Source organism: Triticum aestivum, chromosome 1D, assembly GCF_018294505.1.
Source record: "Triticum aestivum cultivar Chinese Spring chromosome 1D, IWGSC CS RefSeq v2.1, whole genome shotgun sequence".
NCBI classification, from domain to species: Eukaryota; Viridiplantae; Streptophyta; class Magnoliopsida; order Poales; family Poaceae; genus Triticum; species Triticum aestivum.
The window spans coordinates 25,205,326-25,256,022 of record NC_057796.1 but is presented as its reverse complement, the minus strand read 5'-3'; the positions used below and the strand labels follow the sequence as shown (position 1 = coordinate 25,256,022).

General features: G+C 43.6%; 2 protein-coding genes, 2 long non-coding RNA genes and 3 other non-coding genes across 9 annotated transcripts; 2 read left to right on the top strand and 5 right to left on the bottom strand.

Annotated features, from left to right (window-relative positions):
* Positions 1 to 6,432: 6,432 nt before the first annotated feature.
* Positions 6,433 to 6,506, bottom strand: TRNAE-UUC (transfer RNA glutamic acid (anticodon UUC)). Its single transcript has one exon. It is a non-coding gene; the product is annotated as a tRNA-Glu (tRNA).
* Positions 6,507 to 11,850: 5,344 nt separating this feature from the next.
* On the bottom strand, positions 11,851 to 11,924 carry TRNAE-UUC (transfer RNA glutamic acid (anticodon UUC)). Its single transcript has one exon. It is a non-coding gene; the product is annotated as a tRNA-Glu (tRNA).
* A 1,764-nt stretch (positions 11,925 to 13,688) lies between these two features.
* LOC123163887 (uncharacterized) lies at positions 13,689 to 15,663 on the bottom strand. Its single transcript, XM_044581295.1, has 2 exons — positions 14,870 to 15,663; positions 13,689 to 14,767 (listed from the first exon to the last, which is right to left on the bottom strand). The coding sequence occupies exons 1-2, from the start codon at positions 15,272 to 15,274 to the stop codon at positions 13,946 to 13,948; spliced, it is 1,227 nt and encodes a 408-aa protein (XP_044437230.1). The 5' UTR covers positions 15,275 to 15,663; the 3' UTR covers positions 13,689 to 13,945.
* Positions 15,664 to 20,551: 4,888 nt separating this feature from the next.
* On the top strand, positions 20,552 to 27,036 carry LOC123180051 (uncharacterized). Its single transcript, XR_006490682.1, has 3 exons — positions 20,552 to 21,640; positions 21,875 to 22,700; positions 24,810 to 27,036. It is a non-coding gene; the product is annotated as an uncharacterized lncRNA (long non-coding RNA).
* On the bottom strand, positions 23,302 to 23,375 carry TRNAE-UUC (transfer RNA glutamic acid (anticodon UUC)). Its single transcript has one exon. It is a non-coding gene; the product is annotated as a tRNA-Glu (tRNA).
* A 346-nt stretch (positions 27,037 to 27,382) lies between the features above and the next one.
* On the bottom strand, positions 27,383 to 35,176 carry LOC123180050 (fibronectin type 3 and ankyrin repeat domains protein 1). Its single transcript, XM_044592009.1, has 11 exons — positions 35,005 to 35,176; positions 34,857 to 34,922; positions 34,568 to 34,756; positions 33,531 to 33,659; positions 32,081 to 32,220; positions 30,465 to 30,548; positions 29,823 to 29,936; positions 28,583 to 28,753; positions 28,418 to 28,497; positions 27,891 to 27,935; positions 27,383 to 27,683 (listed from the first exon to the last, which is right to left on the bottom strand). Exons 1-11 carry the CDS (start codon positions 35,027 to 35,029, stop codon positions 27,665 to 27,667), a joined length of 1,062 nt encoding a protein of 353 aa, XP_044447944.1. The 5' UTR covers positions 35,030 to 35,176; the 3' UTR covers positions 27,383 to 27,664.
* Positions 35,177 to 44,059: 8,883 nt separating this feature from the next.
* On the top strand, positions 44,060 to 47,628 carry LOC123180048 (uncharacterized). Of its 3 annotated transcripts, none has more exons than XR_006490679.1 (3): positions 44,060 to 44,405; positions 44,488 to 46,432; positions 47,330 to 47,628. It is a non-coding gene; the product is annotated as an uncharacterized lncRNA (long non-coding RNA). The 3 variants fall into 3 exon arrangements; XR_006490680.1 differs by having other exon boundaries at positions 44,488 to 46,494; XR_006490681.1 differs by having other exon boundaries at positions 44,488 to 46,498.
* The last annotated feature ends 3,069 nt before the right edge of the window (positions 47,629 to 50,697 follow it).

Here is a 50,697-nt window from a genome sequence, read left to right as displayed (position 1 = left end):
ATCAAAGCATATGGTTTTATACAGACTTTTGGAGAAGCCTGTATTTACAAGAAAGTGAGTGGGAGCTCTGTAGCATTTCTAATATTATATGTGGATGACATATTGTTGATTGGAAATGATATAGAATTTCTGGATAGCATAAAAGGATACTTGAACAAGAGTTTTTCTATGAAAGACCTCGGTGAAGCTGCTTACATATTGGGCATCAAGATCTATAGAGATAGATCAAGACGCTTAATTGGAATTTCACAAAGCACATACCTTGATAAGATTTTGAAGAAGTACAAAATGGATCAGTCAAAGAAAGGTTCTTGCCTGTGTTACAAGGTGTGAAGTTGAGTGAGACTCAATGCCCGATTACTGCAGAAGATATAGAGAAAATGAAAGTCATTCCCTAGGCCTCATCCATAGGTTCTATCATGTATGCCATGCTGTGTACCAGACCTGATGTGTGCCTTGCTATAAGTATAGTAAAGAGGTACCAAAGTAATCCATGAGTGGATCACTGGACAGGTCAAGAACATCCTGAAATACCTGAAAAGGACTAAGGATATGTTTCTCGTTTATGGAGGTGACAAAGAGCTCGTTGTAAATGGTTACATTGATGCAAGCTTTGACACTGATCTGGATGACTCTAAGTCGCAAACCGGATACGTATTTATATTGAATGGTGGAGCTGTTAGTTGGTGCAGTTCCAAACAGAGCGTCGTGGCGGGATCTATGTGTGAAGCGGAGTACATAGCTGCTTCGGAAGCAGTGAATGAAGGAGTCTGGATGAATGAGTTCATATCCGATCTAGGTGTCATACCTAGTGCATCGGGTCCAATGAAAATCTTTTGTGACAATACTGGTGCAATTGCCTTGGCAAAGGAATCCAGATTTCACAAGAAGACCAAGCACATCAAGAGACGCTTCAATTCCATCCGTCATCAAGTGTCGGAAGGGGACATAGAGATTTGCAAGATACATATAGATCTGAATATTGCAGACCCGTTGACTAAGCCTCTCTCACGAGCAAAACATGATCAGCACTAAGACTCCATGGGTGTTAGAATCATTACAGTGTAATCTAGATTATTGACTCTAGTGCAAGTGGGAGACTGAAGGAAATGTGCCCTAGAGGCAATAATAAAGTTGTTATTTACATTTCCTAATATCATGATAAATGTTTATTATTCATGCTAGAATTGTATTAACCGGAAACTTAGTACATGTGTGAATACATAGACAAACAGAATGTCCCTAGTATGCCTCTACTTGACTAGCTTGTTTATCAAAGATGGTTATGTTTCCTAGCCATAGACATATGTTGTCATTTGATGAACGAGATCACATCATTAGAGAATGATGTGATGGACAAGACCCATCCGTTAGCTTAGCACTATGATCGTTTAGCTTTTTGCTATTGCTTTCATCATAACTCATACATGTTCCTCTGACTATGAGATTATGCAACTCTCGAATACCAGAGGAACACTTAGTGTGCTATCAAACGTCACAACGTAACTGGGTGATTATAAAGATGCTCTACAGGTGTCTCCAATGGTGTTTGTTGAGTTGGCATAGATCGAGATTAGGATTTTTCACTCCGATTGTCGGAGAGGTATCTCTGGGCCCTCTCGGTAATACACATCACTATAAGACATGCAAGCAATGTGACTAATGAGTTAGTTGCAGGATGATGTATTACGGAACGAGTAAAGAGACTTGCCGGTAACGAGATTGAACTAGGTATTGTGATACCGACGATCGAATCTCGGGCAAGTAACATACCGATGACAAAGGGAACAACGTATGTTGTTGTGCGGTTTGACCGATAAAGATCTTCATAGAATATGTAGGAGCCAATATGAGCATCCAGGTTCCGCTATTGGTTATTGACCGGAGAGGTGTCTCGGTCATGTCTACACAGTTCTCAAACCCGTAGGGTCCGCACACTTAACGTTCGATGACGATTGGTATTGTGAGTTTATGTGATTTGATGTACCGAAGGTTTTTCGGAGTCCCGGATGTGATCACGGACATGACAAGGAGTCTCAAAATGGTCGAGACATGAAAATTGATATATTGGACCATGTTGTTCAGATACCGGAAGTGTTTCGGAGAGTTTCGGATAAAACCGGAGTGCCGGAGGGTTACTGGAACCCCACCGGGAAGTTATGGGCCTTAGTGGGCCTTAGGGGAGAGAGAGGGCCACAACCAAGAGGTGGCGCCCCCCCCCCCCAAGGGGAGTCCGAATAGGACTAGGGGAGGGGGCGCGGCCCCTCTTTCCCTCTCCCTCTCCTTCCTTCTCCTCCTAGTTGGACTAGGAAAGGGGGAAACCTACTCCTACTAGGAGTAGGATTCCTCCCCCCTTGGCGCGCCCCTTGTGGCCGGCCGGCCTCCTCCTCCCCTCCTTTATATACGGGGGAAGGGGGCACCCCATAGACACACAAGTTGATCTTTAGCCGTGTGCGGTGCCCCCCCCTCCACAGTTTTACACCTCGGTCATATCGTCGTAGTGCTTAGGCGAAGCCCTGCGCCAGTAACTTCATCATCACCGTCACCACGCCGTCGTACTGAGGGAACTCTCCCTCGGCCTCAGCTGGATCTAGAGTTCGAGGGACGTCAATGAGCTGAACGTGTGCAGATCGCGGAGGTGCCGTGCGTTCGGTACTAGATCGGTTGGATCGCGAAGACGTTCGACTACATCAACCGCGTTACTTAACGCTTCCGCTTTCGGTCTACGAGGGTACGTGGACACACTCTCCCCGCTCGTTGCTATGCTTCTCCTAGATAGATCTTGCGTGATCGTAGGATTTTTTTTTGAAATACTACGTTCCCCAACATACCTATCAGTAGAAGATGTTGTTCTTCGGTGCTACAAGAGATATCTTTCGGACCGAAGAGTTAGCATTTCTTGCTCTGCAAGGAATGTTACCGTTGTGCTCAAAATCCGACCGTTGGAAACGTGTCGTTCAGCCATTCGCTGATCCGTGTGTCCAATTTGGCCATTTCCCATCAGGAAAGGATGCGGCTATATATAGATGCCCCGCTCCAACGTTGTCTGTTGGCTGCTCCGCTTGAGATTTCTGAGAAGATTGATTGGGCATCCCCTCTCGAGAGATTTGAGTTTAAGATCCACCGAGAGAAAACCAAGAGCCAAAATTTAGACGGTGGTTGAGCATCACAGTAGATCTGAGTTAGAGTTCTTGTACCTATTACTCTTGAGAGCTGCGCACTCTCTAGACGGATAGGTGTCGGCTTGAGTGATGAAGAGTAATTGTCTTCACCAAGAAAAGTCTTCGGCAGTCAAGAGTAATTGTGGTTCGCGAAGAAGTCTGTCAAAGATTTGGAGATCATCGACAAGTATCTACCATGAGTGAAATCAACCGGAGTCTCATCGGCTTCGAGTTGAAGGGGAATACAATGAAGAGAGGTTTGCTTGTTCAATCACAAGTCCCTCCAACCAGAAGTAGTCCTTTGGTAGAAGGGCGAACTGGTCTACAAAATTCATCTGTCGCCATCGAGCACCACCGGTTCATTCTACTCTACTGTATTTCCTTCACCAGTTTACTTTCGGCACTTCGTATTGATAGATATCTATGATGTACTATATCTGCCATCTATTAGTCGTCTGTATCGTCCATGTTGTTTAGTGTCTTTCAGTTGGTTATTCTCAAGGTTGTTTGTTTGTATGTGCGCCTCCTTGTTCTGTGGTGTTACTTTGTCATTCAACTGGGTTATATTCTTAGTAACATCTCGCACTAGTTTGCTCTCGCCGGGTACTGTGCTTTAACTCTTCTTGCCCGCGTCTCTATCTGTTCTTCAGTAGTCTTTCGTATCTCGTTTACTCCCATGCATTCTAGTTCATCCCTGTTTGCTTTCTCATGTTGTTTTATCTGGTAGCATAATACATTACCATCGTGATTGTCAAAACAGTGAGCTATTATGCGCGAATGATTATAACATCTTTCCTAGGAAGATTTTCTTAGCTCTAATCTATTAGCCTGTACTTGATCTACTGAAATATTTCCGCTGCTGTGATTGGGCTCGGTTCAAACTTCCGCAAGAATTTTTTAATCTCCCATTCACCCCACCCCCTCTAGTCGATATACTCTCGATCCTTGTAGATCGAACTATAAATGGGTTCTTCAAGGAGGCGGTGGAAGATATGAATCGAATGGGTAAAGCGGAGATGTTACGTCCTTGTAAAAAGTGCAAGAACGAAGTTTTGATCAACCGTTTTACTTCTCATGTGAGGATGCACTTGCCCGGACATGATTTCATGCCTGGTTATATACGGTGGACAAGGCATGGTGAGGACGAGGAGGATGTTGTTTCCGACATCAAAGGGACGGCAGATGAGGACGCGAGAAACCATTTTAACAAAGAGCCGAAAGGGGGAAGGGCCAAGAGGCAGTCGAACATGAAGAACATCATCAGGACAAATAATAAGGATAGTTGGCCCAACGCTTGTACACAACCGACCCGACAAAGTCAAGCCGTGTTGTCGTTGATCCATTAGAAGACTTTGACCAATCTGGTGTTGACCATATGGAAGATGACGACTACAACGAAGAAGGGTACACCACCCGAGGGAGCAAAACTACGTTGCCTGAGACCTAACTTTCCGTTGAGAAGATTGTGAAACGATGTCGTCGTATTGATTTATGTAATCCTTTAATTAGGATTTGTATCGACCGCACTTATAACTGCACCATATATTGATTGATATATGTACTTTGTATTGATCTAATTAATCTACATTAGTTTTATTGTAAATTATGAAAGAAAAATAAAAGTACAAAGCCACGCCACGCTCAAAATTGCAAAAAATAAAAATTGTTTGCCTCCCAAACGGCTAAGTGTTGGGTGGAAATACCAAAAACAACTCCTATATTTCATTCTCTTCCATAAAAAAATAAGATAAAACATTTCATACGCTCACTTTCATTCTACAATCCATGGAAATCGGCCAAATTATTTTTTGTCAAAAACCGAACAAGTTTAAACTAGCAGAAAGATTTAGCGCTACATGTGGTTTTTGTATAGCTGACAAGAGGCCAGAGCTGCAATTTGGGTATAGTAAAATAAAAAAAGGCAGCAACACAAAAGAGCCATATTTAGTGATATATGATGGTTTTTGTATAGTTAGCAAGTGCTGCAATTTGGATATCTATATATATACCTATTAATAAAGTAAGGTGCGTTTTGTTAATTTTTCATCCGTTCACCATCGAAAATATTTTTTTCTATCCGAGGTGGTACTAAATTCTAATGCGTTTGTCTACTATAGGGAGTAGAAAAGAATTTTTTGTACATGGGCCGCGCGCTGTGGCCCACCGAAACCAGCCCATTTATTTTTCTGTTCATGCAGTTGGGAAAATTCTATTTTGCGCATTGGGCGATAAATACTCAGAGTTTTGCATAGGACAACCAATAATGGGCTGGCCCATTTTTCTTTTTTCTGTGTTTTACTTCTATTTTTATTCTCCTTTCCCTATCTCTTTTTCCCTTCCAAGTTTATTTTTCTTTTAGATTTTATTTCATAAATTAAAAATTCTCAAAATCATCCAGAATTATAAAAAATTGGAAAATCTTCTGAATTCGATTTGCAAAATATTTCCCATTTTTTAAAAATATTTTTTTCAAAATTGTTCGATATTTCTATAAATAAAATAGCATTTCAAAAATGCTCCAAATTCTAAAAATATTCTTGTTTTAGTGAAATTTTAGAAAATAAAAATAATATTCGTGTATAAAATATAAACATTTCTAAAAGTCTTATGAATTTTCAACACATGTTCCCGTTTAAAAAACATGTTTACAAAAAATTGAAATAATGTTCATGTTTTTTGTAAAACAAGTTGGTGTTTTCAGAAAATGTTTGTGAATTTTAAACACTTTCATATATTGTTCGTATTTTTTTCGAACGTCTACATAATTTACAAAAAAACTGTGCGGGATTTAAAAAAATCTTCATGTCTATTAGAATATTCAGAAACTTCATATCTTAAAATCCTTGATTGAAAGGATTGAAAGGAAGAGTAGATTGAATAACTCATGGACCTTCTCTAGCGTATGATGATGCAACAAAACTCTTAAATGCCCTCGATCAATGAATGGAAAATAGGGAATTGAATTCCTTCACACGCGGTGAAACCGAGAAGTTAAATGTTCCTTTTTCGTGTGCACACAGGGTTTTTTTTGCACATATAATTCTCTCTGACTTTAAATGCATACTGTTTTATCTCCCGTAGTCTCTCTGACTTTAAATGCATACTGTTTTATCTCCCGTAGTCCCATTACAACGCACAGGCATATATGCTAGTAGTCAAAATAAAAGGCAGCACATCACAGAATCCCATTGCAACGCACAGGCATATATGCTAGTAGTCAAAATAAAAGGCAGCACATCACAGAAACTAGAGAAAACAAAAACAAAAAAGGCTCCATTGCCGGGATTTGAACCCGGGTCGCCTGGGTGAAAGCCAGGTATCCTAACCGGGCTGGACGACAATGGATTCGTGACTAGTTATGGATTCTGAGCTCTATATCACCGACGTACAGTACGTGAGATGTGATATACTAGTTCTATCGCCGTTTCCTTCCACACTCATCTTTTCCTACGAGAAATAAATAAATAACTGCTTATATCACCGAAACCGCATGTACATTGTCACCTTCTGCAAAACAAAAACACTGCACTAACAACACACGGGCTGCACATCAAAATCCCCTTTCGACAAAACAACAAATTATCGCTCTGAACCGTGCCCGATACGACCTTTCCAGCGATGCCCTTCGCTCTGTTAATTAAACTATAATAATTGCTAGAGCAAAGGGGCCAATTTCTATGGCAAGATTCCGCCTACAACCAGAAGAAAGGAAGAAATATGAATCTTGTTCTGATGCCGAAGGAGGATATCTAAACAGAAATTCGCCAAATGAAGGGGCGACCACCCCCTGTTCTTGGAAGTACAAGAGCTCACTAGGGAGAGAAGGGCTCCGGATGGTGGCAATTCGGGTGTCGTCGCACCGGTTCCGGCGCCGCTGGCTCCTGATCAGCTTGGCTTCGATCGAGGCAACAAGGGAAAGAATAATTCGGATCCAGCCTACATCGGGAAGAAACAAGAGAGAGAGAGAAAATGTGTCGCCGCTGTGCAGTCGGGGGAAGGATCCGAAACTGTTAACCAGCTGCCACGTGCCCCTGGATTGCGGTCGTCCGACCTGTTAACAAGAGGTAAAACATCTCCATTCAACATGAAGACTTTCTTAAAAGACTATGAGGGACTCGCACACTATAAATGTCAGCACCGTAAAGATTGAGGCGATTTGTGAGAGCTTCACGATTTCACATGCCATAGCTAAGGTTAAATTCCAAATATTTCGAACATAGAGATGCAAATGCACCTGCACAAATTGACGTACAATTGTGAGATTGCCATTCATTCACAATGTTTTCATTTTCATTTTTTTTTGTCAAGGACTTGGGGCTATTCGTAAGTCCTTCACGCTTATGTTAGATTCATATCGAATGTGATTATGAGATTCTTGTGGTTATTCTTGATTGTGACATTGTAGAAAGTCATTGTAACACAGGTCATAAACAATTTCTTAGATTGTGCCTTATAAAACTCTAAACATCTCCTTGAGGCAAAAATAAAATAACTCTAACATTTCCCTTGCACTCGTACTCTATCTGGTATTTTAGGATTTTGGACAAAAAAACACTTGAACTATCTCCCTATTGACCCCCAAAGTAGAGACCCCCCCCATCCAGGATTCCATCTCCTTTCTTCTTTCATCTAGGAACAAGGTGCCTCATCACTCCCCTAACCCCAAACGCCACTAACCACCATGAAACTTTTCCTCCTACCACTACCCTTGGAATTCATCAGAGCTCACCAGAGACTGCCGCTGGAGCTTGTCGGTCGCCCTCCATTATTTTTACCCCTTTCAATGTGAAACGAAGAAAAAAAAATAGTATGAGTTAAGGGGGCGGGGGATGGTTGTGGTGTCCATAAAAGAAGAGGTCCCCAAAGTAGGGATGGCCCCTCCTCAAAACGGTTTATGAGTGAAATTTTAGGGGGACGGGTGATCGGGGTTCCTCTTATTACTCTCCAATTATTGATACTTTACCAACTTTATTTAGAATTAGAGATTTACAATACAGGTGAATAGCATCACGCAGCATATGATTAGCTTACACATAAGGAGGCATGTGCACAAGTTAATACACATGGCTTGTCACCTTTGTTAAGTCTGGATGGGAATGTTGAAATTCAGCCTTTCTTTTGATGATAGTAGCTTTCTAAAACAGTTCGATGACCATGGCAGTGGTAGCTTGACTTCCAGTGAAAGAAACTTAGTGTGAAATACCAATGGATCTTTCAAAGTAGTGATAGAACATTCGATTGTGATGTGGTCAAACTTAACATATTGTACTTCAAGTAAACCTTATTCCATGAACTTATAGTATATTGTCATCCTACATTCTCCCTATGTACTAAGTAGCTTTATCACTCCATTCCCCTTGCATTCTAAGTATTGTCCTAAGAAAAATAACTATAGGAAAACATTGTCCTCACTTTTGCATTTTGGCACATAAGGTCGGCAAGAATGTAGATGTGCTTTTGGCACTTACGATTGGTTCCTTTAGGGTACTACTTAATTGACCAATCATGCCCACCAACATGGAAGGTCTGTGACCTAATAAAGTTACCAACACTCCTGACTATAGTGTCAACAAGCAAATTGGTGTTGACAACTTCACCAGGTCACACTGCTTCCAGGTTAGTGGGTATGATTTTTTAATTAGGCAACACACTAACAGAATCAATTGTAAGAGGTAAAATAGCGCCTGCATTTTTCCTGAGCTTATGAGAAAAAATGCAGAAGTGAGGGCAATATTTTTCTTATAGTCCAATTTCCTTTGGATAACACTTAGAATATAAGGGAACTGGAGTGGAGTTATCTAGTATAGGGAGAATTTTAAGATGGCAAGCTACTAGAAAGTTATGGAAAAAGTTCACTTGAAGTAGAATATGTGAAGTTTGGTCCCATCCCAAACAAATGTTTCATTACTATTGTGAAAGATCCATGATTTTGTATATTGGGTTACTTTCACCTGAAGTGAAGCAACCGCCGCCAGAGCTATTAAATGGTTTTACAAGCCTAATAACATCAAATGAGGGGGGAAATGTCACCTTGTACATCCAAGGAGAATTTCTTGCACATAAGGCAATGCTCATGGCATGATCCCTTGGATTTAGGGCTCGGCTCTATGGGCCAACAATGGTGAAAGATGGACCATGCATAACTATTGTATGCTACCTAATGTTCTTTTTTATGACGATGACAAAAAAGAGATTGATAGCTACTTACTCAAGGTTGTTAATTGCTATATAGAAAGACTAAAGCTCAATGTGAGTTTATTCTTTGCAAATGGCTTGATGTAGAGATAGTGGCAACTACATATGCATTAATTGGTCATCGACCATTAGTGTAAGAATCTGAACTGTGCATGCCTTAAATTTATGGCCTCTCCAATGAGAATTGTAAGTTGATGGGAAGCCAAGAGTATGCCATCCTTAATGGAAACATAGGGTCAATAATTAGCGATATTAGGGAGTGTTTGGAAGGTCTACTCTAGCACTAGAGGTATTAGAGAGTGTTTGTAATTTCTCTTAAATCTAGTATGCATTTCAATTTTTAATGCTTTTTTGTATCATATGTTATGTTCATCATTTCTATCATGTTTGACTTAATTATATTTGAAGAAACTAATATCATCCCATGATGTGCGAGTGCATATAATTTTCTTTACAACCCACCACAAGAATGTCATGGGTTTGAATTAACACAATTCCACTACCTTCATTTTTTGGAAACATATATTAGTGTTCATAAGTCACTTGCATTCACTATAGCATGCCACATCGTACACAGAAGATGAAATATCACTAGTGTTTTTTGCCGATGAATGTGCTCCTTTTGAATAACACAAGTACATCTAAGGACAAGGATGATATGTGAAATTATTAGATGTTCTCATTTACACAAATATGTATTGCCAGACTGGGACTCTAAAGGAAGCCCTACAACTTTTTTTAGATGAAAGGTGCAAGGAGCGCCCAACTTTAAATTAACAAAGACAACAAAGGCCACACACAGTTATACAAAACCCTACAACACTAAGCATCAGGCTGTTAAGTCATAGGGTACACCAATGTTATTATATGAAGTATTAATTATATTCATTGTACACTTAGAGCGATGAAAAACTAAAAGTAAATTAGTGTTGGAACCAGATTAAGAATTGTTCTATTATTAGATAACCCCCCTACATAACATGTTGTCATGATTCCATGGGGACCATCACTAATTTGTTGGATATTTTCTTGAATGGGGATTTTATAGGCATACCAATTATGAAAAAGATACAACCTATGATGAATCTAGAAGGCATGCCATAAAATAGGAAGGAGAAAGGTAAGGGAACATAATTAGTTAACTACCATGGTATTGGAGACGAGGAGAACGGATGATGATCTCACCAAGGTCTGGTGGACAAAATATATGCATACAAATCGAATCAATGAAGGGTAGTTGATTCTTGACCTATGAATTATGAAATAATATAGGATAAGTTCGCCTCGGGCTTTCGATGTTACCTGGAGATGTTGAAAGCAGACGGGGCGTCGGCTGCCATGTAGACCTCCTGACCTCTACTCCGAGGTTGCTCCATCGCTACAAGCCACCTCCGGCGTTGCTTCCGTTTTGACACATGAATTGGGTGAGAGGAGAGCAAGATTGTCAGCGGAGGGGCTCTGGATCCATTATCGTCGAAGTAATGCCCGCGGAGGCGCTCTGGATCCTTGCCATCATTTCATCTTTGTAGGGGAGGTGCTCCGGTCCTCCTTACCGTGCATATGTACTACACCCAACAGAGATTGAAAGCGCCACTACCTTTGTAGGGGAGGGGCTCTGGATCCTCCATCGTTTCACTTGTACGGGAGGTGCTCTGGTCCTCCTTACCATGGATCTGTACAACACTCAACATATATTGTGAGCGCCACTACCTTTTTGGGAGGAGGTATGTGCCTCACATGAGATCGCCGCAAATTCTCCTGAGGTTGAACCCATGAGTCCTCCGCGTCCTCGCTTGTCAGCGTCGCGAAATCGCATCTGCGTATCGCCACACATGTGAGCGCCCTTACGATGCAAGGAGCCAAGGATGGAAAGAGACGGGGACATGGGCACATGCATCAAGAGATCCAGGCGAGGAGGGGCGTGAGAGTGACGAGAGAGGAGAGGAGGAACGTATGTGGCGTCGGCATGGGGTGAATGGAGAAAGGCAAGGACTAGGGTTTCTTACACCCCCTCCCCCTTTATATCTACCTACCACTTGAGCATCAAATGACTATCGACCACCAAAGAAAAGATCGGATGGTCAAGAGAATCTACCTGAGGTGGCTTATCTTACCTTCCCTCAATTCTGAAGATATTATTGTGGATGATTATGAATAATGTCCAGCTGAGGATTAAGTTGTTTTCTAGGATCTGCCGTTGGATTGCCATCCTACGGCACAATTGCTGCAGTTTGAGTATAGCCAAAATAAAAAGCAGCCAAGCTGTTTTTCAAGGGAAGAAGGTCAAGTTTAAACTTAGCATCAATATTTAGTACTACACAAGGGCAGCAATTTGGGTATATATTCAAAAATAAAAGTTGAAACGAAAAAGAAATGAAAAAAGGGGCAGCAATTTGGGTATATATTAAAAAATAAAAGTTGAAACGAAAAAAGGGGCAGCAATTTGGGTATATATTCAAAAATAAAAGTTGAAACGAAAAGGAAATAAAAAGGTCTCCATTGCCGGGATTTGAACCCGGGTCGCCTGGGTGAAAGCCAGGTATCCTAACCGGGCTGGACGACAATGGATTGTTGAATAGTATTAAGATTCTTTCTATATACTTCTGTGTTCGATGTCGATGGTCGGGGGCTGGGTTCGAATCTGTAGTCTCATCCGTGTTTTCTCAGTTTCTCTGTTCATATGGATTGGGGAAGAGATGAGAAAAACTCCAGGATCTTTGATGAACCCGCCGCCGGCGCCGTGTGCTCTCTATACTGCTCTGTACTCTTTGCTCAGAGCCCTTGCTCTGTTTGTTTCTGCGCCCATACCTTGCTTGACTGTAAGCACTCTTTTTTATTCCCCTTTCCTGCTTAATAATAGTTCGGCGAGAGGATATAGTGACGAATCAGTAAGGGACTTTCCAATTGATTTCTTCACGTGGGTGTTTTCAGATTTGCTCACCTGCATGTTGTCCTTTGCGGCAAAAATCCCTTCTCTGAAGCTAAAGGCCATTTCTGTTCATGTTGTATGGTTATGTGTAGCATCAAATACATTTTTCTCAGCTAATGTTTGTTTGGCTACTTATCTGACCAAAATAATGCATCCTTTTCTTGATAAACTCTTGTAGGTAGACTCAAGAACAAAATGATTATATGATATATGTTTCATCTGATCCTTTTCCTCTCTGACCTTTCGACTAAGTTGCCAAAATGCTGGTGTCCTTTCATCAGTAGTTATACCTGAACATAGCAGAGCTGCCGCGAATCTGAGGAACTTCATCAGATCCTTTACATTCCAAAAAACAAGTTGAGGCAATATGTGCACCCGGTCCTGCATATCTTGGGTTCTGAGACTGTTGTCAGCTTAGCAACTCAATAAGTGGCGTAGGTCTGGAATAAGTGCCCCGACTTTTCTTAGCCTGGTGTAAGTGACTGAGATTTTCTGTTTTTCTGTAAGGCTGTAACATCTGTGCATTATCGATGCAGTAATATTGAGAAACTGAACAATGTCGTGCCAACTGGTTGTGATATCGGCAAACTGCGCCAACTATGTATAATAATGGAAATCATGACCCATTCATTGCCCTTGGTCGACAGATGTTTTTCATGTTTGGCTCGTGACTTTGATAATCTTTTTGAACTTCTGATTTACAGGAAAGTCAATGCTTGAATATTGTTTTTCCTTCAGTCCTGGGTTTGTTTTTCATACTCTTTATTCGGTCTTTATCTTTTCCGCATTCTATTTATTGAAGTACTCTCTTTATTTTAGTACTCCCTCCGTATCAAAATATAAGACGTTTTTTGACACTGTCATAGTGTCAAAAAATGTCTTATATCAAGTTACAGAGGTGATATTTTGCATTTACTTCATCCTTGTCACATCACAATATATGTCATCCTTGTCGTACTCATTTATTACAAGTATATGTCAGCTCTTTTCCCCATCAGTTTCAATTTCCACTATTTTTCAGTATCTGCTTTGTGGTTTATTAATCTTTTCTTTAGTTTTCATTACATTTTTGTGGGACTTCAATTCACGTTTTTGTTTGGTTTTTTGCGGTCTTCTGATTTGGTGCTTCTCTTCATATAAACAGAGCAGCGAGACCAGTGGCTTCTCAGTTTTCAGTGGTTGTCAACCTATATCCCAAACACACAGAATCTAAGTTAAGTTTGGAAGTTGGAACTGATGACTGAGAGCCAAATTAAAAATCAAAATTTGGCTGAGACCCAAAATCAAAATTTGACTGAGACCCAAATCTAACTCGGTCTAATGATCATTAGACACTCCCAACTACAATGTATCACCGGTGACAAACTAGCAATCACTAGAGCAATGCATCACAGATTCACAGGTGACAAACTATCAATCAGCCAATAAGTTTGGAATTAAGTTGGAACTGATGACTGAGACCCAAATTCAGAATCAAAATTTGATTAAGACCCAAAATGATCAAAATCAAACTTTGACTGAGATCCAAATCAAATTCAGTCAACTGATGACTGACTTGACACTCCCAACTACGTACAGTAATCTACTATCACAGATTGACAGGTTACAAACTACAGCAATCAGCAATACCCGCCGTTGAACTGAAACGCCTGCGGTTTTTTTACTTCTTCCCCTTGAGACGCCATATCGCCTGCAGGTGCTCGTCGCTGGAGACGTGGAGCTGCAGGCGGAGGTCGGACAGCAGCTCCTCCTTGGCCCAGGTCAGCGGTCCCGTGAAGTAGAAGGCCTTCATGACGCTCACGTAGGCCTCCAGCTCCAGGCCATGGACGCGGTGATCATGCTCCTCTACTTCTTGCTCATTCTGTTCCTCTTCCTCGTCCGCCGGTCGGTGGCGCATTCTCGCGCTGCCACGGGACTCGGTCCTCTCCTCAGAATCTTGCTCCTCTTCCTTGCAGCTCGGCGGCGACTGGACTTCTTGATTTTCTTGGCAATGCTCGGCGGTCGGGGGAACTGCACGAGCGCCGGCGTTGCTGTTGCTGTTGCTTCCCCCACTGCTGCTGCTGTCTCCGTCCGACGACGATGGATCAGACTTGCTACTGTTGGAATCGTCGTCGTTGTCGCTGTCCGTTCCTCCTCCGATCACATCAATTTCCTCATCGTTGGGTTTAGTATGATTGCTCGTCTCCTGCTCCCGTTTCTTGAGGTAATGGCTTGGGTGTACATCCATCACCTCTATGTTGTTGTCGTGGTACCTTGCTGCGGGTTCTCTCTTGGCCAAGAAGACGTTGTTGCCCTGAAATCTCTTGACATCCCTGACAATGTCGGCGTCCACCGCGTAATTGCTCCTCTTCGTCTTGCCCAGACCCAGATTGGTGGAATGCGCGGCGAACTTGCCGCCTCCATTGTCATTGGCTTTGCTTTTGATGTTCTTAACGGCCACGGGGCGCCATGGCACGGCGCTCTCGGCGGGGATTTCGTTATCCTGTAGCGAGGAAGAAGGTTGAGAAACAGGGCAAGACGCCGTCAGCAAAAGAAAAAATCTGCAGACATGAGGAAAAGATGAAGGGGACGGCGATGGCGTTACCTTGTGGATCAAGACCCAGCCTTTCTCCCCTCCCCGATACGCCATAAGGGGCCGCAGCACGCTCGTGTCCGCCGTAAGAACCTCGGTCGAGCGGGCGATCTTGACATCAAACTGACCGTGGCCGGCGGCTCCCACGACCACGGCGCGCTTCCACAGGTTGCTGTGAAACACCTCAACCTCGTCGCCGGTGGCAAGGTCCGCCGGCAGCTTGACGGCGGGATCCGGGAGCGGCCGGACATCCGTCCTCCGGATGCGCTCAGAGTCTGGGCCGCCATCGAACCACCGCAGGACGTACGAGTGTCCGTTGCCCCAGACCACCTCGCCGGCGCGCCACGCGTTCTCGCCCATCTTCGCCTCCAGGTGCATACCTCGGGTGACCCTCATGGCCGATCGATCCCCCCTCATGAGTTCTCTTTGGATTTGGACGCCGCCGAAATCACGGGGGATTTCGTGGAGCTCGCGGCCCTATATATAATCTCGGCGAGACGGGACGCCGAGTTCTTGGGGGACGCGAACTCGGCCGATCGAGTTGCGGCGTGTTCGATATGGAAAGGGCTCCTCGATCGACTCGGAACCGACGCGGAATCCAACGCCGACCCCCGGCGAAAACCTCACGCGGAATCTAATTAACCGACCATGGATGTGCGCCGGCGGGAGGGGCGGCGGGATGGTGTTGGGGAGGATCCGGAGCGGAGTAGGGTTCGGCGGAAGGAACCGCCGGCGGCGGCCCAAACTTAGGGCATCTCTAGTCTCTATCCCTGGAAACCAATCGTTTAACTTCTCAAGAAGGAACCTTTTGAGGAGTTGTACCCTGACTAAACCACCCCTAAAGAAACTTGTCAAAAAATTGAGGGGTTAAACCTCAAAAGATGCCCTTTTCTACTCCAATTCGAACAATCACTCGAATCCTCCCTAAATCCTATTTCCCCCTCCTCTTGCCCCGATTGGACCCGTATAAATCCTCGGCGTCGACGCCCCCCTCCCCTCCCCAAACCCTAACTCGAGCCGGTCGCGGCCCATCCCCCCCTCCCCCAAACCCTAACCCGAGCCGGTCGCGGCCCATCTCCCCCCCCCCAAACAAAAAACACTAGCCCGAGCCAGCCGCGGGCCATCCCCCCCCCCCCCACCCCACCCCCAAAAAAATCACCAACGTGCATCCACGTTGCTTGCCACCACATGAGGTCTCTTGCAAGGTGAGGTCATGGTCCGCACGCGACCCATGGTGCCGAGGAGCATTGCCCTCGGGCAGATTGGAGCTTCTCATCCTTGTAAAAAAACTCTATATTCTACTATAATTGTTGGTTTAGTCATGAAGGTGCGTCCAGTATACTCGATAGGCTACTATTGTTGTTGGTTTAGCCGCAAGTTTGTGAGTTCGTCCAACGAAGGGGTTTTAGTGCTACTTAAAGTTTTTACCATTTCAATACCCCTACTTCCATAATTTTCAGAATATGTAGCCTCTCTTTTTTGTTGTTCTCTCTCTCTCTCTCTCACGTCTAGCTCTAAGAATGGCAATCATCCTATCATTATTAATTTATTATTGAAAACAATTTGAATAGCTTTAAGAGATTTAGACATATGATATTTGGGCAAAGCTTTAATCTTAAGTACTTCAGCATCATGAATCAAAGTATCAATCTTAAGCATCCCATTTTCTAGCTTATCCAATTTACTGCTAAAACATCTCTAAAATCCTTTTATTACCATAAAAATTGTTGCTAAAACATCTCTAGAGCATCATGAATCAAAGTGTCAATAAAGTCCTTAATAGCACTTTCTATTTCATAAGGCACACTTTTATTACCATAAAAAAATCTAAAATTGTTTTGAGAATAATGTCTAGCATAATTATTATTACCATCAAAATTGTTTCTATAAGCATTATTAGCAAAGTTGTTTAACATACAATTGTTCATTCCTACTTCCGACCAATAATAAGTGTCACGGTTTTGAACTGAATCGCAGGGAGTACTTTGTTCAACAAGTGCAACAAGAGAAACATCCTTGACATCACTAGGAGCATGTTTAGAAGCAAGCATAAAACAATCATATCTATTTTATCATTCAAACCAGAGATCTCCCCAACAAATTTTACCTTCTTACTAGTTGGAGCTATTTCAGTATACATTGGGTGTAGTTTGAAGTAATTTCATGCAAAAGTCTGATGGCAATCCGCAAAGTAGTAGCCATAAAAATACCACCTGTAGCCAAGTCTAGAAGATTTCTGGACATATAATGAATGTCAGCATAGAAATTTTGTATAATCATCCACTTGCTTAAACCATGTGTAGGAAAATTCGTAGTCATAGATTTTTCACCTTTCCCAAGCTTGAGCCACATGCTCATGCTCAAATTGTTTAAAATTCATGGTAAGATTCCTTAATTGTATGATTTAGCAGGCGGATAATATTTACCGGTAAAACCGTTCTTACATTTAGTCCAAGAATCAATGCTATTTTTAGGCAAAGATGGAAACCATTCTTTAGATTTTGCTCATAATGGAAAGGGGGGGGGGGTTAACTTAACCACATCAGCTTCCACTTCTTTATATTTTTGCATATCACATAGATCAACAAAATCATTAAGATGAGAAGCATCATCTTCAATATAAGAACCAAAAAATTGTTCTTTCATTACCAAGTTCAATGAAGCAGGTTTGATTTCATAAGATTCAACACTAGTGGTTGGTGGAGCAATTGGTGTACTAATATAATCATTGTTATTACCATTTGTGAAGCCACAAAGTTTGGTATTTTTAGGTGTGGTAGACATATTTCCAAGCTAAAACAAAAGTAACTACTTGCTCAAATTTAAATATTTTTTGTTTGAGTTTTTGAAAATGTAGAAAAGCAAAATAACAAGCAACAAAAAGTAACTAAGAAAACTAGAAAATAAGGGAGTAAAATAAAGGAATGCCCTTAGGAGTTAAGTTTTTAGGGAGTTAAAAATTAAGGTAAGGGTTAGAGATGCCCTAAGGAGTCCTTATTCTTATGAGCGTAATTGGATCCACATGGTCCCGAGTTCCTAATACGCCTTCCGTTTTTGTTTACTCTGCATTTTCTCTCTGCTTTAAGTCAAACTTCGTAAAATTTGATCAAGTTTATATAAAAATTGTTAACATCTACGATACCAAATCAATAATAGTAGATTCATCATTATATTTTCACATCATATACACTACTTGTTGTAAATGTTCATATTGGTTTCTATGAACTTAGTCAAACTTTGTAAAGTTTCACCACAACGTACATCAGTTGCCGTCTGCCTTGTCCCTCTCAGCATTCCTTCCGCTTCTCGTCGTTCTCTCATTGCCGCCGACAACTCTTGTTCATAGACTCGTACAGGAATCTAAGATTGTCATCCGCAGGACATTGTCCATGAGATCGAGCACGTCCTCTTCCGTAGCTTCCATCATTTGATCATCACGGACATCAGAACTACCAGCTGCAACACCCACGTTGTCGCATCGGCGGATCTATATAATAAGAGACTTGATGGATGATTTGGAGATACTATGAATTCCCTCGGGCGCCACTTGGATGCTGATATTGGGGATGGACGCGACATTCGGGTGGTCCGAGTACCGTTGATTGGGTGGTTATTTGACACGTGGAAAACTAAACACGATATTCGACGACCTGCTCTCCCCCGGCCTCACTTACCCCAATTCAAAGCCCCCCTTGATTTTTGAGCGGAATTCAATAGTGTTCACCCTTTACACAAGCACCTGGGAAAAGAAAAGGGTTGTTGCCACCTTCCTTGTCCTCACCTAAGACAGTAGCCTCTCCCTCGTATCACGAAATCTTCACTTGCCACAACCTACACTTTGACGCTCACCTACCTCGTGGCAGCAGCCTGTCCTAGGGCGTCATGACAACATGGAGACCCGCGTGACCGCCGACCGTCGAGACACACAGTCCTGCATGCCTACAAGTCCACCCCAAAGAAGCAGGCGTTTCTTGTTGTCTCACTCAGAGGCCCAAGCCCGCCGTGAAGGAGGAAGGGCGGTGACCTGGCACTTGGCGAGGGCGCGCTCGAGCCTGTAATTTGTTATATTATATGTGTTGCACCACTAATCTAGTACACACTTTGTTCCTAAATATAAGATGTTTTTGTAGTTTGGAGGTAGTGTATTACTATATGTAATGAATGAAACTTCATTGTACGGAGTTGTTTCTTAAAAATGATAGACTACATCTTTGGCAAATCATCTCAAGTCACAAGCAGGTGGAAGAGTCATCTAATGTTTATGTAGCTACGTGTGTGTGTGAAACATGCCAAAATCTGAAAACTGAGATAGAAAAACTTGGGCCCCATCAAAAGGGTGGGAACAGGCACAAAGATTGATATTTGGAAGACAAATGGATCCCGCCTAATCCATTAGTACGCCCCTTGTCGAAACCTGATAATACTCACCTAACTCTAATGTCTGACCTCATTAGGGAAGATGGAACATGGGATGATCATCTCATAAGGAACTATTTTCTACGTCCTGATGCAGATGCAATCCTCTCCATTCCTCTAAGCGCTCTGGACTGTGACACTTTAGCCTAGGCATTTGAGAAACATGGTATGTATTCAGTGCGCTCAGCTTATCACTGTCTATCGAATAATGCAGCTGCACGTCGGCACATTGATCTGACATCATCACGAGGTTCTGATCATCCCATGTGGAGGCTATGTTGGCAACTCAAAGTTCTCCCAAAGATAAAGCATTTTTGATGGAGTACTTCATGAGTTCACTCCTACCATGGGTATCTTAAAGAGACGACACATTGAACATATTGGGGCATGTTCTTTCCGTGGAAATAATGATGAGTCTATCCGGTGTCAAACTACCCCACCTTCACCCGAAAACCTAGGCATCAGATATCATCAGTGGGAAGGTTTGTTCTGCTAAGGATGATGAGACTATCACAACAGCGGCGTATGCCATATGGACGGTCGGAACAAGGAAAAAAGGGGAGATCAGCACCTCTCACCAAACAAAGTTGCCCGATGGGTAGCAGAGGTGTTAAGGAGGTATCCACTGCCACTCATTGCACTGATCACCATGAGAATAAACTGGTTAGGTGGAACCCACCACCTGAAAATACTATCAAGATAAATGTAGATGGAAGTTTTAATCCTATATCTGGTACTGGGGCTACTGGGTGTGTCGCGCGAGATAGTATGGGTCGTCTCCTTGCTGCAAGAAGTCGTTGGTGCAGTTCTCTGGCCAATGCCCTGTCGGTGGAAGCGCTCATATTGCGGTGGTTGATCTTGCAAACACTTTAAACTTCCAGCGGGTAATTGTCGAGACTAACCGTCATAATTTGGTGCGGTTTTAGGAGGCTAGTCAACATCACCGGTTTAAAATTAGGGGAATCCTCCATCAGACTCAAGAGATCGCCTCACAATTGCTACATTGTAATTTGATCTTTGTATAAGACGTGAGGCAAACTTTGCTGCCCACTTATGTGCGCAACAGGCCAGTAGTGAGAACGTGTGTAGCTTGTGGGATGGAACTACTCCTCCTTTCCTTGCAAGATGTATCCAAAATGATTGTAATATGTTGGCAGATAAATAATATGTATGTTTCGCCAAAAAAAAATTATACAAAAACTGAGCCACGAAGAATAGGCTGATCTACCAAACACTGAGCAACGGCAGGCGCAGCCCACTCTCACTGCCACTGTCGGAGCGTTCGCTGGATGAACCGAATCCGTGACCGTGAGTGAGGCTCTTTCCTCCCCAAATTTCCCCACACCACCCGAAACCCTCGCCTCCATCGACCATGCCGCCGACGACGACATCAACGACGGCACCGTCGCTGCCGGACGAGCTCCTCGAGGAGGTCTTCCTCCGCCTCCCGCCGAGGAGCCCGCGCTCCTCGCGCGCGCCTCCTTCGCCAGCAAGCTCTGGCTCGGCCTCCTCTCCGGCCCTCGTTTCCGCCGTCGCTACGGCGAGTTCCATGGAGCTCCCCCCATGCTGGGGTTCCTTTATTCATGGCCTTATCTCTGCATGCCTGATGAGGAGGAACCCGTGGCAAACTTCGTCTCCACCACGAAATTCGCCGCGCGCGCTCCCGACGACCATGGGTACACTCCGTGGGACTGCCGCCATGGCCGCGTTCTCCTGGGCAATCATTATAAATATGATATGGGCCTCGTCGTCTGGGACCCAATGACAGGCCGCCGGATGAAGCTGGAAGCGCCCGCGCACCATTGGGTCGCCGCAGTGCTCTGCGATGTGAGCGATTGTGACCACCGCGCTTGCCATGAGGGCCCCTTCCGGGTGGTCTTCGTCGGCCTGGACAGGATTGGTCATGACGACGATGATTGTGTTGCACGCGCGCGCGTGTACTCGCCGGAGACGGACGAGTGGAGCGAGCAGTGCCCTGGTCTGCTTATCGCTGATTGACGCGCCACCGGAGGGGTCTGTCTTTTGCGGTACTGCTATCCTCATGGCGATGGCAGATGGCAGTTTGGGTTTTGCACACGTGGACAGGTTAACCCTCCTCTGCCTGTGGTCAAGGCAGATGGGTTCCGATGGAGTTGCGTCATGGACTGAGCGTGCAATCATCGATCTCAAAAACCTTCTCCCCATTCAAAATCCCAAGATAAGACTTAGAGTGATTGGATCTGTGGAGGGCCGTGATATCATTTTCGTGGCCACAGACCTTGGCATCTACGTACGAGATTAATCTCAAGTCATTACAGTGGAAGAAGCTATGGAAGAGAGAGAACTTCCGTACTTTGATTCCATACATGGGTTTCTACAGTCCATAAGGTACATCTATATTCATGCATAATTCTATTGCTTGATCGCTTCGATTGACCCAGCTGCTTCACTAAATGTTTCTTGCTGGGTTGCTGAGAAAATACCAGTAGGACTTAATTTTCATGTGGTGGGGATTGATGCCTTCTGCTGGGCAATCTGAAAACTCGGAATAGAGCATGAACTTAATATTGGCTCCTGTTGAGCTGACTTGTGCCATCCGCGCTTTCCTTCATTTGTGGGCAGGTTTGCAGAATGACGGCGATAGGAAGAAACTGCCGGAGGGACCGTCGGCGCTTCAACAGAAGGCGGTGCGAGCTCATGATGCAGCTCGGGCGGCGCCGGCTGGTGGTCTGCTGAGAATCACCGAGGCTGGGGAAGAAGGTCTTGAAATATGAATCGGACGAAAACTGAAGTGTTTGAAGCCTGCACCTGATGATGTGCCGCAGTTGGTCTTCCTAGGACAAGATGGTTAAGATGCTGATCTCGCTTCTGGTCCGGTCTGGTCTCGATTTCAGAAGTTGGTGATCCTTTTTTTTCAGTAATGTTCTTAGCTTGCTATATGTCTCGGTGGCTGTAGTGTTGTTTCCTGATTTTGTGATGTAAGTTCAGGTACATCTCGGTGGCTGTAGTTTTAAGATGCTGATCTCGGTGGCTGAGTATGGCATGTAACCTGAATCTCGAGATATAAGTTCAGGTACTAAAGGATGGATCTCATAGAGGTTTTGATATTTTTCAACTTTTGGCTCCAAACAGTCAGGTATTTGTTGCATATTTTTGGCCAACACTGCACATAATATATGCACACTCATATGGTTTTGGTTAGTTCCCAAAACAGAACAGAAAAAAAAAGGAAATGAAAGGACCATGATTCAACATCGCTTGGAATATTTTGAGCTTGTTTGCAGAAATTGAGCTAATGGCTAATGGGGGATTGGGGGTGTTCTGTCAAGTAAATGGCAAATGCAAAATGGCGTAGGCGTAACAGAGCTCTACATTACATACTTGCATAGAGATCACCGGGAATCAAGACATGGGTTTTCAAGTGCAGAGATCTGTGAAAAAGAATCAGGTAATTTGCCTTTATGTGCTCACCTGCTCATAGAACTCTGCTTGTTTTTCATGCATGGAGTAGTAAAACTGTGGACTGGTTGTTTTTCATATATATGGAGCGGCAGGCCACCTCAATAAATATATCTGGCCTGCACTCATATGCCCATGTGTTTGTGTTACTTGATGGCTCGCATACCAGTTCTGCAAAAGGCGCTGTGCACAGCCATACTACATATTTTGGCTGCACATAATTTCTGTTCCCATCCATTCGCCTGAATTGTAATCTGCTTCAGAAATGGTACTCAATATATATGAAAAACACAACCACGGTTTGGCTGCTGCGGTTTGGTCCGTCCTCACCGAGTCACCGTCTCGATTTCCTGGTGATCTCTCCTCTGTTTGGCAGCTGATGCCAGCAGGATGGGCTGCCGACCCAGACTTGGCATGTGGGTGTCGCTACTGTCATTTGGCATATTGATTGGAAGGCGCGAAACCTCATGGTTGATGTTGGTGGTTCTCCTCTCGAGACCATGCCAGCATTGATGATCTCCGTAACTTCTGAAATTTCGCTAGCAGGTGCTACAATTTAGGTATAGTCCAAAGAAATTTTTAAAAAAAGGCTCCATTGCCGGGATTTGAACCCGGGTCGCCTGGGTGAAAGCCAGGTATCCTAACCGGGCTGGACGACAATGGATTGTTGAATAGTTTTGGCAGGCACTTAACTTGTTCTGATGTATTTCATACTCTGGATCTTGCCTACATCACTGGAAATTAGATATTTTTTGTAAAAAGGGAAAAAAAAAAGGAGAGAGAACCAAGTTTTTGGCAGCTAAGAGCATCTCCAACAGCCGCGCCGCAAATTTTGCCATTTTAGCGCACGCGCAACCTGTAGACAAACTCTAACCGCGCGCGCGGCATATGTAGTTGGCCGCGCGATCCGAAACGCCAACTCGCACTGTGTATTTGGGGCCGGCTTCCGCGCGCGGCACACACGAGCGCTCGCGCCGCACTTTCTCCTCCCCGCCACCTTCGCCCCGCGCGCGTCGGTGCCGGCAAACTTGACCCGATGGACGCACACGCTGGCACCCCGCTCACCCCATCCTACATCCGCGACCCCCCCCCCCCCCCCCCCCGCCGGCGGCGGAAACCCTAGCGCGGGGAGCGTTGGCCTCGCCACCGCCGGAGCTCCTCCGAGCATCGGCCTCGCGCGCGGCCTCTTCATGCCGCCGCGGATGACCACGAAGGCGAGGAGAAAGAAGCTTGCAGGGCGTGTGACGGGCGCGGCGGCTACCGAAGCGCCGGCGAGCTCACTCGTTGAGCCGGCGGCCGACGCGCACAACGTGTTCGACGATATGCCAACACCGTTGGAGCTTCACGTGATGCGGTGCGCGATGAGGAGGAGGAGGAAGAATCATCTTCGGAGGAGGAAGAATCGTCTTCCGAAGATGAGGACGAAGACGAGGAGGAGGCTTGATGTGTCTTTCGTTTTTGTCATGAACTTGGTTTGCATTTTGAACTTGGTTGGATGAACTTGTGGGCATGATTTTGAACTTGTGGGCATGAACTTTTATTCATCAACTTGTTTGTGTGAAATTTATATGTCATGTTCATTTCATTTGAAGGTTTCAAATCCATTTGGTGTCCAAAATGTAACATATGCAATGCCCCGGCGAGTCGCGCACGCTGCATTTTTTGCGCGCTGCTGGAGCGGCGTGCGCGCTGCATTTTAGCGTGGCTGTTGGAGCCAGCGCTGCCGGCCGCGCAAAACCAGACGAAGGGCGCGCGGCAAAGTAGTTTTTTGCACGTGGCGTGTAGCGCGGCTGTTGGAGATGCTCTAAATGCTACTCTGATGAAGGGGCAGGCGCAACTGCGGCAATGCTTAGACATCGTAATGGTACATTTTTGGCATCTAAGTGCAAAGTGCTCTGATCTAACCTATGCAGCCGATGCTACTACTGCTGAAGCACTTGTTATAAAAGATGGGTAAATATTGAGTTTCATTAAGCGCCAAAAAGATTTACGTCTTCTCCCTCAGAAAGTTGCACGTCTTCACCTTTTGCCAACCTTGTGCTTATTTGCTGGCATCCTTTTTTGGTTATTTGACATGTTATTTGTTTTGAATTTTCAGGGGGGTGGGGGGCTTCCCCCACCGAAATATATTGATGAGAACGGACTGTTGTCCCAGAAAGTTACATCATCAGAGTTTACAGTGAGATCGTTAAGGGGGGAGAGAGGGCGGGAGCACACACACTCCCAGTGAGATCAAGGTTCGGCAGCCCGGGCTGCCGGAGAGAGTCGTCGTGGCTCGAGTCGCGAGGCCCGCGCCCATCACGTGGGTGATGCCCTGCTGTCAGGATAAGGGCAGCAGGGTACGACGGAGACTAGTTTCCCCTTCGGTGTTAAGAGAGCAGCGATGCCTGCCTCCCTCCAAAGCAAGTCCCAAAGCTTTCCACTTTGGTGTATGAAGATCAAGACAGCTCAGCGCCCAGGACATGTGTCGTTGCCGACCCCATACTTACATCAGGATAACGCCTTTAGCAGGTGAAGCCACCTTTAGCCAGGATAAGCTTGAGCCCTTGTCCCCCTTCAAATTTGCCGCCCCGTGGTATCCCTTCCCACTCATATTTTCAGGGAAGAGGACCAAGGCACTATAAGAAGGGCAGGACAGCCATTGTAGAGAGGGATCTTCTTCTTCCTCACCTCGCCTTGTAGCTCCAAGCGCACTGTTGCGCACAAGCAATCCCAGCCAAGTAGGAGTAGGGTTTTACATCACCACGGTGGCCCGAACCTGGGAAATTCATGTGTCCTTGTCGTGCTCTGTGTTAGCATGCGCCTCTCGAGCTTCGTCTCCGTCCACGTCTGGTCGCGTAGGCCGTGAACTAGAGCCGGCCGCAGAGCTTGAACCTAAAATCTCTCAGCAAGTCCGTGGACGCAGCTCCCTGGACTCCGACACCATCGGCGTCTTTTTGTATTATTGTTTCACTATTGCTCTATTTCCTCAAGCCAACACAGTTGATCTTCCTCATCCGTCACAGGGGATGATGCCAAACTCGTCTGTTGTTGATTCTTTTGATGCAAGCTGCTGGATTGCGCGACCGAGCAGCCGAGTGGTCGAAATGCATGATTCTATCCTTCACCATGATTGTTGCCGTATTAGGCAAGTTCTTATGCATTCTTATCCGGTAACTTTGGATATCATATTGCTTTCAGATGTTTGTATTGTTACATAATATATAAATAAATATTTTTTCAATGGATATGGATTGGAAAAGAGTGGAATAAAATATGTTTATGTGTAGGCTTGTCATATTGTCTATTTTTTGACTGTTTGTTCGTATTAATATGCTTGCATAAAATTTTACGTAGAATTTTTCTTGAATTTTTTCCTTTTTTAGGCAATCTCACCTGCTATGATATTTTTAAGTACAAAAAGAAAGATCCGCGGGCTGACGTAACCAAGCATGTTGGCCAGCCCCTAAAGAGTACATGTTTTGCAAGATTGTGAGCTTCGAAGTTTGAGCTCCTATATTCATGTGTAAACTCACATGCAATAAAAGAAGAGGATCTAGCTATAAGTTCTTGATTTTTTTTTCTCGACACCACACAACATTAATTACTGGGCCCAGATGTGCAAGTAATTTCATTTGAACACTCTTTTCGGCCCAGATGTGCCATAGGTGAGCAGGCTACGGGATACATGTGTGCATGATTGCACTAAGTTTAAATGAAAAAAAGAGACTGCACTATGTTTTAAAAACAGATGATCTATTCAAACTTCTACAGATCAATGAGTGCTGAAGGAACCATAACCCGTGCACAATTAAAAAAGAAGTGTTTTATTACTATTCAAAGTTTCTCGAAATAGGTAAGAAAACAACATGTAATACGTGAGAAAAAATAATATGAAAAGGAGTAACACGAATTCTGTCTTTAAAAAAACAGAACTCCAACTTTATTCACTTGTAATTCGTGTAATGTTCCTCACAAACATGAATTCTGTCTTTGCTCCATTATCTGTGTAGGCACGTAACAAACATTAAACGAATTAGCAAATTTACTAAACCGGCTGGCCTATTATCAATGTTTCACAGGCACATATTTTCCCCTTTCATAAATAATAAAAATGCGATCGGCCGCGCTAGCAACATGCTTATGGCCAGTTGGATGAATAGTGAGGTCGAATGGGCCTTCTAAACAAACATGTTTGGCACATGCACTGTTGGGCCCGGAATGTGTCCATGCTTATCTAGTCGGTGGCCGAGTTGACCTGCCTCTCTGCCCATGGAAAGAAATCCCTATTTTATTGGTGACGGCTCTCTTTGCACTGGAGTGTTATCTACCGTACTTCATTTGCTTGGTGATTTATTTTCCGTCTTCACTTCATCTATTGAACTGTAGTTTGCTTTTCCATAGAGAAAGAATTGCCATATACTACAGCCCTCTGTAAAAAAAAATATACTACAGTTCTATAGAGAAAGAATTGTCAGATACAGTAGTACCGTACTGCTGTAGTATCTCATATATGCAGATCAGATGGCAATTTCTTGATCAGATCTATCTATATAATCGACACGAATACCATAAATTAAAGCTACAGATGAGCTCCCTAATACCAAAGCAGTTTGCTAGTCTGAATGGGCTGCCTGAATGAACATCGAGATATATGCAGAAACTATTAAACTCAGCGAACAGGCTGCAAAGTAAAGACTGTTAACTTGCACACCAATTTGCTGATACCATAAAAGGTTTTGTATATACTGTATATACTAGCTCCCCTCTTCTTGTGCAGCCACAGGACGAAGAAAACCAACAAAACATATCCCTCTCCTCCGTCGTCTCTACAGTACACTGTACCAACGTGAGTAGTAAAAACACTAAGCAGAGCCCTGGGTGGGGGGTGATTCAGCAAAACCGTAACAAGACAAATGCGAAGGCTGCGATCTATTGGTGGACGCGGCACACGGCGCGGCGGGCGAGTGAGCTTCAAACAAGACCTGCAAACCTGACATAGGATAGATAGATGTCAACTGAAGAGCTTCCACCAACATTACTGCATTGATCAACAGCCATGCTCATACAAACTTGCAACGGTAATACTCCCATCAGACACTTCGCTTTACTTTCTAATAACCAGTTTTTGCACAAATGAAGAAACTCCTGAGCCGTTTCAAGTCTTCAACTGATTCCCCTGCAACACCCAAATAGTCACCTGGCTTTCGTGCTCCTAGACGTCTTCAAGGACTTCATAGCTTCCCTAAATATTATTGCAAGGAGAAGTATCAGATACTATTTGGAATGGCATAGTTATGTCTGGCACTTGTAATTCTTTAGGCGACATTGCACGACAGTATATGCTGATAATGAATATGACATGCATGCTTCTTTCTAAACATCAGCAAAATACTACTCAAGGGCAGATTACGGAGTTACTACTATAAGTCAGGGTAGGTTGGTGTATGGCAATAGATGGCGTTGGCATTGATAATAACAGTACAAAGTGGCATTCCGAAATCCTAACAAACACAAAATAGAACGGAGCTATAGTCAATATCTTCACGAGTTCTCGACAGTCTCATGACAAGGGCACATGCATAGTACTTACAGCATAGGCAAGTGTTCAACATATATAACTAACACTGTGCTTGAGATGTGCTGAAACACGGCCGGCCAGCCAGCCGCCAATGCAAGGTCATCGTCAAAAGGCATTAGTGTAACCAAAGCGGCAGATGGGTTTACCGTAATGCATCCTCGATGTCAGTGTCCACTGGGTCCAATTTGAGACCATCCAAGAACCGTTCACTTGCGCCCTCATAGTCCTGATGATAAAACACAATAACTGAACGATCATAAACAATTTGCAATACCAAGAGAAAAAACAGCCAGCCATATCCTCTATGCAACCTTCAGTAGCATCAGAGCTTCACCCTGCCGGCGACAAGCTTTTGGCCAGTGAGGCCGCATTTTTCTGCATTTATTAGCATCTAGCAAAGCCTTTCTTCCATCGCCCATGTGAAGCCAACAAAGGCTCCTGTCTGAGAACAAGACTGCATCATCAGGATCAAGCTGCATTGCCTACATCACACAAGACAAATCGACAGTTCAGCTTACTAAGTTTCTTTTAACTCACATTGAATTAGTTAACTGGATAAAAAAAACAGTTAGGAAGCTGTCAACACTCAAACAAGAAATCTACACATTTTTTATTCATACTAGCCTGCATATAAAATACAAATTAGCAAGTCTACAAAAGCCAGCCTAACATACATGTACTAAATATATAGCACAATGTTAAAGTACACTCATTTATTCTATTCTAGTCCTAACAAGAAATCTGCACATAGCTGCAGAGTAACTTTTGAACTAAATAACTTACATTAAAAAGCTTGCTTTTCCATTATCCCACTCGTTCATTATAGTCATCCCTGTGGTTTTTTTTTTCTGACTGTGAGGCAAAAGCCACCCCTCCCCGGTCTTTATAAATTGGTACAAAAAAATAAAATAGGTCCTACCTGTGTTAGCGCAAGCAAGGAAGCAACTCCAAAACAAAAAACATAGTTGTCTGCCAAAAAAGTGGTCAAGACACAGAATCCTAATCACACCCTCAAACATATTGCATTACTCATCAAGGTGACACTATTTTTTCCTGTTTATACCTGAGCAGAAGTACCAAGAATATCTCATGGTCCATATCCATTATCACAGAATGAGTACTTTGCACCACGAAATTGAGAGGATACATGACCAAAGCAACAAAAAGAAAGACACAGCATACTGTCAGCTGAACCCTATTCTGAACAAATCCTAAATTATTAGAAATAACAAAGCCAGCTAGAGTCTACGCCCTGGACCATTTCAGTAGGAACCTTCCCATGACTCAAAAGTTTTTGATAAACGACACCCAGCTCCATGTGGAGCTCCAGGTATTCTGGTATATTCTTGCCCAAAAGTATTACTTCGGACTATGCATTCAGCAACTAATGCAAAACAAGGATAAAATTCTTTTGAAATCATATATGAAGTTGTGAACCTTAAATATTTTCAGACAGAGCTATGCAAGAAACTATAAATTACAATGCATGCAACGTAAACTGAAATGCTGGAAAGCTAAACAAAGCAAGAAATATATGGTGCTTTAATATACCCGACTGTACAATTTTGCTGCGACAGCATAATCTTTTTTCTTTAAAGAGATACTCCCTAGTGATATAAGCTCTGATGCCACGATTTCCCGTTTAAGCATGGGCTCCTCCTGAACCTACAGAACATCAATTAAATCAATTCTATGCAGGATGCATGCGATACATAATATCTGAACGAACAACCTTAATATTTGCTGTAAATATATGGAGTAAAAAGGATTTGATTACATAAGCTTATCTTTTCTCAAATTTCTATGACTGCACAAGCATAATATTTTGAGTACTCGTGATAATCTCCTAACATCCATGCTCAGTATTGTAACTTGTAAGTACAAAAAATACCGCCAAAATTGTCATAAACCGGTACCATGTTTAGGTAACTATTAATATCAACATGGCACATACGCAGATGTCCTCCCCAGCCGCAATGCTCCACAAGTTTTTTCAGAAAAAAAAATGGATACGAAAGGGTCCAGTACAAGGGGTCACAAATTGCAGCATGCCACAGCTGCAGCCAGTATGAACAACAAATGCCAGAAAAGGAACTAAAAAAACAAATTCAGTATGGAAAATAAACATAGAAAATGGGTACCCAACAAAATTAAATTCATGGACTTGACAAAGCTCAGATGAATGTACAATACCTTAACTAGGAGCTTGATACATTCCGTTGAGTTGGCATCTCTAGCAGCCATAAGAGGTGTCACACCATTTACCATCTTGTTGTACTGGAGAAATATTAAGATATCAGCTCCAATGGTCAATACATAGAACTAAACTGATGAGGCAAGCTTTCAGCAAAGAAAATTGATTCAGTACACCCACAGTAAAATCAGTAAGGACAGACCCAGTGCATAGAAGCTCCCACACAAGGTGGGGTCTGGGGAGGGATTATAGGAACCTAGTCTTACCCCTGCAAAGTGCAATGCAGAGAGGCTGGTTCGAACCCAGGACCTCTTGGCACAAGTGGGGAAGACTTCACCACTGCGCCAGGCCTGCCCTCACCCACAGTAAAATCAGTGAGAAGGTTATTTTCATCAAGATAATGCCACGATTACCACCGCATAGCATTTATTTATGATTGTTTACATGGAATCTGCAAGCAGAATTGCATGGCATACTGCCTTTCCGCTCATATCAATCTGATGTGAATTATACAGCCACAGTATTAATGGAGCATAAGCCATTCTAGTTTACAGATACAGACTGTTTTGTTTCAAGAAAGATCCGATCTTTTAATCATCACCGGCCAGTCATTAGGATCTCAAACCCCAACAAAAGCAATGCAGCCATCAAGAAGACAAGTTACTAAAACCTGAATATGGAACCACAACTAGAAAACGAAGAAGATGATGCATGACGCCAGCATTGAGAACGATTTGGGAGGCAACAGCGCCCTCACACGGTCACACCCACAGCATATATGGGAAGATGGATGAGCCGACAGGGAAAGATTATGTGAGGGATAGCCACGCAGAAGAATTTGCAGATGCAGGTAGAATTGGGTGCGTGAAAAGATATTTTCAGAGGGGGCGTACCGAAGCAAGCCTCTTCAGTGAAAATTAAACAGCTCCCATGGCATTAACAAAATACACAAGAAGTCAAGAACAGTGTGAATATGTTGTGGAACCTTGTAGCTTACTACTCCCTCCGTAAACTAATATAAGAGCGTTTAGAATACTAAAATAGTGATCTAAACGCTCTTATATTAGTTTACAGAGGGAGTACCATATTGGTCAAGTAAACTTCATAAAATTCCAGGTAGCACTCAAAAACAAATGGCGATACATGATAGAGACTAATCTATTATGACCAATATGTAAAAAGAAAGTAATCATATTAAGTAGTTTTATGCATGGAAATTAGCATTGAAGGGACCAAAAATGAGAAGATGTGCAGTATTATGTGCCCGCATTCCAAAAATAGAATTATATTCGAATGCACTGTACATTTGATAGTATAGTGCTATGAATTTGAAAGGGAAGTGGATGAAGCATACTTGTTACCAAGACACTATGATGAGATGTAGCATTACAACTACTACACAACTAGGGGCATGCAGAAGAGAAGAAAAATGGACTTAGGATTTCAAGAGTTCAACTATGCAGCATAAACACCATAGCAGCATCAAGCAACCATACACAATCAATTAAATAGAACATGACAAGACAGACAAGGGAAAAAATTGCAAAACACAAGTAATTAAAGTTCAAAACATATAGGGTAACTTGAGGCAGAAACGGTATGTACTTAAACTTACATCTGCATTGTGGTCCAATAAAATCTTCACAGCACCATATTGCCCTTCACCAGCAGCACCATGAAGTGGTGTTCCATGAGCAGCTACCGGGTCAACATAAGCTCCTTTTGCAAGGAAAAGCTCTAGCATTTCACAATTGCCTGGGAGAAAACACGGAACTTATTACAAAGGGGAGAGGTGTTTTAGTCCCAAACAAGTTGGGGTAGGCTAGAGCTGAAACCCATAAAATCTCGCAACCAACTCATGGTTCTGGCTCATGGATAGCTAGCTTCCACGCACCCCTGTCCATACCTAGTTCTTTGGTGATATTCAAGTCCTTACAGATCTCTCTGGTTTTCTGGCAATCTCTACTAAAAAGAATCCATGAGCTTATAAGGTATGATGGTAGGGTTTTTTTGTGACAATTTCTTTTGTTTCTGGTGTATCCTGGACCTGTGTTTGCCTTGATCATGTGCTACAAAAAATCCCAATGAGGACTTGTTTGGATTGGAAGGAATCAAAGCCAAAAATTTCATAGTTAAGTTAACTTTTAATAGGAGTATTCAGGGATGGGGCCTAATTCCCATCAAGGGGGATATTCAATAAGATAAGACCATGATCTACAGCATGGTTACTCGCTGCCACATGCACAATACCAAAAGACCAATGCACGCAAACATGAAATCAGCAAGACTCCTTTTGTTTTGAATTTTCAAGTACTTCTATCTCTCAAATCCTGTGTCTGATTGACGATCTGTGCTCATTGTTGGCTTTGCTGTGATGATACCGTCAAATCTAGATCCCACGTAGATATGTTTCGATAACTTCCTTTCGTTACTAATTACCAGGTTAGAGCCACTTGCTTGTCAGGTTATCGATATGTTATAGCTACTTGGTAACCAGGTTATTAAGTCAGTTACCAGATTATTGCCACTCCGCACCCATGTAAGACTGGAATGATAGTGACATGTATTAGGTTCTTTGACTTCCCAATTAGGTGACATTTTAGGATATTGCACATGCACAACAGCTAAGCCACTATATCCATGTTGAAGTTTTTAAAATATGTAATTATGCTACACAAAGAGCCCTGGTTTGATGCAATACATGCGTGCACACAGTAGAACTTCGGCTAATGGCTAAAAATAAATATATCCATTACTGAAGCGTGTACAGGATTATTATTAATACAACTATAAGAGTATATCAGGAAATACCACCAAACATATACTTGGAAACATAATATGCCGCGCATTCTCAAACAGCCTAATGAGTCTAAAACAACATGTACATCGGAACAGAGAGACATATTACAAGAACTTAACCATCGGGTTTGAAGATAATTTATTAGCACAGAACAATATTAGTAAATTAATATATGAAACAAACGCAAATAGCTCCGAATAAGATAACACAAAACAATTTGTAATGCAGAGATGCAGAACAGAGATATGTGTTTATAGAGGTGGACCTGATTCAGCGGCATAATGTAACAGGGAAATCCCATCATTATTGGCTTTGTCTTGATCAGCACCATGATCGAGAAGATACTCGGCAGTACCCCCATTGTGGTATGTTGCAAACAACAGAGGTGTTCTACCTATAAAACAGACAAACACACAAAAATGAAACTATATCAAAGCACTTCTCGGCATAGCAAGAAATGAGATCTTTTTTGTATGAAAGCATGTCTTATCTCCAAAAGCATGCCACCACAGAAGTTTCCTAACACTGCTCTGTCTTCTCTGAGAGCATATAGTTTAGATATGGCTCTCCAAGACACACAAAGTAGACCCATCGAATTAGATATGATATGAAGCAGGATTTTCTTAATGCTCGAGAGAGTATTGGTTAAATGGAACTGAGACATGAAAATTAGACATAATAGACTAGCCGAATAAAAGAATCAAATGCATCCTCAGAGTTGGAGTGCATACATATGTGCAATAACTAAACAACCAAACTGTCCTAAAATAAAAACTAATTTGCCCTCAAAGAGTAGCCTATTTAATTATTTATATGAACGGTGCTTATGTAGGGTATTCACATTCGGTATCATAATCAAGCCCGACTTATTTCTTCCCTTAAAAAGACCGACTTATTTCATATAAAGCTGCATGACCATGAGTTAGCACAACAGAATATGATAAATCATAATTTTATTTTTGTGAGATAAACATTGGTGCTTATGACACATCGGTTCATACTGACGTAGATAATCTTAGGCTCTGCTTATGGTTGCTGGACTGTGCTGTGCTGAGCTTGGAGCCGCGGCAAAAGCTGGTTCAAAAAAGCTGGATTATCGTAATGCACCACTATGCCAAACCCAGAGAAAGCACAAAACAGTCAGATGTCGTGAGGCCTAACCTACAGAGTACAGATGAAGCAACCTTTGTGAACAATAAATCCAGCATGTAAAATGGCACTTCATACAATTTGACAAAACCTACACTGAATGTGTGCGCGGGGTCCTAAACCGATAGACTAGGGTTCTGAAGATAGATGGACCTTCCTTGTCGACCAGATCCACATCTATCAGCAGCTCCTCGACGAGGTACCTGCACACCCGCAGGCTCCCTCTAGTGGCGGCGATGTGCAGCGCGCTGAAACCTTGGAGCTTCCCAGCCTCCTCCACCCTCAACCCCTCAATCGCCTCCTTGGGGCAGCCCCTGCCCATGTCCAGCACCATGACCAGCGCTGCAACGGATTGGGCCTCCAAAATGTTAGCGCGCGAGCACCGATGCGGGATGAGGGTCGGAATCTGGGGCGGGGGAGGGGAGGGGAGGGGGCAGCGTACCCTTGAAGAGGGGGAGGTTGTCGTCGGAGGCCGCCTGGAAAACCATGTCCAGCACCGGGTCGCGGACTGGGGCGGGAGGGGGCGGGGTTAGGGTTCGGGCTGGGGTTGGGGCTAGGGTTACGGATGGGCTGTGGGGAGAGGCGCTTACCGTCACGGGGGCGACGCGACGCCATGGCTGGCGTCGGTGGAGGAGGATGTGGTAGGGTTTTGGGGGGTGGTGAGAGGAGGGGAGGGGAGAAGGGGCTTGGAGTTTTGAATCGAGAAGAAGAAAGAGCGGCGAGGAAGATGAGACCAAGCGAGGCGTCCCCCCGCGAGCGTGAGTGAGGACAGTGAAAATGGGCGAGCGCCCTCGTCAGAACAGTGTTGTGCTCTTTTTTTACCCACTCCCACTTCATACAAACCAGACGAATTACATGCAAACCGAACGGAAATATTTATATTCGAGAGAAATGCACATTTCAAATCCCAACTCTTGCCCTAGTCTAATTTACAACCCCGAACTCTAATACATCTACATTAGAGCATCTATAACCGAACCCTTCAAATCCGTCTCAAACGCCCGGGCAGGCCGCCCCGTCACTGCCCGGTCACGAAATTTGGACCCAGACGGGCCCCTCAAACGCTCGGGCTGACCGGCACCCCCCATATCCAGCCCAAATATGGGGCGGATATGGGGGCGCCCGGGCACGCCTGCCGACCCCGCTGCAGGTCGTAGCGGTCCCACCTGCAACGACAGAAGCTCCTCCATCTTTCATCGATGCAACCAAATTTCAGTCCCACATCGTCGGCCGAGGCGGACGCCGCCCGGCTTAAATAGCTACGCCAGCGGATGGCGGCAAGCTTGGTTGTTGTTGTGTAGGTCTATCAATTCTGGCATGTGTGATCGAGATATATTTGACACTAGATTGCATTTCATTGACTGATGATTGTTCATCGAGTGTCAAGTTTGTCTTGATCATATACGTTGATACCTCTACTACAATGACAGTAGATTTTTAGTTTGTTTTCATGCATGGACGTGAATAAAAAAAGACAAGCCGACACCAATTTTCTATGTTTATCACATAGAAGATTCATAGTAAGAGTTCGTATCCTTCACAAAGGATGCAATGATGTTAGAAGCTTGTCCCTTCTGGACGACCCGGATATTTAAACTGTTCAACTAGCTCATCAGTCGGCGAGGTGGGACTAATACAGGTGTGAAAATGTTAAGTATGAGCAATTTTCGGTGCCCAGCCGGCCCAAGACGGACATGATGATCGACATTCATGGCCCTGCTTGTAATAGATGTTTTGAAAATATGATACGTGGTTGTAAACTGTAAAAATTGAGGCACGCCCGGTCACTGTCCGCAGGCGCGTCCGGACGCGTCCGCGGGGGTTTGAGGGTCCAAATTTGCAACCTCCGGTTGTAAATGCTCTTACAACCCATATGTCGGCTCAGTCTCTCGAAGATGCTCATAGGGGTAGTGTTAGAAGGGACATAGAGGGACTGGTGGAATCGATTGGCGTAATGCGTTGGATGTATTATTGAGTCTCGAGGGTGAGTATATATTGAGTAGAAGACTTGGAGGGCAAGACGCTTCCTAGAGATAAGATGGAAACAATTCCTATCTAATCCCGGACAATCTCTAAATACCAAATATGACTCTAACATCCCCCCAGTCGTAGCGGTAGCGTTGCGAACAACAGGAGCATCGCGGGCGGTTAGACTAGAAAGAATAGCAGCCGACGGGCTGACATCCCCCGCAGTCGGAGCGGGAGCGTCGTGGACGGTGGCGATCATGGCGGATGTGAAGGAAAGGATGAGGATGTGGGACAGATGTGTTGTGCTGTGGAGACAGCCAGGTTTGGCCGTCCTTAAATAGCATATTCCGGTGAGGCCAGGCGTCCGGGTGCATCAATGCGGGACGCCGGAGTGGGTTTCTCGGCCGGCGAGCCTGCTTAATGGTGGCATACGGACGGATGCTACTTCTTGAGCTTGCGTTGGTTTTTCCCTTGAAGAGGAAAGGGTGATGCAGCAAAATAGAGATAAGTATTTCCCTCAGTTAGAGAACCAATGTATCAATACAGTAGGAGACAATGCACAAGTCACGAAATACATGCACAAACAATCAAATAACTTGCACCCAACGCGATAAAGGGGTTGTCAATCCTTCACGGTCACTCGCAAAAGTGAGATCTAATAGAGATAGATAAACGGTAAAGTAAATATTTTTGGTATTTTTGGTTTATAGAACGGAAACTAATATTGTAGATCGGAAACTTATATGATGAAAAATAGAAAATTGTATGATGGAAAATAGACCCGGGGGCCCTAGGTTTCACTAGAGGCTTCTCTCAAGATAGAAAATAATACGGTGGGTGAACAAATTACTGCCGAGCAATTGATAGAAAAATGTAAAGTTATAACGATATCTAAGGCAATGATCATGAATATAGGCATCACGTCCGTGTGAAGTAGACCGAAACGATTCTGCATCTACTACTATTACTCCACACATCGACCAGCTCCTGCCTGCATCTAGAGTATTAAGTTCATGAAGAACAGAGTAACGCATTAAGTAAGATGACATGATGTAGCGAAATTAACTCAAGCGATATGATGAAAACCCCATCTTTTTATCCTCGATGGCAACAATAAAATACGTGCCTTGTTGCCCCTATTGTCACTGGGAAAGGACACCGCAACATTGAACCCAAATCTAAGCACTTCTCCCATTGCAAGAAAAACCAATCTAGTTGGCCAAACCAAACCGATAGTTCGAAGTGAATTATAAAGATATCAAATCATGCATAAAAGAATTCAGAGGAGATTCAAATAATATTCGTAGATAAGCTGGTCATAAATCCACAATTCATCGGATCTCGGAAACACGCCGCAAAGAAGTATTACATCGAATAGATCTCCAAGAACATCAAGGAGAACATGATATTGAGAATCAAAGAGAGAGAAGAAGCCATCTAGCTACTAGCTATGGACCCGTAGGTGTAAGTGCATCTAGTGCCACCCCTAGTTGGTTTGGAGTATTGACGACAAACCTGGTTGAGGGACTAATGTGTTTGTGTGAATTGCAGGATAACACAGGTAGTAGTCCCTCATTAATTCGGTTTACCTACCGGAGATGACCCCTAAAAATGTATGAAGACATTGAAGACAATGGTGTTATGTGAAGACAATCACATCGAAGCTTATGACTCGAGAAGACATTCACGTGAAGACTATGGAGTGCGAAGACATAGTTGTTTCGTAGTTTCCTTTTCTTCTTTGTTGAGTCATAGGAACCACCGTACTGTTAAGTGGGGTCCAAGTGAACAAAGTCAGAGTGACTGAAGTGATGCTCAACCAAATCCTATGTCTTCGAGCGAAGACAATGAGAGCAAATCTTATCCAGAGCTGGATGAGTTAGCTTTACTTGTAGCCCAAGTCAAGCTGCCGCGTGTGTTTGAAATCTGACCGTTGGAACACGTGTCAGTTCCTTAGTGACCTAGGGTCATTTCGGACAAATCAGGTCGGGTTGCCTAGTGGCTATAAATAGCCCACCCCCTACACCATAAATTGGTGGCTGCTCAGAGTTAGTGCACGACTATTGTCGTTTGAGAGCAACCCACCTCCGAAGCTTTTGAGAGAGAGATATCCTTGCGAGGACAAAGCCCAAAACACCCAGAGCCAACGAGTGTTAGGCATCACTGAAGTCTTTCTGTCCGCGTGACCTGAAGACTAGTTACACTTGGACTGTGAATCCTCCAGCCGGTTAGGCGTCGCGTTCTGAGCATCCAAGAGTCATTGTGGATTGCCAGTGAACGAAGTCTGTGAAGGTTCGGAAGTCTACCATGAAGACTTACCAGAGTGATTGAGCGAGGACTAGGTGTCCTTAGCTCAAGGGGAATAAGGTGAAGACGCGGTCTTCTGAGTTGAATCTCAGCCTCCCTAACCAGACGTACAGTTGTCACAGCAACTGGAACTGGTCCAACAAATCCTTGTCCTCACCAAGAGACCGGTTCTATCTTCTCCCTCTCTTTACTTACAGTTTGTCGTCGTAAAGTCATTGCCTGCTTGCACTATCTGTTTGACTTAGCTGTGTAACTACTTGTTCTAATTGGCTTCATACTATCTTCCATTCTGGTCCATACTGCCTAGCTGCTAATAGTCTTCGTGCTTTCACTTCATTGAATACTTGACTATGGCTTGCCTAGTGTAGTCTACCTTCCGTTGCATGTTAATAGGTTCATTTTATTGTTTGTCTTTGAAACTTCCATGTTTTGAAGACTTTCATAAAAATCGCCTATTCACCCCCCTCTAGTCGATAACTAGCACTTTCAATTGGTATCAGAGCAAGGTACTCCCTTGTTCTGTGTGATTCGGTCTAACCACCTGGAGTTTTAGCTATGTCGACTACAGGGATAATCAAAGTCTCTGCTGCGTGCCCTGTCTTCGATGGCACTGATTACCCCTACTGGAAGAATAAGATGCGCATGCATCTTGAAGCCATTGATGTCGACCTTTGGTATGTCGTCAAGAATGGCGTTCCCAAGGGCGGCGAAGGCGTCACTCCTGTTGATGTCAAGAAGTTCATTCAACTGGATTCTACTGAGAAGAACATCATCTGCGGTCATCTGACCAAAGGACAGTATGGCCGTGTGAGTGCTCTGGAAACTTCGAATGTAGTCTGGGACTGGCTCTCCAAGGTCAACGAAGGCGTCTCAACCCAGAGAGATCAAAGGATCAGTGTCCTTCGCAACCTGTTCAACCGCTTCAAGAGAAACGACAATGAGAATGTCCAGCTCACGTTTGATCGCCTCACTGACATCACCAATGAGCTTCATGCTCTCGGCGCCACTGAGATCACCAAGCATGAAATCGTCAAGACACTCCTGAGATCACTTGACAGCTCGGTTGACACCCTTGCCCTGATGATTCAAGAACGCCCTGACTTCAAGACACTCGATCCGTCTGACATACTTGAGAGGCTCAACACACATGAGTTTCAGCTATCTGAGAAAAGAGACATCTATGGTCCCAACTATGGCCGAACTCGCGCTTTGAAGGCAAAGGCTGCTTCCTCATCTGAAGAAGAATCTGACTGCAGTTCTGGTGATCCTGAAGACATTGGAAAGGAGCTTGCTATGCTTGTGAAGAAGTTCCAGAAATTCACAAAGAAGAAAGGCTTCAGAAAGTCTTCACGATCCAGCTCAAGAAATGATGAAGCTTCTACTCATGACCACAAGAAGAGAACATGCCACAAGTGCAAGAAACCTGGTCACTACATCTCTGAGTGTCCGCAGTGGGACAATGAAAACAAGAAGAAGAAGAAGAAGAAGAGCCAGGAATATGATTCAGATGACAAGAAGAACAAGAAATCCTCAAAATCTTCTTCCAAGTCTTCATCAAAGTCTTCATCACACAAGAAGAGCTCATCTGGCAAGGCTCGTGCTTTTGTTGGCAAGGAGATGGATTTAGAGGAGGAGTATGCTTCTAAGGAGGCGGAGGTGGAGTCTGAGGAGGAGTCCGACTCTGGCGTTGCAAGTCTGGCTCTAGCTACAGCCTACGTTGCCAAGTCCATCTTCAACACTGAAGACAATGGCTCCATCACCAACGCTGATGCTAATGACAAGGATGACTCCGCTCCCACCTACTGCTTCATGGCACGTGGTGCCAAGGTAATCCCACGCGATGCTTACTTTCAAACATCAAGTGAAGATGACTCTGATTGTGAATCCAAACCAAGCTACAACACACTTGCTAAAATTGCAACTGAACAACAGAAAGCTATGGAACACATTCAAAAACTGTTAGACAAAAGCGATGACCTATTGGACGCGGAAATGACCCGATCTCAATCCTTTATTGAAGACATAAAAAATCTTCATGTTAAGTATGAGGAACTTGGAAGTCGTCATGAAACGCTCTCAACAACTCATGAAAAGCTTTCCTATGATTATCTTCAAAGGAAGCAAGAACTTGAGAAATTGAGAGCAGTTCATGAAGATCTTCAAAAAGAAAACGAGTCACTTCGCGCTCAACAGATCAGTCCCGCTCAGGAAGGATTTGAACCACCATGTCTAAAATGCCTTGAGCGTGATAACGCTACTTCTGTTGCTGAATGTTCTACTGCTGCTACTGTTGCAATATCTTCAACTGTTGATGTGGTAACTAACCCCTCTGCTGAGGATGCCACTACTATTGCTGATGAAAATGCTAGGTTGAAGACATTGCTTGAGACAGGGATGTACAAAAGTCTCAAAGGGCATCAGACACTATGTGATGTCCTCAAAAAGCAGGTTCTGAACCGAAACCCTAGAAAAGAGGGTGTTGGGTTCGAGAGGAAAATGAATGTTGATGGTTCTTACTGGAAGCCTGAGCAGTACCCCAAAACCACATGGGTTGCTGCAAAGGGACCTTCAGTGGATCCATCCACCTTATCTGGCTTCACTTGTGCTAACCCTATTATCATTGATGAATCCTTTGATGCAAACTATAAATTGTTTAAGAATCAGAATGGTGAAGTGTTTGCCAGGTATATTGGTACTAACTGCAGGAATGGACCACCTATGAAGAAGATCTGGGTGCCCAAAAGGTGTCTTGAGAATCTTCCTGTGAATGTCATCATGACACCACAAGGGAAGAAGACAAACCCCAGACCAAAGGCTTCATATGGCCCAAAGGCTTCATACAGACACAGGACTCACCTGAGTCACCCTAACGCCAATGTTTTGCAGGGAAATCATACTCAAACTTATGAATATGAGCGCGTGTCATCAAACCGCTATGTTCATAAGACTAAGAACTATTCTGCTTATTCATATGAGTACTATTCACCTCCTGCAAGGCTATTTGCTAGGGCTCCAAAGCCGAAGTTCTCAGATGCTGCACTTAGACTTATTGCTTCTAAGCCACCCCTGAAAATGTGGGTGGTTAAGAAAAATTAACTTTCTTTTGCAGGGAAAGGTCTCCAGCCGGAAATCAAAGGCGTCCGATGTTTTAGCTGGGGACCTGAAACATCTTGTAGGGCGCAAGATTAAATGCCCAAATGGTCTTACTATGTATTTTGTTCCTGAATCGCTTGCCAATCATCCTATCAGTCCTAACCTTGATCTGAGCTTTGATAATCCTCTTGATCGTCAAATGTTTATGCTTCACAATACTCTTGGTGAAGCCTATCCCCCTAACTATACTGTAGGGTATGACACCTCATGCTTCAGAATGGATTATGGACAGTGGATGCACTAATCACATGACTGGTGATCGAAGTCTTCTCATGGACTCAACCTTACGTCCACCTGACAAGAGTCACATCACATTTGCTGACACTGGTAAAAGCAAGGTATTGGGTCAATCTCAAAGGATCAGCACATGGATAAAGTGATGCTCGTTGAATCCCTTGGTTTCAACTTAATGTCTGTCTCAATGCTTTGCGATTTGAACATGATTGTGATATTTGGAAAATATCGTTGCCTTGTTCTAATGGAATCTGACAAGTCTCTAGTCTTTGAAGGGTATCGGAAAGATGATTTGTACATGGTAGATTTCTCAGCAGGACCACAGCTTGCCGTATGTCTTCTTGCAAAAGCTTCAGAGTGCTGGCTCTGGCATCGGAGGCTAGGGCATGCTGGCATGAGGAACTTGCACACTGTCGCAAAGAAGAAGCACGTCATAGGCATCGAGGGCGTCAAGTTCAAGAAGGATCATTTGTGCGGTGCCTGCGAAGCTGGGAAGATGACGAGGGCCAAGCATCCCTCGAAGACAATCATGACGACATCTCAACCCTTCAAGCTGCTACACATGGACTTATTTGGCCCTACTCACTACTCTACTCTCACTACTACTGCTTGCCTCTATGGCTTCGTCATTGTTGATGATTATTCAAGATATACATGGGTGCATATAATCCTCTACAAGATTGAAGTGCAGGATGTCTTCAGACGCTTCGCCAACCGTGCCATGAACAACTATGTCGTCAAGATCAAGCATATCAGAAGTGACAACGGTACAGAGTTCAAGAACACCAGCCTCGACCTTTACCTGGATACATTGGGCATCACTCATGAGTTCTCCGCTCCGTACAAACCCCAGTAGAATGGCATCATGGAGCGCAAGAACAGAACACTCATTGAGATGGCTTGGACGATGCTTGATGAATACAAGACTCCAAGAAAGTTCTGGCCTGAAGCTATTGACACTGCATGCCATGTCATCAACCGTGTTTATCTTCACAAGCTTCTAAAGAAGACTTCCTATGAGCTCCTGCCTGGTAAGAAGCCAAACGTCAGTTACTTCAGAGTATTTGGTGCTAGGTGCTGGATCAAGGATCCACATCACACTTCAAAAATTGCAGCGAAAGCACATGAAGGTTTTATGCTTGGTTACAGAAAGGATTCGCACTCCTACAGAGTCTTCAACCTCTTTCACTATAAAGTGGTTGAAACTGTAGATGTGTGATGACCCACAAGTATAAGGGATCTATCGTAGTCCTTTCGATAAGTAAGAGTGTCGAACCCAACGAGGAGCAGAAGAAAATGATAAGCGTTTCTCAGCAAGGTATTCTCTGCAAGCACTGAAATTATAGGTAACAGATAGTTTTGTGATAAGATAATTTGTAACGAGCAACAAGTAACAAAAGTAAATAAAGTGCAGCAAGGTGGCCCAATCCTTTTTGTAGCAAAGGACAAGCCTGGACAAACTCTTATATAAAGAAAAGCGCTCCCGAGGACACATGAGAATTATCGTCAAGCTAGTTTTCATCACGTTCATATGATTCGCGTTCGGTACTTTGATAATTTGATATGTGGGTGGACCGGTGCTTGGGTGCTGTCCTTACTTGGACAAGCATCCCACTTATGATTAACTCCTATTGCAAGCATTCGCAACTACAAAAGAAGTATTAAGGTAAACCTAACCATAGCATGAAACATATGGATCCAAATCAGCCCCTTACGAAGCAACGCATAAACTAGGGTTTAAGCTTCTGTCACTCTAGCAACCCATCATCTACTTATTACTTCCCAATGCCTTCCTCTCGGCCCAAATAATGGTGAAGTGTCATGTACACCACAAAAAACCTGTTAATCCATGACAGATTTCCGATGACAGATTTGAAAATCATCATGAATGTCCTGGTACAGCCCGGCAAGCATACTGAAGCCCGCCCTGAAGCCCGGCTAAAGCCCTAAATCTTTCCCCATATAAAAACTAACCCTAAGACCCTCCTGCCCAATCTCAATCTCCATCCGCCGCCGCCACGCCTTACCTCTCCTCGGCCCTGTCCTCCGCCTCCACCTCCCCGCCTCCAAGCGATGACGACGGCCCGAGATCCATGGTGACGGCGGCTGCAGTGGCCCGATGGAAGCGGCGGCCATCCCTAGCCGTTGCCGCGTGCTTCTGCTACTCACGTTGGCCATGGATCTGCAGCAGGGGCCTCCCTCCTCCGTTTCCCAGAGCCCGCAGCTAATTCGCCATCCGGAGATTCGGAGCAGCAAGCGCCGGACGAGGACCGTAACCTGCTGGAGGCCCGAGCGCGACCTCGTCAACGGCGACGACGCCCCGCACAAGGTTCGTCCCTGCTCCCCCCTCGTCTGCTCTCCTTTATTACTTTCTCTCCCATCCCCAATCAAAATTTCTTGCTTCGATTCAGATCAGTAGGAGCTCTCTGCCTCTCCAATTCCATGGACGGCGACGACCGGGACCCCACGCTCAAACCCGACGAGCTTGAACGGCGAGGTCATCCGAGCCGACCATCATGATTCCCCACAGAACAATAAGGTTGACTCTCTCGTTCTGTTTTTCTTTTCTTCCAATTGCCAGCTGCTCTTCTCTAGCATAGTTCTCCAGGGGCTCACCAATTTTCTTGGACTGAACCTGATGCAGAAAATGTGTTCACTTCGTTTCCTGATACTCGCAAGCTACAGCCAAGTTACAGCCACCGACAGACTAGCACTGCTAGATATTTCCTTTTTCTTCTCTCACCGTGCGAGCATTAGCAGTGTAGAATTTGTGTTAAATAACTACTAGTTAGACAAGCTGTGTGGTGGTTCACGTTTAGTTCCTAATTAGGCCATGCCAGTAATGAATAAAGCATATTAGTGTTCTTCTCCTTTCTATTGTTATTAGTCTGGTATATCTCTATATTTTTATATTGTCTTTACTCCCTGGCGTAGTTGCAAACTAATAATTAACGATGTGCAGAACTTGTCTAAATTAGATGTACTCAGTGGCGGAGCTACAACAAATAAGTTGGGCGGGCCAATTTTTTTCCTCTAAACCATACAGTTAAGTAGGCATGAGTTAGTGAAATTTCAGGTTGCCTGTATAGGGAAACTGGTAACAGGATGATGTTGTCAAGTAAAATTTGGACAAATAAATGAAATTTCTTGTGCGCTAGCTGCCTGCTGGTTCTATGGTCTTGTGCTCGTCGCCTGGGTAGTTCATCAGTGGCTAGCCGCTGGCAGCCGCCATATGGCCATGCCCGTCGTGGCATAGGGATGGGTCACCGTAGGGGTTGCTACATGCGGCGCCCGTCTGCCTGGCTATTGGACCGCTCCATCTCTGAGTGGCTTGCTCAGTGCTGAATCGGGGCAGAGAGCTCATAGCTGGATGCGAGGGAGACATGCTATTGGATTAAGCTGTTACATGTACAAAAGAGTTTTATTTGTCTCTGGAGCTGGGTGGGCCATGGCCTTGTTTTGCCCTCACGAAGCTCCGCCAGTGGATCTACTCATCTTTGTTGTTGTTAGGATCAAATATCAATGCTAGTTGAGTCATACTACCTCCATCTTGAAATATAAGTCATTTTTATAGGCTAAACTAGCCTACAAAAATGTCTTATATTTTGAGACGGAGTTAGTACTTGTTAGTTCTGACCATGCCTAGCTTAAGGACTCATTGGTATTCTTGATAAGAAAATCCTGCATATGTTCGTACATGTTCCTATCTGAATTAATATTGGATGTTTCTTGGTGTGTGCATGTGACAGTCAAGGCACATTTTCACAATATATGTTGGTATATGGTGTTGTGAAACTTCTATGATTGAACATACCACGGCAAGATTTAGAAGTAACTTTCTTCCATCTACAAAAGTTGAGAGGCAGAGGGAGAGGCACACAGTTTTACCATTGAATAAGCTACTCCCTGAGCTAGAGGGAGGGGCACAAGATTTACCACTGAATAAGCTGTTCCATTCTACATGATTGAGGCTCTAAAATGAAATAATAAAATGGTGTAACAATCTGTAGCTTTAGAGATTTAGAGGCACACATAGATAATGAAATAGTGTAACAATCTGCAGGTTTGAAAAGTTTAGTGTTCTTATTTGATCTTGGTTTGCAGCAAATAATAATATTGGTGTTGTCATTGCACTTTGGGCTCCAATGAAATTCTTGTATGTGTCAATTCTCTGTCAAAAGTTGTTTTAACAGTGTGCTAAGTTTTGTCGGATGCGTTGACTAGGTCTGTCTCATGGACACCCAAATTTTGTATGCAATTTTCTCAACACCCAGATTGGAGCCTAAGGTTGGACATTTTGATGGGACTGCGGATCTTCGGATGTTGGTGCTGAGATTGATGTGGCCCTAGCTACATGTAAGCGAAGCTTATGATGTCGATCCTCCAGGCTGCACTGCCATCGTTTTACCTCAGAAACTGTTGGTCGTAATTTTGCATCACCACTTGTTAATTTATTTATTATTGTTCCTGTCAAATGCTAATTCTTGTCAAATAGTAATTCTTCAGCTGTATGTTGATGATCTCTTATGGTTGCAAGTGAAATGCATCCTTGGGCAAAATGTCCACATTCTTAGATAGGTCTATTACTGTCTCCTTCATAGCCTTCTGGTTTTATTTTCACTATATATCTTTTTTGGTCTAAGTTTCAACTTTCAAGTGTCAACAATATGTGGATATTGTTCTTTAGGGTATATCCAATTTTGTAATGCTCTATATAATAGGGAAGGTTCCGGGGTTGGGTAACCTATTTTTTGCAAATTGGTGGTACCCAAAGGTGTTGTTCCGCCAAATATTGACAAGTCGATTCATGCCTACTTACAAGGATGGAAAAATAATATACTACTGGACACAACTGTAGAAGTATGTAGTTGTTTGTTTTCACAACGCATAACTATCCCTTCTTCTATATTAATAACTTATCATCAAGGATATGACTGGACATATGATAATTCAATGAATCTTTTGCACTGCAGTATGTACTGTCCCCCTTTGACCAGTGTTTTTGTTTTTCTTGTTCGGATGATATGCACAACTTGACATTTCATTTTTTACCCATAACTTGGTTGTTTTAATTAATACAGATCTACATGAAACATGTATGTAGTAGATACTATGTTATTCTCACTTGTAGCAGTGCAAGATTTAAGAATTTTGGACAGCATGAGTTATTCATTTTTTATATTTGTTTCAATTCTCTTATTTTTACAATCTATTCATATCTACAAATATCTAATGGTGTTGTAAATATGCTAGGTATGATTGCGTACCGGGCTACTTGGTGCTGCCCATCACAATTTGCACTGACATGGTAACTTCCATCAAGAGGGCCGACTGCAAGAACTTGAATAGCAACTTCAATAGTTTAAATGTTCTGTTTGTGTGAACTGGATTGTACTGTTTTTTAACTTTCCCAAGTAATATATGTTGTAAACTATCATTTCATGGAGGATTTTGTAAGCTGCTATGTTGTAGATACTTGTGGGTGACTGCATTTTGATTCATATGTGCATGTGAGACAGTTTTGAAATAATGTCTGCCAAAGTTGGCATTAAGATGTGTGTAATACATTATGCTTAAAAATATAGTTGGTGAAAAATGGGCTGAATGAAATAGGCTAATGGGACGAACTAATGGGCTACCCCATGTAGGATATCCATCACGATTTCTGTGACGAAATCTAGTGTCCACGTAGGCTGCCATGTCATTCCAGTTGGTCAATTGAAAAGTCTACGTGGCATCTGTCCATGACGGTTTGCTCCGTTACAAAGGTTTGGGCCCTGGGCGGGCCAGTAGTAGATCCTTGACGGCCAAGGACCGTCATGGATAGCACCTTGTCAAATTATGCGATATACATGACGGATTTCAAATCCGTCAAGGATGGGCACCCATGACGGATTTTGCCTCGCCTGTGACGGATTAGAATCGTCATGTATTAACAGGTTTCTTGTAGTGGTAGTCGACGTTCACATAACACCACTAGAGGAAAGACAACATATATCTTATCAAAATATCGAACGAATACCAAATTCACATGACCACTAATAGTAAGACTTCTCCCATGTCCTCAGGAACAAACGCAACTACTCACAAAGCATATTCATGTTCATAATCAGAGGAGTATTAATATGCATAAAGGATCTGAACATATGATCTTCCACCAAATAAACCAACTAGCATCAACTACAAGGAGTAATCAACACTACTAGCAACCTACAGGTACCAACCCCAGACTTAGAGACAAGAACGGGATACAAGAGATGAACTAGGGTTTGAGAGGAGATGGTGCTGGTGAAGATGTTGATGGAGATTGGCCCCCTCCCGATGAGAGGAGCGTTGGTGATGACGATGGCGATGATTTCCCCCTCCCAGAGGGAAGTGTCCCCGGCAGAACAGCTCTGTCGGAGCCCTAGATTGGTTCCGCCAAGGTTTCGCCTCGTGGCGGCGGAGTCTCGTCCCGAAAGCTTGCTTGTGATTTTTTCTCGGACGAAAGACTTCATATAGCAGAAGATGGGCACCGGAGGGCCAACAGGGGGCCCACGAGGCAGGGGGCGCGCCCAGGGGGTAGGGCGCGCCCCCACCCTCGTGGCCAGGGTGTGGGCCCCCTCTGGTATTTCTTCCGCTCAGTATTTTTTATTATTTCCAGAAACAACTTCCGTGGAGTTTCAGGACTTTTGGAGTTGTGCATAATAGGTCTCTAATATTTGCTCCTTTTCCAGCCCAGAATTCCAGCTGTCGGCATTCTCCCTCCTTATGTAAACCTTGTGAAATAAGAGAGAATAGGCATAAGTATTGTGACATAATGTGTGATAACAGCCCATAATGCAATAAATATCGATATAAAAGCATGATGCAAAATGGACGTATCAACTCCCCCAAGCTTAGACCTCGCTTGTCCTCAAGCGGAAGCCGATAATGATAAATATGTCCACATGTTTAGAGGTAGAGGTGTCGATAAAATAAAATACGGACATGAGGGCATCATGGTTAATCTTATAACAGCAACATATATGGATATTGTCATATGATTTCTTATGCTCAAGTAATAATCTATTCACAATGCAAAGTATGAATCAGAAACTTTATTGAGAACTAACAAACTATAATCTCAGTCATTGTAGCAATTGCAATTTATCATAACATCAGAAAGAGTCTATGTCAGAGCTTTTTAGCAAGTCCACATACTCAACTATCATTTAGTCTTTCACAATTGCTAACACTCACGCAATACTTGTGGTTACGGAGTTTTAATCGGACACAGAGAAAGATAGGGGCTTATAGTTTCGCCTCCCAACCTTTTACCTCAAGGGTAATGTCAACAATAATAGTTCATGCTAACTTACATCCAATTGGATATATATATCAGGATCTTTCCAACACACTGTGCTTGCCAAAGGATAAAATGTAAAAAGGAAAGGTGAAAATCACCATGACTCTTGCATAAGGTAGAAGATAAAAGTAAAAGATAGGCCCTTCGCAGAGGGAAGCAGAGGTTGTCATGCGCTTTCAGGGTTGGATGCACAAAATCTTAATGCGAAAGAACGTCACTTTATATTGCCACTTGTGATATGGACCTTTATTATGCAGTCCGTTGCTTTTATTTCTTCCACATCACAAGATCGTATAAAGCTTATTTCCTCCACACCAATCAATCATACATATTTAGAGAGCAATTTTTATTGCTTGCACCGATGACAACTTACTTGAAGGATCTTACTCAATCCATAGGTAGATATGGTGGACTCTCATGGCAAAACTGGGTTTAAGGGTTTTTGGAAGCACAAGTAGTATCTCTACTTGGTGCAAAGAATTTGGCTAGCATGAGGGGGAAAGGCAAGCTCAACATGTTGGATGATCCATGACAATATACTTTATCTCAAATATAAGAAAACATAACCCATTACGTTGTCTTCCTTGTCCAGCATCAACTCTTTAGCATGTCATATTTTAATGAGTGCTCACAATCATAAAAGATGTCCAAGATAGTATATTTATATGTGAAACCTCTCTTTCTTTATTACTCCCTATTAATTGCAACGATGACCAAAACTATGTTTGCCAACTCTCAACAACTTTTAATCATCATACTCTTTATATGTGAAGTCATTACTCTCCATAAGATCAATATGATCTCTTTGTTTCTTTTTTATTCTTTCTTTTTCTTTTATTCCCTCAAGATCATGGCAAAGTAATCAAGCCCTTGACTCAACACTAATCTTTATTATATAGCTCACGAACTCGATTACATAGAGGGATCATAAAGCAAAACTCAAAACTAAATCATACTAAAGCTTTATTCTACTAGATCAAAATACTACTAAAAGGATCGAACTAAGAAAAACGGTAAAGATAGGAGTGTGATGGTGATACGATACCGGGGCACCTCCCCCAAGCTTGGCAGTTGCCAAGGGGAGTGCCCATACCCATATGATTATGTCTCCTTCTTCGGAGATGGTGATGATGGAGTTGTTGATGATGGGTAGTCGCACATCGAGCGCAAGAGATCCTCCAACTTGCGGATAATGCCCTTGAGTGCGACGATATGCTCCTTCAACAAAATATTTTCACGTGTGAGATACTTGTTTTGTATACGAGCTAACTCAATCATCTTGAAAGCTTCGATC

Excerpts from the sequence above, each read along its gene's own strand:
- LOC123163887 (XM_044581295.1), bottom strand. The coding sequence starts at position 15,274 with ATGAGGGGGGATCGATCGGCCATGAGGGTCACCCGAGGTATGCACCTG. Across the intron at positions 14,768-14,869 it reads GCTGGGTCTTGATCCACAAG|GATAACGAAATCCCCGCCGA; the intron begins GTAACGCCATCG and ends TCCTCGCTACAG.
- LOC123180050 (XM_044592009.1), bottom strand. The coding sequence starts at position 35,029 with ATGGCGTCGCGTCGCCCCCGTGACG. Across the intron at positions 29,937-30,464 it reads GTATCAAGCTCCTAGTTAAG|GTTCAGGAGGAGCCCATGCT; the intron begins GTATTGTACATT and ends GATGTTCTGTAG. Across the intron at positions 28,754-29,822 it reads CAGCAAAATTGTACAGTCGG|GCAATGCAGCTTGATCCTGA; the intron begins GTATATTAAAGC and ends TGTGTGATGTAG.